We start from the raw sequence: 61,416 nt of genomic DNA, 5'->3' as shown, positions 1-61,416 counted from the left end.
GGAATCCAAAGCCAGGCCTAGGCTCACAGAGGGGAACTAGAAAGAAACAGCCAAAAGGCTGCTCCTGTGATTAACCAAGCGAATAGGTAACCAGGGCAGAATGAATAATCAACAAACACATCTACATTATGTACAAGAATAAGGGTAAATGCTTACCTGACAGCAGAGAGCGAACAGAATAGGCAGGGCAGAACCAACAATTTGGCCACTCTTCTAACTAATCACGAGAGGCTCTCTGGATAAGGTGGAATTTCAGATTGCTAAGCATGTCTGCCCTCTCTGTAATGTGATTAAAATTGGTTTAGAGATTTGTGCTATATTTCAAGTGAGTGCTGTGCTTAAAGTGTAATTGCATTTGGCCGCGTATTTGACATTCTTGAAATTAGAGCAGCTTGCATGCAATAAGGAAATTTGTCTAGAATGGAATTTGATTTTTAAGCCAACACACAGAAGAGCAGTTACAATCTGAGCCTCTGATGGATGGTTCCTTCAGGGCTGCCTCTCAGCTGGCTCTCTCTGTGCTGAACTTCCTGTTCATTCTGGAACTCTTCTCCAGCACTCAGTGGGAGGGGAGCTTCTTGACCTTTGACTCCAGAAACTACATTTCTCCTGGCAGTCACAGTCTGAGCTATCATGACTCCCCAATCTAGGCCTCTCCTACACATCTGCCAGCCTGGGACTGTACACCAGGCGGGGCAATTAAGGACTTTATCTTTGTTACCCAGGACTTAGGACCTTGATCTGGTATCTGAAACACACAAAGCTGGTGCTATGTTTATCCTGGCTTGCTCTCCTATGTCAGAACCCAAAAGAGCTGTTAGAATCACTGGGTAATTCAGCAGAGGCTGAATGGTGATGGTGATGAGAAAGGAGAGACAAAGAGAGAAAGGAGAGAGAAAGAGGGAAGGGGATATTTCAGGGTATCTCAAACCATTCCCAGACTGGACTCTGGCTAGTCAGCCATGGCCTTGCCATTGGGGGTTTACAGGGGAATAGCTTGCCTGTGCAGAGAAGGCAATGGCACCCCACTCCAGTACTCTTGCCTGGAAAATCCCATGGACAGAGGAGCCTGGTAGGCTGCAGTCCATGGGGTCATGAAGAGTCAGATACGACTGAGCGACTTCACTTTCACTTTTCACTTTCATGCATTGGAGAAGGAAATGGCAACCCACTCCAGTATTCTTGCCTGGAGAATTCCAGGGACGGGGGAGCCTGGTGGGCTGCTGTCTATGGGGTCGCACAGAGTCAGACACGACTGAAGTGACTTAGCAGCAGCAGCAGCAGCAGCAGCAGCAGCAGCCTGCCTGTGTGACACTAGACTCCTAAGACTGAGGGGGACTACAGGCATCATCTAGTCAGTCAGCAATTATTCTGAGGACATGCCGTGTGCCAGGTGCTATGCTAGATGCTGAGGTGATAGAGGGGAACAAAACAGGCCCTGTCTCTCCCTCAGGAGCTTCCAGCCTAACAGGGGAAACAGTCTATATACAGAACCGTGTGATCCTTTCATTACTTGTTGGTGTGCAAAGTGCTCAGGGAAAGTATAGCCTAGTTTGATTGTCTGGAAAGCTTCTCTGCCGAATTAATGTTTAAAGTTGAGGCCAGCAGGAGGAGAGGTTAGCTAGGAGAAGGATGGGGAGAGGGGATTTGTGCAGGAGGGAGCAAAGTTCAAAGTACTTCATGGATTAATTAGCTTCACAAAGAGAAACCGTTCCTCAGGCCAGCAGTCTTGCAAATGACTGCTTCTGATCACAAGAAGAACAGACTATGACAAGCCTGGCATAGAGGTATGACTCCCTCAAACATGCCCATGGACCAAGAGGATCAGCTATGCATTTGGCAGGCAGACAGCAGCTTTACTTAACGTTCTTCTGGTCTTATTTTTGTTTGGGGGGCATGGTATCTAGAGGCCTCCAATTTGATACCAGTCCGAAGGATAGGGCAGGCCTCTGTGTATCTCACCTGTCCTTAGTAAACATATTCTACCAAGCCAAGGGAAGGGAAGAAACACTTATGAGCACATCTCTGCATCAGGTGCTTTTACAAAAAGTGAAAATGTTAATCGTTAAGTCGTGTCTGACTCTTTGTGACCCCGTGGACTGTAGCCCGTCAGGCTCCTCTGTCCATGGGATTTCCCAGGCAAGAATACTGGAGTGGGTTGCCATTTCCTTCTCCAGGGGATCTTTGCAACCCAGGGATCGAACCTAGGTCTTCTGGTGGCTCAGATGGTAAAAAAGGTGCTTTTACAAATACCTCTTTAAATCCTCATAGTACACTTAAGTGGTAGGTACTTTTTTGTTTTCACAGATCAGGAAACCGAAGCACAGAGCAGTGAAATAACTTGCTCAAGGTCACAGAGCTAGAACGTGGGGAACCAAATTCCAACCTAATGGGATTAGTTCCCAGAGCAAGCTTTTCCTGCAATTCAACAGTCTCTCTTCACCAGCTGGATGTTCCGATGAAGCAGGCCACCTGGGAGCAGACCCATCTTGGGGTTCTCCGTCTTGGGGCCTACCTTCATGACTGGCCACATTCTCATCACACCTGTGAAGGACCAGCCTCAGCTCCTGTAAGTTCTCATCAGCCTTGACCCAGCACACAGAGGAGCAATTTAAGGGGGATGGTGTGGAGAGATAGGCCAGTAGAGGTCTCACTTGACACTCTAGGGGGGAGAGGGTCCCCCCACCACCATCGCAGTGTCCCTGGAGCCTTGGAAGCAGCTTCTCCTCCTCCCAGGGGAGGCAGCTAATTCTCTGAGCCCTTTTCCCTTCTTGGCATCCTTGATGTTCCCCATTTGTGGCTCCTTTGGCTCTGTGCCCAGGCTGTGTGCAATGATGGGCTGCCCACTCTTGAAAGTTAGCACCATTCCTTTCCAGGAGGTGTTGGTGCTGCCATTGTGAAAAAGGGCTGGGGCTGTGAGAAAATGAAGCGCACTGTCCTGTCTCTTCTGTGGAATAGCTGGACTTGACTCTCCAGTGCCACTTCCCAAGGGACCAAGGGGGTTGAGGGGGGGTTTCCTATCCCTGGTCATAAACCTGGGATTAAGCCTTCTGCTATGTTGCCATTTTTCTTACTGGATGGGCCTCTTGTGGAAGAACAATACATCTCATTGAGCATTGTGACTTCTGGCACCTGACCCTGACAGAGAAATCAGGCCCTGAAATCTTAAAGAGCTCACAGTCCCTGAAGACTAACTTATACTCAAGAACAGTGTTTTCCTGACAGGTAAAATTCTTGCTTAGGGGAGGAAAATCACTCAGGAAAATAAAGGCCAACCAAAAAACATGCTTAGGGAATAAAGAAGACATTAAGGTGTTGCTGAGTGGGAGACAGCCATGGTGAGTTGGGTGAAATGGCACTTTGTAAGATCTCCTCCATCTGGGAGATTCAGAGCAAAGGCAAATATTTGCAGGGATCATTTGATCTGGCTTGAGTGACAGCTTGAGAAATCATTTCCTCTTCCAAGGAATTTCTCTCCCCAAACCTAGGGACAGAGCGCTGAGCTGGGACTCTGCCGTCAGGCCTTTGCCCAGTTCACCTCTTACCCCTCTGAACTGGGCCCTGTGCTGTAGTCTACTGGCCAAAAATGCCCACAGCAAACCTTTTGTTTAATGTGCATGTAGGAGGGCATAGGGCTTGAAAGAGACACACCCAGTGCTAATTGTTTTGAATGAAGAAAAATGAACCCTTTGTTTCGAAGCAAGAAATCTGAGCAAAGAACCAAGGAGGGCTTTACTTCTGCAAAAGAGAGAGGTGCTCTAGGCCCAGGGGGTCTGGAGGCACCTGAAGAGTAACTGATTTAGCTTTTTGTTCCCCCTCAGAACCCCTGGGACCTCCACCAAACTGACATCAAGATTAGAGGCTTCTCACAAAGAATTACACACGCATGCAGAGTGGATGTAGACTCACACAGCTCCTGGGCTGGTGGCTGCCAGGTGTCTACCCTCTGTATTTGGTGCTATGTGCATACACGCTCAGTCGCTTCAGTCGTGTCTGACTCTTTGTGACCCTGTGGACTGTAGCCTGCTAGGCTCCTCTGTCCATGGGATTCTCCAGGCAAGAATGCTGGAGTGGGTTGCCATGCCCTTCTCCAGGGGACCTTCCTGACCCAGGGATCAAACCCACATCTCCTGCGGCTCCTGCACTGCAGGTGGATTCTTTATAGCTGAGCCACCGGGGACGCCCTCTATTTGGTGCTATGCTGGGTCTCAATCCAAATAGTTTAGAATTCATTGTTGTACATCTGCCTTCTCTCACCCACTTTTATTAATGTTGATGGGCATTTGAGTTTGCAACCCTTACTACAACTCTGGCACGAAACAATGAATGATAATCACACTGGTAAATATAACCACAGCAACAACCCTCCTATTTGTATAATGATTTAGATTCATGGACTGGGCTAATCATTAGCACCTGGAAGCTTGTTAGAAATGCAGGATCTCAGGCTTCTGAACAAGAATCTGCATTTTAACAAGATCCCAGGTGATTCTATGCACACTAAACTTTGAGAAACACTTGTTCCGTAGACCACGGACAACAGCCACGGGAACTTGGCCAGAGTTCTTGGGCCTCTGGATTACTTGCCACGTTTCCAGTTTTTTCACCTTCCATCACTGACTTTATACCTTAGATCCTAAACAGCCAATGAGTCTGTTGTTGGCCAGCCAACAAGCTGGGAACTAGAGCAGTGTAGCAGACTTTGTAGGTAGTCTGGGAGGGGAGAGGTGATGGTAGATAGAAAGGAGAGACACACGTAGACCCACACGAGGCCTGTGAGAAACTCAGAATGCTCCCCAATAGGTATTCTCTAGTATATTTAGATGGGCTTCCCTGGTGGCTCAGTGGTAAAGAATCCACCTGCAATGCAGGAGCCATAGGAGACACAGGTTCAATCCCTGGATCAGGAAGATTTCCTGGAGGAGGGCACAGCAACCCACTCCTGTATTCTTGCCTGGAGAATCCCATGGACAGAGGAGCTGGCAGGCTACAGTCCACAAGATTGCACAGAGTTGGACGTGACTGAAGTGACTTAGCATGCACACATGCAGTATATTTAGATATGACCTGGTTACCAGATATTAAAGCAAGGTTAAGTATACCAATGGTTATGGAATGAAACCATGCTGTTGAACAAAAGCACAGAACAAGTGTTTTAGCTATAAAGGTTAAGCAGACATTGAAGTGTTCTCTTCTATCAAGCTATCATCCAACTTCAGCTTGCACTTCAGTGTCAGGGAGCTCATTACCTCACAAGGTATCTATTTTGATTCATGGATGATCGATTCTGTTAGAAAGCCAGTTCCTTGTGTTGAGCTGAAATATGCTTTCCCACTGTTTCTATCCATTTATAAGCCCTAGCTCTGCCCCTCGGGACTCCCACCCCACCTGCTTTTGCTGTCCTGTAAGAGCCCTTTAGAGATACAGGTTCCACACTGTCTTCAGTCTTCTCTTCTCCAAGCTAACAGCTCCTCCTTCAACTGCTTCTTATGGGACCTGGATTCTAGCTCTCTCCCCAGCTGTCTGGGCACCCCTTAACTGGAAACCTAGCAGGATTAAGTTCAAAGGTGCAGAAAGAGAGACCAAGAGGCTAAGCAGCAGCCTGAACCCATGGCTGAAGGGAGGGGTCCGAGTGTATGTCCAAGAGGCTTGGCTTAGAATCTAAGGGCAGGCCTTTAGTCAGATAAATAATAAAGGACTTTTCTTCATTTGATAATATTTTAGAACCTGGTACTTTCCACCAGAGGAAAATCAAGGCAGGTTTTAAGCAGTTAGTCCTTGATGCATACTGGTTCCTGTCCCCCTGGAGAGGGAATACCAGCACTTTCATCTCTCTGCCACTCCCTTTCCCCCCACTGAGCCTTCCTTCACTAAATCAGTAGGGTGGAACTCCAGAACACCTGGTCAGTGACTGTCTTTGCCAGCCAGGAACCCCTGTAAGGCCAGCCAGGACAGGGAAAAGCCCTCATTCTGCCACCTTTCTCCTTTCTCCTCATGAGTGCTTCTCTGATCACAAGACTGTCTTTTTTATTCTCTGGGTGATTTTCATGAATCTGCCTGAACATTCCATTGCCTAAGCTGCTCTTCATAGATCATACTTTCAGTGGCCATGGGCCCTGCAACTATGGTGAATAATAAAAATAGCAACAATAATAGCTATCATTTATTGAGTGTTAAGTGTTGATTATGTTTCAGACATTTTACATACATTAACTTATTTAATCCTCACAACAACCCTCTGAAGTGAATACTATTATTAGCTCCATTTTCCAGATGATTAAATTGAGGCATGGAGAGGTTAACTAACTCTGCCAAAAGTGGCATGAGAGATATATAGTATTATTTAGACAAGATCGCAGAGAAGGCAATGGCACCCCACTCCAGTACTCTTGCCTGGAAAATCCCATGGATGGAGGAGCCTGGTAGGCTGAAGTCCATGGGGTCTCGAAGAGTCGGACATGAGTGAGCGACTTCACTTTCCCTTTTCACTTTCATGCATTGGAGAAGGAAATGGCAACCCACTCCAGTATTCTTGCCTGGAGAATCCCAGGGACGGGGGAGCCTGGTGGGCTGCTGTCTATGGGGTCGCACAGAGTTGGACACGACTGAAGCGACTTAGCAGCAGCAGCAGCAGCAGACAAGATCGGGCATGTTCAGGGTGGTATGGCCATAGACTATAGTACTAATTAGAATCCAGCTCCAAAGCCCACATACTAGCCACGGTCACTGTAGAGGAAAAATTTTGCAGTGTATCCACAGACCACCTCTATCAGAATCATACACGGTGAACCCATCTTTGCTTCATTTTCTGAGGCCTGTGGATTTTATAAGCCAATATGTCTCTCAAACTCAGGGGCTATCAGAACCTCCTTCAGAGCTTATTAAAAACACAGGCACTGGGGCTCCGCCTCCAGAGAGTCTGATTCGGCAGGCCTGAGGTGGGATCCAGAAATGAGCAATTGCCATAATTTTCACTGTTATGAACACTGAGTAATCATCACTGCAGGTTTTCTCCAGCTCTCTTTACCCACTCCTGGACTCCTTCTGGCCAGCAAAGGCTCTCACCATCTCCTAATGTTAGGCTCTCTCGGCTCTCCACTGCGTAGACCTCTCCTTTCTTCAGATTTTAAAAGGTGCCTTGCCCTGGGCAAAACTGTACAAATATGGGTTCTTGATCCATCCCCTCCTGGGCTTCTGGGGAGGATCAAGCACCTTTGCTCTCTTTCCCCTCCTCTCTGGCTTCTCTCCTCAAACCATAAATGCACTCAGCTCTGCCTAGACCAACAGAAAAACAAAAAACAAACCTTCCTGCTTTCTACATGAATTACTGTTCTCATTTACTATCAAATTCTAGAAAGAGTGAGGCTTCCCTGGTGGCTCAGATGGTAAAGAATCTGCCTGCAATGCAGGAGATCTGGGTTCAATCCCTGGGTCAGGAAAATCCCCTGGAGAAGGGAATGGCAACCTACTCCAGTATTCTTGCTTGGAGAATTCCATGGACAGAGGAGCCTGGCAGGCTACAGTCCATAGGGTCACAAAGAGTTGGACATGACTGAGCAACTAACACTTTCACTTTTCACTTTCTAGCAAGAGTAGTTTATAACCTCCTTGGACAAGTTACTTAACCCACTCTGTACATTGGCTTTCTCAACTGTAAAATGATGATTATGATAGTGAATACATATAACGAGGATTATAATAGCACATACTTCATAGGATAAGGAAGGATTTCATTTAGTATTTCATTTCATATGCAAAGTGCTTCAAGTAATTCCTGGCAAGTGTTCAATATAATAATTATGAACCATGTACATGGTAGCTATTATGATTATTCACAATAGCCAACAATCTAGTCTCAGTCCTCATCCTGAAATTCTGTGACCTTCAATTCTGTTTGACTTCCCTCTTTTTAATATTATTTACTGAAGAATAATACACATACAGAAAAGTGCCCATTTCATAAGGGTACAACTCCATGAGTTTTTTCAAATGAATATGCTTATATTATCAGTGCTCAGATTAAGAAATGGAGTAGTAGTATCATTACACTCAGAAGCTTCCACCCACTCTCTTAGTCGCTTTTCCCATTGTACAAATGAATTTTTAAAACATTTTTTGTTTTAATATAATACCTAAAAATTTAGAACAATTAATTTTCTTATAAATTACCTATTTACTTATATAGTCTCATTTTACAAATTACTTGGCAGCTTCATTTTTCTGAGTACTTAAAATATGAAGCTACTTTTAGGAAAACACTGAATTTTTAATTTGAATTATTCATTATAATGATTTTCAGTGTTTTAAGAAAGAGTTTAACTTTTAATCATGTTAGCTTTGTGCACAGAGTTAGCACACTATAATACTGAAATTTGTAAAAGTTAACAATTAGACCAAGCCTATTAGGGAAATTTTTATTCACTGAAAAAAAATCATGGCTGATTGTTTTTTCATTAAAAAAGGAAAGCATTTGCAATTTTAAATGATTTGTTTTCTTAACTGAAAAAAGGTATTTTGTTTGCAGAAAAAATACTACAAAATAGTTTTAATGAGTCTCTTACAGTATTTCTACACTGATTTGTTCTTATTGCAATATAATTTAAAATGAAACTGTAATATATGCTGTAAATAATCTGGAGAAGTTAAAGTCCGTGATCCCACTGGGAGCGAGCCTCTGTTAGGGTTTTGTGTCTATTCTTACCATACCTATTCTATACAAGTGGAACTGTGGGAGAAACAACAGGCTCCAAATGGAATTGCCTGAGCTGAGTTCCGTACCAGTAAACCCAGACTTAACACCTAATCAAATTGCAGTTTTAGCCCATCCCAGGAAAGTGACTTTAACCAGCCAGTCTGGAACTTCCTGGCCAGTACTACTGAGATAATTTGCCACATAGACCTCTGCTTTTAAAACCCTTCCATGTTGTACAGTTCTTTGGAGCTCCTCTCTACTTGCTAGATGGGATGCTGCCTGATTTATGAATTGTTGAACAAAGCTAATTGATCTTCAGATTTACTCAGGTGATTTTTGTTTTTTGACAGAATTCTAAGAGGTGCTCCCTGCCATCCTGTCCACCTATCACCCTTCCAACCTCAGCCTCTGGGGACTTCCTTTCTGTCTTCAAAGATCAGCGAGGGAAATACATCAAGGCTAAAAATTTGACGTGGCTCAAAGTAAAAAACAAACAAACAACAAAGCAAAACAAAAAGTTATTAAATTTCAAAGCTTCTGCTGCAATTTCTCTGTGTCACCACAGTTTAGTGGTTCTGCTTTTAGACAAGGCATTGTAGTGGACCTCAGATCTCTGTATGAGTAGAAGCTGAAGAAAGAAATTTTGCTTTGCAAATGATGCAAAACTCAAAATTCATTGTGGGTCCGAATTCAGGAAAAAATTATATTGCTTTTAAAATAGGGAATTCAGACAATTATCTCTGAGAATTCATTGCTTTCCTTGAAAGCAGTGGGATGTGCATAGGAAAAAGAGAGAGGCTGTGCACTGTGGTCAAATATTATCTACTAGAGAACTATAGGAAGAAGGATGCAGAGCCCTCCCTGCATTGTCCTGCTGAAGTTCTTGTCTTATTATTATCAACTGAAAACTTGCAAGCTTGGTAACAGTACTGTTGGGTGACACACACTCGCCTTGCTACTGCTTTTATTTATGTATTAGTAATTGGGGGGGGGGCACTGGACCATGCAGTTTGTGATATCTTAGTTCCCTGACAAGGGATTGAGCTGGGGCCCTTGGCAGTAGAGCACGAATCACTAAAAGTGTGGAGTACTAACCACTGAATCACCAGGGAAATCCTGTACTGCTTTTTAAAATTTTGACTATATATTTAAAATTTTAAACTATACTTGTATTTTGATTAAGCAATGCATTCCCACCCTATTCCCAGCTGCTGAGTTCATCTCCTGGGAGTTTCTTATGTATCCTTTCTAAGATAGTCTGCTCACTCACACACTCCTTTCAATTTGGCTCAGAGGTACAAAAAGAAAAACTGGGGACATGTTACTTGATTGGCAGTTGAGGAATTTTTAAGGGCCTATGTCAGTGGACCATTTCCTGAGTTACTCCAGACGGAAACCAAGGAATCAACTCTGTTCCCTCCTTTGTCTTTGCTGCTGCTGCTGCTAAGTCGCTTCAGTCGTGTCCGACTCTGTGCAACCCCATAGACGGCAGCCCACCAGGCTCCCCCGTCCCTGGGATTCTCTAGGCAAGAATACTGGAGTGGTTGCCATTTCCTTCTCCAATGCATGAAAGTGAAAAGTCAAAGTGAAGTCGCTCAGTCGTGTCCTACTCTTAGCGACCCCATGGACTGCAGCCTACCAGGCTCCTCCATCCATGGGATTTTCCAGGCAAGAGTACTGGAGTGGGGTGCCATCGCCTTTGTCTTTACCGTCCACATAAATGTTAATTCTACTCCCAGTGTCCATCACTTTGGTCCCCTGTTCTCTCCCTGCTGTCACAGCCCCAGGCCAGGTCAGTGTCCTCTGTCATGGATTAAAAGAGAGCGTCTCAAATCATCTTCTTGTTTCCAATCTCTGTTCTTGCAATCTTTTCTTTCCCTAAGATTCCTTATCCCCAAAGCAGAGCTCTGATGTCTCATTCCTTCTGAAAAACAACCTTTTAATGGATTCCACTGCCTCTAGTGTAACATTGTAACTCCTCAGTACAAAAGATTTTTTTCAGGAAGGGTGGAGCAAGTGGGGAGCTTCCCAGGCGGCTCTAGTGGTAAAGAAACTGCCTGCCAATGCAGGAGACATAAGAGATAGGGGTTCAATCCCTGGGTCAGGAAGATCCCCTGGAGGAGGGCGTGGCAACCCATTCCAGTATTCTTGCCTGGAGAGTCACATGGACAGAGGAGCCTGGTGGGCTGCCGTCTATGGGGTTGCACAGAGTTGGACACGACTGAAGCGACTGAGCATGGATGCACGAAGCAAGTGGTAGAAGTATTCTCTCTTCTCAGGTGTGGCTCGTTACTACATCTGGTCCCTACAGGAAGGCAGCTCATGATCAGAAACTCATGATAAGGATCAGAAACTGGATACTCCCAAGATCCCCCAGTGATACTTGCATTCCTGGGAATGGACAAATACTAATTCACATTAGACTGCCACAGGTCCCAGAGTTCCCACTTACTCCTTTGAGAAGCCACTTGCCAGGGGTTAGAATACCTTGCGTAGCTCCTTGGTTCCAAGGTAGCCAAGAAATCCAGATAAAACAGCTTCAAGGACATGGAAAAACACTGTTTTGCTACCAATCTCCTTCCTCTTTTCTTTAAACCAAAATTCTGATTGGGATTTTCCAAGAACTTTGAACTCGCCTCCGGTTCCAGGAAGGCCAATCTTATTAGCCTCCTCTAGGAGCTGATTCTGGAGAAGGCAATGGCACCCCACTCCAGTACTCTTGCCTGGAAAATCCCATGGACGGAGGAGCCTGGTAGGCTGCAGTCCATGGGGTCGCGAAGAGTCGGACATGACTGAGCAACTTCCCTTTCACTTTTCACTTTCACGCATTGGAGAAGGAAATGGCAACCCACTCCAGTGTTCTTGCCTGAAGAATCCCAGGGACAGGGGAGCCTGGTGGGCTGCCGTCTATGGGGTCGCACAGAGTCAGACACGACTGAAGCGACTTAGCAGCAGCAGGAGCTGATTCAATTTGGTGATATACCACGGTGGCTTCACCTGAGCAGCCCTGGTCACTGCAGTCCCCCAGCCCCCAACTCAACAGATCTAAGATGGCTGGGGCTCCAGATTTTGTTTCTCACAGGTTCAAAAGTGCATGTGCCCATCAAACAATGGGCTTCACTCTGATTGGACGGGCCCAAGCCATAGATTCACATTGAGCCAATCACTGTGGTCAGGGAGAATCAGTGCTTTGATTGGCAGACCTTAAGAGGAGGGTCCTAGGGGGTGAACCACTTTCACCGAACACCCCCAAAAGGAAATTGAAGGCTTCTGTGGGGATGGAGGGAAACAGATGCTGGAGATGTGAACAAGCCTTCTTTACTTCGTGTCTTGTCCACTGCCACTTCTGGTGTTTGCCTACTGGGATCCTCACAACCTGGGATGCCTTTCCCTTTAGTGCTTTCCCCCTAAATCTGAGCTGAACTTTCAAGGCTCCCGGTTCCTTCTTCCCACTGCAAGCTGGCCCCGAGCATTCCCATTTCATTTCCTCATCTTCTTGGTGGACTACAGCACTTAAGGGTGGGCTTTGGGTTGGCAGTCACTAGGATTTGTATGGTTCTCATCTCCGAGGCTGTAAGGCCACCTTGGAGAGCACAAACTCACTCTTAATTACTTTGGGGCTCCTCGCTTGGCCTTCCTGGGCCCCTACGCAGCCAGCAGTGCCTGCTATTAGAGACACTTAATGTATTTGGTTGAACTGATTAGGATACTTAAACTGTTTTCAAGGCCCCTCAAATATTTCAGAAGCACTATTTACACACTTAATGTATTCCAGTGTTTCTAGGCTATTCATTAGAACAGGTCCCTTGGGCAACTCTCGAAGCCCGCTGAATCTGTAGTTTTGCACTTAGGAACATGGGCTAGAGTCAATATTGCAGCTGTAGTGTCTCTACCTTAGGGTCTTCATGCAGCTACCCAATACTGTGGTGTCTTCCCAAACTCAAGACTGATCAGGGCCTGGAGAAGGGATTAACATTTCTGTGGTTCTAAAAAGAGGACTCAATTGAGTAAAAGAGGCCTTGCAAACCTCCTTCAGCACTCCCCCAGCTTCCAGCCCAGCCTTCCCCCATGCCCTGGGGCTTCTGTGGTTCTCTTCTGGCTCACTCCCTGCTGCTGCTGCTAAGTCGCTTCAGTCGTGTCCAACTCTATGAGACCCCATAGACAGCAGCCCACCAGGCTCCCTGTCCCTGGGATTCTCCAGGCAAGAACTGGAGTGGGTTGCCACTTCCTTCTCCAATGCATGAAAGTGAAAAGTGAAAGTGAAGTCGCTCAGTCGTGTCGGACTCTTGGTGACCCCATGGACTGCAGCCCACCAGGCTCCTCCATCCATGGGATTTTCCAGGCAAGAGTACTAGAGTAGGGTGACATTGCCTTCTCTGAGGAAAGATTCTAGAAACCTATTTCATTTTCAAATTGCTCAGGTAAAGTGGAAAGCTTCTAAATTCCCATTAGATGCTTGAATGGCCTGAAAACCTCTGTGAGGTGATGGTTATCCAGCCTGGGCTCACATACCTCCAATAACGGAGAACTCACCACCGTGAGATGATTCTTCATATCTTGGACTAGCTCTGATGATTAAAACCTTTTTTATGCCAAACCAAAACTGCTTTCCTATTGGTTCTGCCATGTGGTGTTGCAGGAGTCATATACAGTGTTCAGAGACAGGTCCTAAATTTGTGTGTGTGCGTGTGTGTGTGTGTGTGTGTGAGAGACAGAGAGAGAGAGAGAGATGAGGGTGACCAAAACAGACACAGAGGGAACTGAAAGGGCCTATAGAGATCATCTAGGTCTGTGGTTAACAGTTTTTGGCAAGATTAATTCAGGAGCAATAAACATATTTTGGGCTTCCCTGGTGGCTCAGGTGGTAAAGAATCTGCCTGCAATGCAGGAGACCTTGTTGCAAAGAGTTGAACACAACTGAGTGACGAACACACACACACAAACATATTTAGGGGGCACATTTTTCCTATTCAAAGTGAAGTTGGGACTTGATGGTTGAGTAAATGTGCATTTGCATAATCTCCCTAGGAGATACCACTGAAAAAAGAATCAAAATGAGATAAGAAAATGTCTTCTTTTTCAAACTAGGAACAGGCCACAGTCGCACAGCACAACCTTGGTATCTCCATAGGCAAAATAGTTTAAACCAAAGTACAAAAACAAAGACACCAGGAAAAAAAGGCACAAGCTACCTGGCTCCTCCCACACCCTCCCCTACCCGATGACAAAAGGCAGTCCATTGTTTATTTCTGTTTCCTTTGTTTTCTATCTGTTGCTCCAAGGGCTAAGTTTTCTCTTTGCTTCTTTTTTTTTAATCTTCTAAATGGTAGCATAAGCAATTTGCCTTTAGTTTCTACTAGTTATTTTTGTGATGGTAAGCACCATGCTTAAGCCTCTAATTCTCAATTTTTCAATTTCAAAAGTGAAGTGGTATCTCTGATTTACCCTCTGAGAGATAAGAAAAATTTCACACTTATTCTTTACCTCCTGATTTTTGTTGTCTAGTTTTTGTCCCTATCTGTTTTAGATTAATTATGATTATTTTTTCATCACATAGCTTTTCTTCCAAGGACTGTACCTGACTGCCAAAGAGTCTCATTCATAAAAAGGTCCAGGCCTAGTTTCACAAGTGAATGGACTATTTCAAACTTTCAAGAAACAGATAATTTCTATGCTATTAAAATTACCCCAGAGGAAGAGGAAGAAAGGAAATAGTGTTTTGAAATCATTTTTTCTATTTTTTAGTTGATACATAGCTAAAAGTTTCTACTTAAAAATTCAGTGATATCATTATAAACAAAATGTGGTATATACCACAATGGAATATTAGCTTTAAAAAGGAAATCCTGACACCTGTTACAATGTCCATGAATCTTGAAGACATTATGCTATGTGAAGTAAGCCAGTCACAAAAGGACAAATACTGTATGATTCCACTTATATAAGGTACATAGAGTAGTTAATTTGAGAGACAGAAAGTAGAATGTTGGTTGCCAGGGGCTAGTGTGAGAGAGAATGAGGAGATGTATAGCTTTACAGAAAAAAAATTAAACTATATCGAAGTATATAGTTTAACAGTGCAACACATTTCTCCTTCTACTCACCCATTTCTTTCCCTCTCCCTAGAGGAAACAATTCATATGGATGATCCAAAATTTACTCAGCTAGTCCTTACTGAGGATATTTAGGCTATATCTAGGTTTTTGCTTTGACAAACAACACTGTAATGAATAACTTTGAAATATACTGTTGTATAATATGTACATCTGTAGTATAGATCCCTGGATATAGACTGCTAGGTCAAAAGCTACATGCATTTTATTTAGATTTATTTATGAATTCATATAGTTCAAAACAGTTCAGCTGTTTAAGAGATTACACAGTGCAAAGCCCTCTCCCATCCTTTTCCCTAGCAACTTGGTTCCCTTCCTCAAAAGCAACCAATCTTATCATTTAAAATATATTCTGTAGTCATGTACAAGGGAAACAGTATATTTATATCTATGAAATATACTTATATATATATAGTAGTGGTTTTTCACACCTTAAACTTGGTATCTATTGCCAAATTGTCCTCCTGTTTACATATCATCAACAATGTTTGAGAATGCTTATTTCTGCATTCTCCCATGAACACAGAATATTATCAAACTTGACTTCTTTGCTAATCTGGCTGATGAAAAATGGTATCTAATTTCATTTGTATTTACTTAATTTGTAATATTATGGGTAAAACTGATGGGTAAAACTAAAGCTGTGAGACCATGCTAGCTTTTCCCTGCAGCCTCTTTCCCACAGGTCCCTTACCTTTCACCTCTATCCCCCGGCTCCAATGAACACGAGACACCCTGTTCTTTCACTCCTGCCTCTGGTCTGGCTGTGTTCCCTGTGAGCTGCTCCTAAGCCTCCCTGCCACCCCCAGGTCTGATGAAGTGTCCTTCGTTTGTGCTTCCTTGCATCACAGCACTGATCATGCTACTTTCTGTTTATTTATGTTTTCCTATCTGCCACCTCTACTGGATGGTGAGCACTAGGACTAGACTTTTTATCTCTCTACCTCTATTGTTTATCATCATTCTCCTCGATAAATATGAAGTGAATGGATGAATGGACAGCTGGCAGTTTCAAATGGAGGTCACTGGAATGCAGCTATTCTGTGTGACTGACTGAAAAGCAATCTACCCTCTCATTAAGAATGGAATATATGTGGAAGGTGGCACTTCAAATCAGTGGTGAAATGGTGGATTATTCAATAAGGGGCATTGGGCTAACTGCTTAATTACCATAATTGGAGAAAATCAATGTATGTCTTTATCTTACACCCAAATAATTTCCAGGTGGATATGCTAGTATTAAATATAAACAGAAAGCATAAATAACTTGAAAGAAAGTGTATACAAATGTTGATTCAATCTAGGGATGGAGAAGCCCTTTCTAAGCATGATAACAAGACAGAAACCATGAAGAAAAAGATCAGTAGATAGACTCCACTACAATTTTAAACTTTAGCATATGGAAAACTGAAAGGTTAATAATATATGGGAAAAATTATTTTTTAAAAATCTGAATGACAAGTGGAAAGACCTATTAAAAATCCCTAAGAAGAATACAAACTTACCCATAGAAAATTAAGCAAAGGTCAGGAATGAAATATACATGCTAATAAATACTTAGAGGAATATTCCATCTTAGTAGTAATCAACAAAGGGTGAACTAATACAACATTTTTCACCTAACAAAGTAGCAAAGATGATAATTTTCAGTGTTCACAACTATATGGAAAAATAACACTCTCATTCCCTGGGAGTGTAAATTGGTGCACTCTTCTGGAGGGCAATTTACCAGTATGCATTAAAAGCCTCTCCTTTTGATCTAGATCACTTCTAGAAATCTTATCAAAAGGAAATAATCAGAAATATAGACAAGGACTCAGCTACAAGGATATTACAATGGCATATTTATAGCAGTGAGAAATTGAAAGCAATCTAAATGTCCAACAATAGAATAGAATAAATAAATCATGGCACATTCACAGGCTAGAATGCAGGCATTAAAATCATTGTATTGAAGACTAAGGACAAAGTTTATATTGTATGCTTATATTGTATTGTTAGGTAAAAGAAAAAAGTAGTTTGAATAGAATGATACGAGTTTGATTTTTTACAATATGTGTGTCTATGTGTTTGTGTAGAAAAAGCCTGGAAGGAAGATACTGACTTACCTGAAGAGTCCTTGTACATGGGCCACCCTGTCCCCAAGAGGGCACTTTGGTAAACTCCAGTGGCTTTTGCTTTTACACTGTAGACCAAGGAGCTCTGGCTCCCACTGTGGGACCCGTGGAAAGAAGCTAAGTGGCTCCAAAAGTTACTGCAGACAAAATGAAGGAGTGGCTGCTGCCATACCTGATAGTGTCATAGTCTTAGGCCCCTAGGTAATGATACCAACATTTATTGTACATTTTATGTGTATTTTCATTTAATGTACCTACCATCCCAAGAGATACCTCTAAGACAAGTATTAACAGTCCCACGCCACTGATGAGGAAACTGAAGCCCAGAAAGATTCAATGACTTATCCAAGTCACAAAAACAAGAAGTGGATAGATGAAAGTGAAGTCGCTCAGTTGTGTCCGACTCTTTGCGACCCTGTGGACTGCAGCCTATCAGGCTCCTCCGTCCATGAGATTTTCCAGGCAAGAGTGCTGGAGTGGATTTCCATCTCCTTCTCCAGGGGATCTTCCCGACCCAAGAATCGAACCCGGGTCTCCCTCATTGCGGGCAGATGCTTTACCGTTTGAGCCACCAGGGACTGGGCTTCAAATCCAGTTAGATGTCCTTGTCTTTGGCTCCTAAGGCAAAAAGACATGATAATGAGTGAATGAAGAAGAGTAAGCAAATTAATGAAGTTGCTTCTGGAATTGGATTCCTTTGGGAACAGCACCCCATGGCTTTTGCACACAAAATTGCCCAGAACAATCGCTGTCCTTAGTGACTGTGGTCACTGTTACAAAATGGGACAGACTGCAAGTCCCTCTGTCCTGCCAGATCCCTCAGTGAAGGCCCCTTGTTTTTTGTGCTCTGGGCCTAGGTGGGATCTGGCCTGGGTTTACTCTTCCCTGTACTTCCAGAAGAAGGCAAATCCAGTGGAGGATGCTGGGACAGACCCAGTAAGATCTTAAGGGTTCCCAAGACAGAAATAGTTATTTCTCTTTTTTTAAGGACAAGCCTGTAAAATGGGACTCTGCTGATTTGTTTGGTGCCTTCTGCCAAAGAATTCCTTGGGCAGCACCAGCCCCTCCTCCACCACTCCCAGCAAGGTCCACATTATCCAGACAGTGCCGTCTGCACCAACCTAAGCCCTCTTTTCCACTCAGGGCCTCTTCTCCGCCCATGCCCCCTTCCTCGGCCAGTGCACCCTTCCTCCCCGATTTCTACCCAGCCCCTCCTTACTTTATGTGCAGATATCTTCCCTAGCCAGGTGCCACGCCCTAGGCCTTCCTACTTCAAAAGCCAGGAATCCCTTTTTCATCTTATACCAATTATACCCTCTATCAACCAGGCCCCTAGTCCTTGTCACCAGCCTATTCCTCCTTTCTCATTTCCCAAATGTTGCTCCTCAGTCTACGTATCCTTGGAGCCAGCCCCACTGCCCCCTCCAGGTAGTCCCATTTCCCCACATTATGCAGCCTGCTCCAGTACATAACCCATCCCCTATTAGAAGCCCATAACCTGCCTGTACTTCAAAATCAGCCAGACCCTCCTCATCCAGGCTCTCTTTATCTATTTATGCCTTCCACCCTAGCTACCTATGCCTGCTTCCCTGGCCAAGTCTAGCTCTCCAGCCTGGTTTCCTTCTCCAACTAGGCAGGCTTCCTCTATACCCACCTAGATCTTCTCCCCAGCCGAGTCATGTTCCCAGCCAGTATCCCCCTTTTGCAGCAACCCTACCCAGGCCCTTGTCCCAGAGTGTTACTGCTCCCTTCTCCGAGCCTGTACCCAGGCTCCCTGACCCAACTTGGTTTTCCTTTCCCAGTCTATGTCCCCTTACCTAGCCAGGACCCTTTTCTCAGCCAGACCCTCTTCTTCAGCCTATGCCTCCTTCTTTGGATTTGCCCCTTTCTAAACCAGCCATCTTATTATCCTGTGCCCAACTCTCCAGCCTCTAACCACTTACCTGGAAATTTTCCCACCCTGTGCCGCAGCCCGGCCTCTGTATCATCCTATGGCCCCAGCCTCCCCTCCCCAGACAGGCCCCAATCCAGTCCATCTTCTTCCCCACGTAGGACCCGTCTGCTCACAGGACCCTCACCCAGCCAGGCTCCTCCCCAAATCTGCGACCCTGTTGACAGCCTCCTTAGCCAAGCTACCCTTCCCCAGGCAAGGCCCCTTTTCAAATCTTTGTTCCCTTGCCCTCATGGGACCCCTACCCCAGAAGGGGCCTCCTTCCGACAGCCAGGTGCCTGTGCCCGTCTTTTCCCTTTTCAGCTGGACCACTTTTCTAAGGAGTTCCCCTTCACTGGCCTTTCATAGCCAGTGCCTCCTTCCCCAGGCAGGCATCCCCCTCTCTCAGCTCTACATCACCAGTGAGGTCCCTCCCCAAACAAGTGACCTTTCCCTGCCAGGAACCCTTAACCCACACATACCCCCAGCTGGCAACTCTTTCCCATCTGGATCCATCCCCGCAGCCAGGCTCTCTTCACACCAGAACCTACAGCCTCGCTCCAAATTGAAGCTTATTTTCCCAGGCTGGCCTCCTTCCCAGGAAGGCCTTCTTCCTCAACTGTTGTACCCCTTCCTCAGCCAAACCCCTTCCCTAGCTTATTCCCTCTTCTCAGCCAGACCTTCCCCCCATCCCTAGCCTGTGCCCCGCACCCTCAGCTAGATCCTTTTCCTCAACCATGTGCCCTCCCTCAGCCAGGACCTGTCAGGATACACACCCTTGTTCCCAAGCAGAATCCCTGCCTAGCAGGCTCTCCCCACCTGCTAAGCCCCCTCTCCCAGCCAGGTCCATCAACCCGCCTATTATTGCATGCCCAGCCTGTGTCGATCTCAGCATTCTAGCCTCTCACCACCCTCTCATTCCCTAGGCAGATGTCCTCTCCCTCCCAGGCACCACTCCCTTGCCAGAAACCCTCCCCAGGCAGGCCACCTTTCCCTGCCAGGATATTTTCACCTCCTAATCCCCCCATCCCGGCTAGACTCCCATCCTCAGCTTGTGCCATCCTATCAAGTCTGTGATCCTTTATCTAAGACAGGCCTCTTTCCCCAGCCTCTCTCTCTTCCCCAGCTTAAACCTACTTTCCTAGCCATATGTTCCCTGGTCAGGTGCCAGTTCCCAGTCTTTCCCCCCTTTATCAGTCAAGTATTCCTTTCTTATCCTTTGCCCCCTAACTCAACTAGGCCTCTTTCCCTTGATCAGCCACGTCTCCTTTCCTAACCAGCCCCACCCCATTATCCCCTTCCTAGCCTGGCCTCCCTCTTCACCCTGTGCCAGGTTCCCTTAACTAGCCATCTCCCCTTCTTCTGCCTGTTCCCCTTTCCCCTGCCATGTCCCATTCATCCTCCTAGACTGACCCCTTCCCCAGTTTTCACCCTCCTTCCCAGCCAGGCCTCCTTCTACAGATTATGCCTCCCTTCCTGGCCTATTCTTCTCTCCCCAGCCAGCATTCTCACCCCTATAAAAGGCTCTCCTCTCACAATGCATCCAAATACTCAGTTTTCTCGGGGACTTCCTCTTCTCAGCCAGCTGTCTATATGAAAATGTAACTGATGCACACATTTACATTTACAGTGAGCAATCTGGCAAGATTCCATATTTGTATTTTGAGAACATGACCCCTGACCCTTAGAAAAAAAAAGCAGTGGTACTTTCACTCTTGCAACTAGCCCTGGACTGGCAAGTTTTGGAAAGTGGGAGTACTTTTTCATGCATAGCAATGAGAACACCCTTAACTGAAGCCATTTCATGTTTTCACTGAGTGAAACATCAACTCAGGATAGCTTCAACTATCTTGCTACTCCCTAAATCCTTCCCTGGAAGGCATTCCACTCCATGCTACCACCAAGACTGCAGGCCCATACCTCCTCCCCTTTGGGAGGAAAAGCCTCACCTTTTACTGTGTCCTCCCCTTTCACTCCTACTCCCTAACCCTCCAGGCTTCCTTTGCTGAAGTAGATTCTGGGATACAAGCTCTATATGAACTAAGCCAGCTATACAAAAATAGAGAACTAGGTATTTTTAAACTGCTTTTATTCTTTAAACACATAGCATACATTTTCTGATGTTATATATTTTATTTTAGAAATCTGATGTGTACAAACAATTCTTAAATGAATGTAAGTAATCTCACTGAAATACAGGATGTAAAGGTTATTTTTTTTCACTTCAACTATTTTTTGGCAAATTCAAGATAACAACATGTCTCAAATATCAACAAAAGTATATTGCTCACTTTTTTTTGCTTCATACCAATTGCAGATTTAACAATAATCAACTACTTTAATATTTTTAAAATCTTTTAAAATACTTGTTATCTCTAAGAATTAAGGAAAATTACTAAGTTCAGATTTTCACACTTCATATCGGTTGTAGATAGAACAAAGTAGACCAACTACTTGAATACAGTTATACCCTCTTATGTCTGAGAATAAAGGAAACTTACTAGTTCAGATCTCACCCCTCACAGTAAGTTAAGCTACCTATCAGTTTGTCTGTTTTTACTTCACACCAATTGCAGATATAATAAAATGGATCAACTACTTGAATAAAGTCACATCCTTTCCTGTCATTAATAAAGGAAATTAAATTGAGATCTTTCACATCTTAGAGAGCTTATCAGTTTAGGTAAATCTATTTCTATATTTAATGCTTACATTTAACTTCTAAATTTAACAAATGCTATTATTTAGAATTCAGCAAACATCTAAACTACAATTAATTTGCAACCACACAAGGTTTTATGAAAAAACAAAACAAAATACTAGAGGAGGTCTTGTTTGTAACTTGAGACATCTCCTGAGTAGCCCAGATAAAGGGAAAATCAACCCCCTCCAACAGCCCACAGTACATTTTTCCCCAAAGAACTAAGCAAAAGTTATTCTCAAAACAAATCATTTTGATCACATCAGCTCCTTTAAGTAATTAATACATTCACAGGACAACGGGAAGATTCTGAGCTAAACTGATTCCCCCCCACCCAGGTGAAGAAAGCATCAAACCAAGTTGCCATTTTTTGAACCTTAAAGTTATTTGCAACAAGACCAATTCTCACGGTGGAGTGTGGGGAGAGAGACCCTTCAGGGCCAGAAGTGGTGAAAACTTGGCAAACTCACTCCCCTTAGAGAGGACTATACAGATCTCTTGGTAGGGGATAGAAGAGCGAGGTGGGTAGGTAGGGGGTGGAGGGCAGAGAGAGAGGGGGTGAGCTCTGAGTAAAATGAAGGAAAAAAAAAAAGAAAAAGAAAACCGAAGGAAAAAAGAAAACAGAGCCTACTGAGGAGACGCGGTAGCCGCGGCTTTGGCTCTGGTGGCAACGGCCACAGCGATGGCAAAGGCGGGCCTAGAAGAGACGAGGGGCTGCGCCCCCAGCGGCGCCGGCCTCCTGCGGCTTCACGGAGTTGTAGTGCGCCCCGAAGTTGCAGGTGTAGCGCACGTAGACCAGGATTAGCGGCTTCTTGGTGTACTCCTCTCCAACGACGATGGCTGGCGAGTCGGCCTGGATCACCTCGATGGGGGTCTGCAGGACGTGTGACAGGGCCCTCAGCTCCAGCTGGCTTCCCCACGATGCACTGCCCACGATGTCGTCGCAGTAGCTCAAGAAGTAGTCGCGGCTGTGGGCGTCACCGGGTGCGAGGTGGCTGAAGAAAGGCAAGAAATCATCGATGTGCTTCCGCATGTATTCGGCGGTGCGGCTCCGCAGGCTCTCCACGGTCACGGAGAACACCAGCTGGTCTTGGATGGCACGATACATGCAGTGGCTATCAGTTGGCATATCCTTCATGTCTAGATGCTTGGCCTCCAGGATGGCGCTGAGCTTCTCTTCCTCATCTTGGCGGAAGCTGGCCAGATACTCCATGTCAACCTCCGCAATCCTCTCCTGGCGTGCTCTCTCGAGGGCTGCCCTTCTTTCGCGCTTTCTCTGTGCCCTGGAGAAGCCCGGAGGCTGGTTCTCGAGATCCATCTTGGCTAGATCTTCAGTGACAGAATCAATGATGCTGATATTAGGGAAACTCTCTTGGAACTTCTCCAGCTCCTGCTGGTGCTTCTGCTCCATCTCGGCCTCAAGGCGGGCCACGTCGAGATTCAACTGCTTTCTTTTCTTCTTGTCGGTCTTGGGGACCGAACTCTTCATGAACTGAATGCGGGCCTGTAGCTCTTTCTTCTCACGGTAGTGGCGTCGTAACATCCGCTGTTGTTCACTCCGTGAATCTTCCATGATCTTTAATGGCAGGCGAGAAGTTTGGTGGCAGCTTAAGTACTACTACCGTTTACATCAACAGTCCAACCGCCAACCTAGCTAGAGTTCTTCAACCTCCTCTGGCCACTGCACTCTGCTGTCCTCGAGAGCTGGCTGCTCTCAGCCTATTCACGGTCCTCTCTGCCATTGGCCAACGTCTCTCCATGGTTACGCCACCTGAACACGTCTGGTGCTATGATTGGCTGTTGGGAGACCCTTCATATGCCTCCATAGACCCCGTAGCAACAGCGGCTTCCGTTTTGAGCTGGGTTCTAATTCCCGCTTTAAAGTCCAGCCTTTGTACTGTTATGTGTGACTATGAGCTTGTGGAGAGTTTTCACAGACTCTTAACTGCCTACTTCACGTCCTAGCCTGAACACAAGGCAGACATTGGTCATGCTTGAGAATCACATGACAAATACTGTTAGCTGAGTGTCCTCTGACACTGGACTTCCCATTGCTCCTAGTGTTCTGGAGGCAACTTGTCTCTCTCCAGTTCTTTCGTTCCCTTGACTGATGAACACTTAATTTTGTGTGTCAGAACAAAGACATTTCCTTATGGTCCTGGGAACACAGAGTCCTTTCAGTTTATGCCTCAAATCCACCCTGTCCCATCTCAGTGTGAGAAACCAACAGCCACTCTCATTCACTCATTCACTACAGTTAAGCAGACTTCTGCTTGTGCCAACAGAAAAAAGTGAAGTGAAGTTGCTCAGTCGTGTCCAACTCTTTGTGACCCCGTGGACTGTAGCCCACCAGGCTTCTCTGTCCATGGGGTTCTCCAGGCAAGAATACTGGAGTGGGTTGCCATTTCCTTCTCCAGAGGGATCTTCCTGACCCAGGGATCGAACCCAGGTCTCCAGCATTGCAGGCAGACGCTTTAACCTCTGAATCACCAGGGAAGCCCTAAATAGGAAGTGGATAGATGAAAGTGAAGTCGCTCAGTCGTGTCCGTCTCTTTGCGACCCCATGGACTGTAGCCTATCAGGCTCCTCCGTCCTTGGGATTTTCCAGGCAAGAGTGCTGGAGTGGTTGTGATGCTAAAGCATCTGCCCGCAATGCGGGAGACCCAGGTTCGATTCCTGGGTCGGGAAGATCCCCTGGAGAAGGAAATGGCAATCCACTCCAGCACTCTTGCCTGGAAAATCCCATGGACGGAGGAGCCTGATAGGCTACAGTCCATGGGGTCGCAGAGTCGGACACGACTGAGCAACTTCACTTTCATCTATCCACTTCCTATTTAGGGCTTCCCTGGTGGCTCAGAGGTTAAAGCGTCTGCCTGCAAGGCTGGAGACCTGGGTTCGATCCCTGGGTCAGGAAGATCCCCCTGGAGAAGGAAATGGCAACCCGCTCCAGTATTCTTGCCTGGAGAACCCCATGGACAGAAGAGCCTGGTGGGCTACAGTCCACGGGGTCGCAAAGAGTCGGACACGACTGAGCGACTCCACTTCACTTTTTTCTGTTGGCACAAGCGGAAGTCTGCTTAACTGTAGTGAATGAGTGAATGAGAGTGGCTGTTGGTAGAATGCACCCACCCTAAATTCCCCTTCTCCTCAGTTTCAAGCTTCCAAAATGGGCTCCTTAGGATGCCCACGAAGCACAACAATTGGCATTTGTCAAGCCACTTACTTACGATTATTCTGAATCTCTAAAAGTTCTAAAAAATAAAATGAAATTAAACCCTTAAACTGTTCAAATATACTCCCATCCTGCCCCACTCTGCTCACCTGTATCTTGAATTCCCAAACCAAAAGGCTTTTCAGACAACCTCCTCTTTGTTACAAATGAGAGAAGTGGACATTTGTCCAAGTTGTTACATGTATCAAAAACTTCAATCCTTTTTATTGCTAACTAGTATTCCATGGCACGTATATATTGTTTCAGCTTTGGGTTGTTACAATCCCTGCTATAAACATCCATATATAAATATTTTTTGTGAGCACAAGTCTTCATTTCTTTGGGGAAAATACCCAGGAGTGCAATTTCGGAGTCATATTATAGGTGTATGTTCAGTTTTTTAAGAATCTATTTTCCAGAGCAGCTATACCATGTGCATTCTCGCCAGCAGTGTATACAGGATCCAGTTTCTTTGCATCCTCACCAGCATTTGATGTCTTAATTTTTTTTATTTTAGTCATTCTGATATATGTGTAGTGACATCTCACTGTGGTTTTAATTTGTGTTTCCCTGGTGGCTAGTCATGTTCATCTTTTCATGTGCCCACTTGCCATCTGTGCCATATCCTCTTGGATTAAATCTTTGTTATTTGCCCATTTTATAACTGAACTTTTTTTTTTTTGACATTGAGTTTTGAACGTTTTTTCTATATTTTAGATACTTGTTCTTTGGTGGGTATGTGCCTTTCAAGTATTTTCTCCCACATTGTAACTTGTCTTTTTATCTCTTGGGGTTTCCCAGGCGAAAGTTTCCAATTTTGATGAAGTTCAACCTACCAAATTTTTACTCCATAAGTCACGGTTTTGATGTCAAGACCTCTTTGATCCCAAATAAACCTAGATCACAAATAATTTGTCCTGTTTTTTACTAAAAGTTTTACAACTTTAGGTTTTAGATTGAAATCTGTGGTCTCTTTTGTGTTTATTTTCATGTAAACTTTGAGGTTTAAGCCAAGGTTCATTCTTTTACCTGTGGTTGTCCAATTGCTCCAGCATCATTTGCTGGAAAGTCTATGCTTCCTCCATTGAACTGATTTTGCATTTTTGTAGAAAACCATTTAACCATATTTTTGTACATCTATTTCTTCATTCTCTATTCTGTTCCATTGATCAATGTGTCTATCTCTCCTCCAACACTATATGGTATTGATTACTATGGAATAAGTCTTGAATATAGTTAAACCCTTTCCTTCAACTTTATTCTTTTTCAAAATTGTTTTAGCTATTCTAAATCTTTTGTGTTTGCATATAAACTTTAGAATAACATTGTCTATATCTACAAAAAATCTTGCTAGGATTTTCATAGGAATCATGTTAGAGCCATATATCATTTTGAGGAGAAATGACATCTTTACTATGTTTAGTTTTCCAATCTGTGAACACCTGGGTATGTATATGTATCTCCATTTATTTAAATTTCATTGATTTTTTACAAATATTTTATAATTTTCAATATTTATGTCCTGTACATATTTTGTTAGATTTGCACTAAGCATTTCATTTTTTGAGTGACAGTAAATGGTGCTGTATTTTTACTTTTGGTGTTCACATGTGCATTGCTAGTATGTAGAAATACAGTTGACTTTTGTATGTTCATCTTGTATTCTATGACCTTGTTCAACTGACTTACTATTTCTCAGTTCAGTTCAGTTCAGTCGCTCAGTCGTGTCCGATTCTTTGCGACCCCATGAATCGCAGCACGCCAGGCCTCCCTGTCCATCACCAACTCCCGGAGGTCACTCAGACTCATGTCCATCGAGTCAGTGATGCCATCCAGCCATCTCATCCTCTGTTGTCCCCTTCTCCTCCTGCCCCCAATCCCTCCCAGCATCAGAGTCTTTTCCAATGAGTCAACTCTTCGCATGAGGTGGCCAAAGTACTGGAGTTTCAGCTTTAGCATCATTCCTTCCAAAGAAATCCCAGGGTGGATCTCCTTTAGAATGGACTGGTTGGATCTCCTTGCAGTCCAAGGGACTCTCAAGAGTCTTCTCCAACACCACAGTTCAAAAGCATCAGTTCTTCAGCACTCAGCCTTCTTCACAGTCCAATTCTCACATCCATACATGACCACAGGAAAAACCATAGCCTTGACTAGACGGACCTTTGTTGGCAAAGTAATGTCTCTGCTTTTCAATATGCTATCTAGGTTGGTCATAACTTTCCTTCCAAGGAGTAAGTGTCTTTTAATTTCATGGCTGCAGTCACCATCTGCAGTGATTTTGGAGCCCCCAAAAATAAAGTCTGACACTGTTTCCACTGTTTCCCCATCTATTTCCCATGAAGTGGTGGGACCGGATGCCATGATCTTCATTTTCTGAATGTTGAGCTTTAAGCCAACTTTTTCACTCTCCACTTTCACTTTCCTCTTCACTTTCTGCCATAGGGTGGTGTCATCTGCATATCTGAGGTTATTGATATTTCTCCCGGCAATCTGGATTCCAGCTTGTGTTTCTTCCAGTCCAGCGTTTCTCATGATGTACTCTGCATATAAGTTAAATAAGCAGGGTGACAATATACAGCCTTGATGTACTCCTTTTCCTATTTGGAACCAGTCTGTTGTTTCATGTCCAGTTCTAACTGTTGCTTCCTGACCTGCACACAAATTTCTCAAGAGGCAGGTCAGGTGGTCTGGTATTCCCATCTCTTTCAGAATTTTCCACAGTTTATTGTGATCCACACAGTCAAAGGCTTTGGCATAGTCAATAAAGCAGAAATAAATGTTTTTCTGGATCTCGCTTGCTTTTTCCATGATCCAGCGGATATTGGCAATTTGATCTCTGGTTCCTCTGCCTTTTCTAAAACCAGCTTGAACATCTGGAAGTTCATGGTTCACATATTGCTGAAGCCTGGCTTGGAGAATTTTGAGCATTACTTTACTAGCATGTGAGATGAGTGCAACTATGCAGTAGTTTGAGCATTCTTTGGCATTGCCTTTCTTTGGGATTGGAATGAAAACGGACCTTTTCCAGTCCTGTGGCCACTGCTGAGTTTTCCAAATTTGCTGGCATATTGAGTGCAGCACTTTCACAGCATCATCTTTCAGGATTTGAAATAGCTCCACTGGAATTCCATCACCTCCACTAGCTTTGTTCGTAGTGATGCTTTCTAAGGCCCACTTGACTTCACATTCCAGGATGTCTGGCTCTAGGTGAGTGATCACACCATCATGATTATCTGGGTCATGAAGCTCTTTTTTGTACAGTTCTTCGGTGTATTCTTGCCACCTCTTCTTAATATCTTCTGCTTCTGTTAGGTCCATACCATTTCTGTCCTTTATTGTGCCCATCTTTGCATGAAATGTTCCCTTGGTATCTCTCATTTTCTTGAAGAGATCTCTAGTCTTTCCCATTCTGTTGTTTTCCTCTATTTCTTTACATTGATCGCTGAAGAAGGCTTTCTTATCTCTTCTTGCTATTCTTTGGAACTTTACTATTTCTAGGTGGGTTTTTTTTAGAGGGGTGGTGCGTAGATTCTTTGGAATTATCTTTGTAGAGGATCATGTCATCTGTGAATAGAGACAGTTTTATTGCATTTTTTTCAATCTATATCCTTTCATTTCCCCTTTTGCCTTATTGTTGCACTGATTATAACTTCTAGCACTATATTGAATAAGAGTGGTGAGTGTAGGCAGACTTGCTTTGTTCTGGGTCTTGGGCAAAGCATCTCATCTCTCCACATTATGTATGTTATTAGTGGTAGGGTTTTTGCTTTTGTTTTGGTAGATGATCTTTATCAACTTGAGGAAATTACCCTCTGTTTCTATTCTTCTGAGAGTTTTTAAAAAATATGAATGGGCATTGAATTTTGTCAAATATTTTTTCTTTATCAATTGAACTGTTTGTGTGATTTTTCTTCTTTAGTCTGTTAACATGGTGGATTACATTGATGGATTGTCAAGTACTGAACCAGTCCTGAATTCCGGGAATAAACTCAACTTGGTCATGGTTTATAATTCTTTATATACATTGCTTAATTTTATTTGCTAATATTTTATTAAGGGTTTAAAAACCTACCTTCATGAGAGATATTTGCCCGTAGTTTTCTTGTTCAGTACTGTTTTGTTTAGTTTTGCTATTAGGGTAGTATTAGCTTCATAAAATAAATTTTAAAGTGTTCCTTCCTCGTCTGTTTTTCCAGAAGAGATTTTGTAGCCTCAGTGTTAATTCTTCCAGTGTTTGGTAGGATTCTTCAGTGAAAACATCTGGGCCAAAAAATTACTGTTGGGGAAGCATTACAATTACAAAATTATTTTCCTTAATAGTTGTGAGGCTAATCAAATTATGTATTTCATATTGGGTGGATTTTGATAGTTTGTGTTTTTTTGAGGCATTGGTCTGTTTCATCTAAGTAATCAAATTTATGTGAGTTGGTTTCTTTGTATTCCATTATTACGGTTTGATGTGTATAGGATCTGTAGTGCTTTTACCTGCTTTATTCCTGATGTTAGTAATGTATGTCTTCCCTTTTACATTATTTGTTCTTTGTCAGTCTTTCTAGATATTAGTCAATTTTATTGATCTTTTGAAAGAACCAGCTCAGAGTTTCACTGATTTCCCCTATTGCTTTTCTGTTTTCAATTTCACTTATTTCTGCTCTCAGTTTTTCTTCTCTCTGCTTGCTTTGGGTGTAGGTCACTGTTCTTTTTAGGTGGGAGCTTAGATGATTCATTTCAGGCTTTTCCTCTTTTTCTAATGTACATACGTTTAGTGCCATAAATCTCCTTCTCAATACTGCTTTAACTGTATCTCACAAGTTTTGATATATTGGTAAAAGCCTATGCTGCTGCTGCTAAGTCGCTTCAGTCATGTGCGACTCTGTGCGACCCCATAGACGGCAGCCCCCCAGGCTCCGCTGTTCCTGGGATTCTCCAGGCAAGAGTACTGGAGTGGGTTGCCATTGCCTACTCCGATTTAACCTTGGGGAATTGTTTATGGCCCAGAATATGTTCTATCTTGACATATATTCAAAGGGCACTTGAAAGTAATGTATTTTCTGTTATGGTTGGATGATGTGTTCTATACATGTTGTTTAGATTCCACTGGTCGATAGTATTGTTGACTTCTTGATCCTTCCTGATTTTCTGTTAAATTCAGAGGTGTTTTGAAGTCTCTAATTGTAATTCTAGTTTTTCGATTTTTCCTTTCAGTTTTATCAGGATTTGCTTCACATATTTTGCACCTCTGTTGCAAATCTTGCACATTTAAGATTGTTTTTTTTTTGGTGAATTCACCCTTTTATCATTATGTAATGCCTCCTCTGTCTCCAGTAATTTTCTTTGCTCTAAAATCTTTGATATTAATGTAACCCATTCTTTATTAATGTTTGCATGATATATATTTTTCTATCCCTTTACTTTCAACTTTTCAATATCATTATATTTGAAGTGACTTTTTTGTAGATAGCATGTGGTTGGGTCATGTTTTTTAATCCACTCTATCACTCTTTATCTTTTAACTGGTGTGTGTGTAGATCACTTACATTTAAGGGAATTATTGACATGTTAGGGCTTAAGTCTGACACTAACTTTTTGTTTTCTGTTCATTCTGTGCTTCTTTGTTTTCTTTTCTTGCCTTCCTTTGGATTACTCAAACATTTTTTAGAATTCAATTTTGATTTATCTGCAGGTATACCTCACAGATATTGCAGGTTTCATTCCAGTCACCACAATAAAGTGAATACTGCAATAAAGTGAGTGACACCAATTTTTTGGTTTCTTAGTGTATATAAAAGTTATGTTTACACTATACTGTAGTCTATAGCATAATGTCTGAAAAAACAATGTACATACCTTACTTTTAAAAACACTTCAGTGGTAAAAAATGCTAACCATCATCTGAGCCTTCATCAAGTTAATATCTTTCTGTAATAATATCAAAGATTACTGATTACAGATCACCATAACAAATACAATAATAATGAAAAGTTTGAAATATTGTAATAATTACCAAGATGTGATACAGAGACATGGAGTGAGCAAATGCTGTGGGAAAAATGGGGCCAATATACTTGCTGAATGCAAGGTGGCCACAAACCTTCAATTTGTAAAAAATGCTGTATCTATAAGGTGCAATGAAATGAGGTATGCATGTATAGTGTTTCTGAATGTGCCTCTTTGTATAACTTCTTCAGTGGTTGCTCTAGGTACATTTACAGTGTGTGTATCTGTGTGCACACATTTGTGTGTATTACCAAAATCTATGATTTTGTCATCCCTTTACCCTCACCCATTTATAATACAACTATCTTGTGTCCTCTATATACACTGAAAACCATATTAGTTTTCTAATTTTTGCCTCAATCTTCAAACATAATCGACAACTCAAGGGGAGAAGGAGAGTCCATTTTGTTTACCATACTTTCGCTTATCATGTTTTTTTTTCTTTCTGATTTTCCAGAATTTCTTCCTTTATCTTTACAGTTCAGAGAACATCATTCAGTCATTCTTTCAGGTAGGTCTCTCTGAAAAAAATTCTCTTGGTTTTCCTTCATCTGAGAATGTCCTGATTTCCCCTTTATTCATTCCTTAGGGGTATTTTCTCTGGAGGTAGGTGAATTCACAATTCTTTTCTTTCGATACTTGAAAAATGTCATGTCATTTTTTGTTGACCTTTATGGTTTCTGATGATAAATTTATTGTTTTTTGAATTATTTTCCATTATTGTTAAGATGATAGGATGTTGTTTCTCTCTCTGCTTTCAACATTTTTAATTTGTCTTTGTTGTATTTCAGTCGCTAAGTTGCACCTGACTCTTTGTGACCCATTGGACGGTAGCATACCAGGCTCCTTTGTCCTCAACTATCTCCCAGAGTTTGCTCAAATTCATGTCCACTGAGTCGGTGATGCTATCTAACCATCTCATCTGCTGCTGCCTTCTTCTTTTCCTTCAATCTCTCCTAGCATCAGGGTCTTTTCCAATGAGTTGGTTCTTCACATCAGGTGCTCAAAGTATTGGAGCTTAGGCTTCAGCAACAGCACTTCCAATGAATATTCAGGGTTGGTTTCCTTTAGGATTGACTGGTTTGATCTCTTCACAGTCCAAGGGATGCTCAAGAGTCTTCTCCAGCACCACAGTTCAAAAACATCAATTCTTTGGCACTCAGTCTTCTTAATGGTCCAATTCTCACATCTGTACGTGACTACTGGAAAAACCATAGCTTTGACTATATGGACCTTTGTTGGCAAAGTGATATCTCTACTTTTTAACATGCTGTCTAGGTTCATCACAGCATTCCTTTCAAGGAGCAAGCACCTTTCAATTTCATGGCTGCAGTCACTGTCCACAGTGATTTTGTAGCCCAAGAAAATAAAGTCTGTCACTGTTTCCACTTGCTGCTGCTGCTGCTAAGTCGCTTCAGTCGTGTCTGACTCTGTGCGACCCCATAGACGGCAGCCCACCAGGCTCCCCCGTCCCTGGGATTCTCCAGGCAAGAACACTGGAGTGGGTTGCCATTTCCTTCTCCAATGCATGAAAGTGAAAAAATAAAGTGAAATTGCTCAGTTGTGTCTGACTCCTAGTGACCCCATGGACTGCAGCCCACCAGGTCCCTCTGTCCATGGGATTTTCCAGGCAAGAGTACTGGAGTGGGGTGCCATTTCCATTTATCCCCCTTCTATTTGCCATGAAGTGATGGGACTGGATGCCATGATCTTAGTTTTTTGAATGTTGAATTTCAAGCAGCTTTTTCACTCTCCTCTTCCACCTTCATCCAGAGGCTCTTTAGTTCCTCTTCACTTTCTGCCATTAGAGTGGTATCATCTACACAACTGAGATTGTTGATATTTCTCCTGGCAATCTTGATTCCAGCTTCTGATTCATCCAGCCTGGTATTTCCCATGATGTACAAAGCATATAAGTCGAATAAACAGATTGACAATATACAGCCTTGTCATACTCTTTTCCCAATTTTGAATCAGTCAGTTGTTCCATGTCCGGTTTTAACTGTTGCTTCTTGACCCACATACAAGTTTCTCAGGAGACAGGTAAGGTGGTTTGGTACTTCCATTTCTAAGAATTTCTCACAGTTTGTTGTGATCCACACAGTAAAAGGCTTTTGAAGTAATCAATGAAGCAGAGTAGATGTTTTTCTGGAACTCACTTGCCTTCTCCATGATCCAGTGAATGTTGACAATATGAGCTCTGGTTCCTATGCCTTTTAAAAAAATATTTATTTTTTAATTGAAGGATAATTGCTTTATAGACTTTTGTTGTTTTCTGTCAAACCTCGACATGAATCAGCCATAGGTATACATATATCCCCTCCCTTTTGAGCCTCCCTCCCATCTGCCTCCCCATCCCACCCCTCTAGGTTGATACAGAGCCCCTGTTTGAGTTTCCTGAGCCATACAGAAAATTCCTGTTGGCTATCTAGTTTACGTATGGTAATGTAAGTTTCCATGTTACACTTTCCATACATCTTGCCCTCTCCTCCCCTCTCCCCATGCCCGTAAGTCTATTCTCTGTGTCCGTTTCTCCATTGCTGCCCTGGAAATAAATTCTTCAGTACCATTTTTCTAGATTCCATATATGTGCATTAGAATACTATATTTATCTTTCTCTTTCTGACTCACTTCACTCTGTATAATAGGCTCTAGGTTCATCCACTTCATTAGAATTGACTCAAATGTATTCCTTTTTATGGCTGAGTAATATTCCATTGTGTATATGTACCACAACTTCTTTATCCATTCATCTGTCGATGGACATCTAGTTTGCTTCCATGTTCTAGCTATGGTAAATAGCGCTGCAATGAACAATGGGATACATGGTCTTTTTCAATTTTGGTTTCCTCAGATTATATGCCTATGAGTGGGATTGCTGGGTCATATGATGGTTTTATTCCTAGTTTTTAAAGGAATCTCCATACCTTCTTCCATAGTGACTGCATCAATTTACATTCCCACCAACAGCACAAGAGCATTCCCTTTTCTCTACACCCTCTCCAGAATTTATTGTCTGTAGACTTTTTGATGAGGGCCATTCTGACTGGTGTGAGGTCAGAAACTACCATTGTAGTTTTGATTTGCATCTCCCCAACAATGAGCGAGACGTTGAGCATCTTTTCGTGTGTTTGTTAGCCACCTGTATGTCTTCTTTGGAGAAATGTCTGTTTAAGTCTTTTCCCCACTTTTTGATTGGGTTGTTTGTTTTTCTGGTATTGACTTGTATGAGCTGCTTGTATATTTTGGAAATTAATCCTTTGTCAGTTGTTTCATTTGCTATTATTTTCTCCCATTCTGAGGACTGTCTTTTCACCTTGCTTATAGTTAAATATGCCTAGCTTCACATGCCATTGCAGGGCCTGCTTGCCCCTCCGGTCCCTCTCACAAGAGGTAGCCCCAACCAAGCTTCTAATTTGCTCTATCGGCCTTGTAAAAAGTGCTCATCCTCTTGCGTTTCCTTTCCTGTTATCCACCCAGAATCTGAGTCAGTAGCTCCTGTCACCTACCCCCTCCACAGCAGACACCCAGGCAGGACTGTTTTTTTTAAATTGAAAAATTTAAAGTTGTTATCGAAATATAGTTGGTTTACAATGCTGTGTTAGCTTCAGGTATATAGCAAAGTGATTCAGTTATGTATATATATAAAATGCATGCGTGCATGCTCAATCACTTCAGTTGTGTCCGACTCTTTACCATAGTATGGACTGTAGCCCACCAGGCTCCTCTCTCCATGGGATTCTCCAGGCAAGAATACTGGAGGGTTTCCATGCTCTCTTCCAGGGAATCTTCCTGATCCAGGGATCAAACTCATCTCTCCTGCATTGGCAGGGGTTTTCTTTACCATTGAGCCACCGGGGAAGCCCACATATAATACATAGAAATTATTATATATATATATTTCCAGATTCTTCTCTGTTGTAAGTTTTACAAGACACTGAGCAGTGTTCCCTGTGCTATACAGCATGTCCTTGTTGGTTATCTGTTTTATACATAATGTGTGTGTTAGTCGCTCAGTCGTGTCTGACTCTTTGCAACCCCATGGACTGTAGCCCACCAGGCTCTTTTGTCCGTGGGATTCTCCACGCAAGACTACTGGAGTGGGTTGCCATTTCCTTCTCCAAAAAGGTTGATGAAAGTGTAGTAGTGTGTAGATATTAATCCTAAACTCCTAGCATGGCTGTTTCTTTGCTTCCAGAGCTGTCTCTGTCCCTTGCCTCTCACTGGTGTTCAGTGTTTATGGAGCTTTGTTCCCCGATGAGGAATAGTCTCAGAAAGTTTCCCTCACAGGAGCCTGAATAAGGACTGCACTACCCTTACCCCAAACAAAGAAGTCAGTCTAATGAGGTGAAAGATCCAGGCCAGCAGGCTTTTCAGTGCTGGGGAAAGTCCTCATGAGCCCATCCACTTAGATTATGTGGCTTTGGAACTGGTCTTGCAAGAAGGTATTAGAGAGGAAGGCGGGAGGGGAGCCTGTGTATCAATCATTGGGGCAACTAGGTCTTTGGGCCCTGACAGTCACTCTGGGCCTGACAGTTGTCCTTCTGTGGCATTTGGCACAAGTTACCAGCCCTGCTCAGAAACTGACGGCACCTCCTCAAGGCCCTCAGTATTAAGCCCAAGCTCTTCATCCCTGTGTCCTAACTCTTTTGGAGATTGGCTTTGCTGCCCTTTTCAGCCTCCCTTTCCAGAAGTCTCTTCACCACAATTTCAGCCAAGCAGGTGAGTGGCACCCAACACCTTCCACACATTTCCTGTAGGACTGGATGAGATAAAGTTGAATGCAGGCAAGGTTCACAGGCCAAGGCTAAGCCCATGGTGGCTGCTCACCAATGGTGCTCCCATGTAGAGGCTTCTGAGCCTCAGAGGGGAGAGTGCTTGCATGGGGCCTCTGCATCAGAGGAAACACCCAGAATCTGTTTCCCGCCATCCTGACTCCTGCCAATCTGACCCATCATCATCTCTGCATGGATTATTGCTACAGTCCTTCAAAAGGGTCCTTTCTTTTTCCTGACCACAAGACAATCCTTTCCCCTTTCTGCTCAAAACCCCACACTGACTCCCATTTCAGTTGGAGTAGAAGGTCAAGGCCTTATACCCTGTGGCCCTGCTAAGCTCTCTGACTTCACCTCCTCAGCTCCTTGCACTCAGCTCAAGGTTTCTGCTCCTCTGCATCTGACAGGCATATCCCCGCTTAGGGTCTGAGATCTGGCTGTGCCCTCTGCCTGGAACATTCTCAGTCCGGACAGGAGCATTGCTTGCTTCCTCATCTCCTTCAAGTCTTCGCTCAGACACCACCTTCTTGTTATGGCCATCCCTGACCACTCCTTTTAAAACTGTAGAGCCTGATCTCCCCACCTAACCCCTCCCCACTTCCTGTACTCTGGCTCCTTCTTACTCTGTTCCATTTATTTTCCCATAGCATTTATCACTTGACAGTGTGCTATATAATTAGTTAAGTAATTCATTTCTATTATCTGTCTTCCCCTACCAGAGTGTAAACTTCATGAAAGCTTGACATTTTTTTATAAATTTGTTTTGCTCACTGATATAACCCAGCTGTCCAGAGCAATCCCTGGCATATCCTATGTCTTCAGTAATTATGTGTTGCATTAAGAAACCCCTTCAGTCTTTCACACATGCGTTGACTTGGTCTGCAGCACACACCTGGCTGGACTTAGTTGTTTTCACATTTATACATCCCCACAGCATACAAACATATATTGGAGATGACACCTAGTGGAATGGATATATAAACATGTATTAACAACTAGATAAATATTTAACTTTGTACATACAACACACACACAAAGGCCACATGTGCATATGCCATGCCTGGAGAAATTGTATTTTTAAATTTTATTTTTTCATTGTGGCCTTGAGGGGAAAATTCTTGGCAAAATTTTATTATAAAAATTTTTAAGCCTACAGAATGGGTTGAAAGATTTGTAGAGTGAACACCAGCTACCTAGACTGTATAGATAGTATTTGCTATGTTCGATTTCTCACACATCTGTCCATCAATATATCCCTTTATCTAGCTGTCAATACCTCCTATATGCATTTCAAAATACATCGCAGCCATCAGTTCTCCTCACCCTTAAACACACCAGCATTAAAGAGAGTTCAGTATTTGTTTACTTTTAGGTAAAATTTGCAGCATACAGAGAAATGTGTTAATTGCCCAGTTGTGTCCGACTCTATGTGACCCCATTGACTATAGCCCACGAGGCTCCTCTCTGTCCATGGAATTCTCCAGGCAAGAATACTGAAGTGGGTCCAATCCTTTCTCCAGGGGATCTTCCTGACCCAGGGATTGAACCCGAGTCTCCTTCATTGCAGGCAAACTCTTTACCACTGAGCCACCAGGGAGTCAGCTTGACCTACAGAGAAATGCACAAGTCTTAATTGTACATTTGCTGAGTTTTGACAATGACTTTTTTTCTCTTTTATGGAAAGAGAAATGAAAGTATAGTTTATTTACAATATTGTGTTAGTTTCAGGTGTACAGCATGGTGATTCAGTTATAAGCATATATATTCAATTTCACATATAGGTTATTAGAGAATATTGAGTAGAGCTCCTGTGCTATAAATAGGTCCTTGTTAGTTATTTTGCATATAGTGGTGTGTATCTGTTAATCTCAAACTCCTAATTTATCCCTCCCTCACCTTTCCCTTTCGCTAAGCATAGGTTTGTTTTCTGTCTGTGGATCTATTTCTGTTTTGCAAATACATTCATTTGTATCATTTGACAAATGAGTTTTTTACCTGGGTAACTCAAAGCTCTATCAAGACAGAGAATATTGGACCTCCCTGGTGGTCCAGTGGTTGAGAGTCTGCCTGCCAATGCAGGGGACATGGGTTTGATTCCTGGTCCAGGAAGATTCCACATGCTGCGGGGCAATTGAGTCCTCGAGCCACAAATATGGAAGCCCTTGCCCCCTAGAGCCCATGCTTTGCAACAAGAGAAACCACTGCAATGAGAAGCCTGAACACAGCAAACAGAGAGTAGCCCCCACCCTCAGCAACTAGGGAAAGCCCACGCACAGCAACACAAACACAGTGCAGCCCAAAATAAATTTAAAAAAATTTTAAAAAAGAGAATATTGTTGTCACTCCCAAAATGTCCTTTATGCCCCTCCCTGGTCAATCTCCTAGCAGAAGCAGCCACTAATTTTTTCACCATAGATCAGCTTTGCCTGTTCTAGAATTTCATGAACACAAAACAATGTGATATATGTACTCACATTTGTTTATTCATTTAATAGAAAATTTATTCAGCCCAGAGATACACATCTGATGTCTGTTCATGGGGAGTAATGAATGCTCTTGGACTGAACAAAAGGCCAAAGATATTTCTAGCTGTGACCTGTGACCTCCTCCCCCACAATCACATTGTCACTGAGAGACCATAAACCTCTGGGCCTCACAAACAGAAATGCAGGCTACAGGTGCCGCGTGTGCCTTGCATTCTTCCCTGACCGCTCTCACCTATCCACACTGGCCCTGGAGGCCTCTCAGCAGCCCCACCCCCACCTCCACTCACATCCCACACCTGAGCTCCATCTACACTTCTCTACACAGGTGTGCAAGAGGGTGTCACAATCTCAGCCCGGCCCTTGCCCAAGTGGGTAAAAGTACAGGTGGGTAGATGGCTGGAAGGAACTGGACAAGCTGAGGCAGCATGTTGTCTCTTGGTCCTGTCCTGGGGGTAGGGGTGGAGACTAGGCAGGGACTGAAAAATAAAGCACAAAGAGAGGAAACACCACTGGTCCCTGAGCAATCGGGGCTGGACAGCTGAACAGCACTTACCTGGAGTCACAGGGACCCTGGGCATAATGGTTTTGCCTTCCAAGAAGGACCTCAAGATCTCCCTGGAGGTCTTTGCTATTTTCCAGTGGGCCCTTAGTGCCTTTGTTATCGGTGAGTCTTCAGCCTTTGGCAGGGTGACCAGATGTCCTGGTTTGCCTGGGACTGAGAGGTTATAGGTTTTAGCAGGACTTTGGATGCTGAAACCAGGGTTGTTTCAGGTGAATAAGGACAGTTGGCCACCCCAGCCTCCATCTTGACATGCTTGGACACAGTCCTTGTGGAATCTGCGAGTGTGCATGTGGGTCTGGGTGCACACTTGTGCAGGAATGTGTGTGCACATGTGTGTGAGCCACACTTGTGGCTGTTGTGTGTGGTGAGCCCTCCTGGGTCATCAGTGGGTCCTAGAAGGCATGTTTGGGAAAGATGGGGAGCAGTTCCACTGAGGCCTGCCAAGGAAATGGGCATAGCTGTGACCTCAGGGACCTGAGCGGACCATCGGTGCAAGACAGTTGTCTTGGTGGCAGAGGGAGCTCTGAAAATCTCGTCTGAAAGAATTCATCCATTTACCCATCTATTTTTCACTCTACCCACCCTACAAATCCTTTGTGAAAGTTACTTAGTTGCTGGCTATGGTGCTTTAGGTGCTGATGCAGACCGTCCCTATGGGAAGGGGCCTGGAACAAAACTCTCATTTTTAAGTGGTTTAGGTGAGTATTGGCTGGAAGCAAGGGGATGAACTAAATGCCCCTACTTGGAAGATATCTGAGAAGGAAGAATGCAGGTGGACCTTGGGAGCTTGGGGCTTGCTGGTCAATAGGGAGAGTGGGCTAAAGAACAGGGACTGGGGGGCTCAGAGGCCTGCCTGGGGTGAGTACCAGGACCCCTGAATGCTAAGAGAAGAAAAGCAGTGTTAACCTAGGAATGATGGGCAATCAGAGCTAGAAGAGGCCAGGAGAAAGAAAGTCATATGTACCAGCTACTTACTTAGTGCCAGGCATTTTCATAAAATGAAACTTATGGTTTCATTTTAGCCTCCTGCCAGCCTTATAAGGCAGAAGTTATTATCATGCATAATAATACACACTAATAGCTACACACACACATATTGATAGCTTAACTAATATAGTATTAGCTAACATCTGTTGCGCTTTTTACCCCCATACCAGGCACTGTTCTAACCACCTAACGTGGCTATCATCTCCATTGTACAGATACAGAGGCTGAGGTACATGCCATCTAAATGGTCCATCCAAGATCGGACAGCTAGAAAATAGAGGAGCTTGCCTGTGCCTGAGTCCAGAAGGGCCTGATTTTGGCCTATGAATTCCTGTCCCTACCACCTGTATCTCCTTATTTACTGCTGATTGGGAGGCTAGATATGGACGTGGCTGTAGTGTATATGTTAGGCCAGAGAGGAAGGAGGAAGCTAGGCCTTCAGTGTATGTACAAATTTCTGACTGAAAGGGGAGAAAAGTCCGCTGCAAATGACCTCTTATTGAGGACCAGGGCCCCAGCTGGGCTTCTCAATCTCCTTCCATGTGACCCAGTCCTTGGGGCCCTTTCCTCAGGAAGGGCTGAGTCCCATTTCTTGAGTTCTTGTCCTATCTCCACAGATTTGCCTCATTAGCACCCCCTCCCCTCACTGCCACCGTGTTCCCATGGCCTAGGAGCTACACTATATTAGGGGAAGAAGTATGACCAGTATGGACAGCCCAGGCCAGGCTAGGGGATGGAACCTCTAGGCTGGTAGCTCCCCTTTCTCACTCTAGTCTAGGATGTTACTCCTTAGAGGTAACCACTGTTAACAGTTTGTGTGTCTATAGCCAGAAATTGGGGCTTCCCTGGTGGTTCAGTTTCTAAAGAATTCACCTGTAATGCGGGAGACCTGGATTCAAGCCCTGGGTTGGGGATATTCCTTGGAGGAGGGCATGGCAACCCACTCCAGTATTCTTGCCTGGAGAATCCCCATGAACAGAGGAGCCTACTGGGCTACAGTGACTAAGCACACAGCCAGAAATTATGGATATACATATGTGTGTGTGAATATATATATATATATATATATATATATATATATATTTCACCACATGCAGGGCTTTCCTGGTGGCTCAGTCTGTAAAGAATCCACCTGAAAAGCAGGAGACTGCCTGCAATGCAGGAGACTTGGGTTCGATCCCTGGGTCGGGAAAATCCCCTGGAGAAGGAAATGGCAACCCACTCCAGTGTTCTTGCCTGGGAAATCCCATGAACAAAGGAGCCTGGTAGGCTACGGTCCATGGGCTTGCAAGTCAGACACGACTTAGTGATTAAACCACCACCACTACCATGCCTGTACACACACACATATAGCCAGGATGCAAAAAACCAGGGATGTGAAAAACATAGTCTCTGAGTCAGACTGCCTGTTTTTGAATCACAGCTCTACTCCTTACTATCTGTGCTCCTTGAGCAGTTTATTGATCTTCTCTGAGTCTTGTTTTCTTCATTTGTAAAATGGACATGTGAGAGTGGAATAATTGGACTGGCCCATGTATGCTATGGTAACCAACTAATGTGGAAATCTCAGTGGCTTAACTCAACAAATGATTATTTCTTATTTATGTTAAACACCCAACACAGGTTGGTGGGAGTCTCTGCTCTCTGTGGATGCAAATGTCCAGGCTGTTGGAGGTACCTCAAAACTGTGATGCTGAAAAATGTGGCTTCAGAGATGACCACTGAGTGAGCAGGAAAGGGATCAGGCCTCATGCACACTCCTTTCTGCCACCACCAGAGTGACAGGTGTAAACAACAATGAGCCTTACTTTCAACTTTGATAATTACCAAGTATTCTTATGTATTTATTAGCAATTAGCATTTCTTTCTCTGTTAACAGCTCATTCATGACTTTTGTCCATTTTTCTATTAAATTTGAGTTGACTCTTAGAAGACATGTAAGAGATAGATGAAGAAGCAAGAATGCTCAGGGCAGAGAGTGAGCAATAGCTGAGATGAGGGGAGAGTGTAAAGCATTCAAGAAGCTGCCAGTGGTTAAGTGGGATGAGGGGCTAAGAGCAGCAGAACTGATGCTCAATAAATATTGAATGAAAGGATGAAAGAGTGGGAGAGGGAAGACAGAGGAGACCGGCAAAAGAGGCAGGGGACAGATTGTGCAGGGTTTGTCAATCATGGAAGTGTTTGGACTTTTTCCTGAAGGCCATGGGAGCCATGACTGGGTTGGGCACAGGGCAATGGCATCAGATTGGTGGTTTTGAGAGATCATTACAGCTTTGGGTACCAAACTGATTATAGGAAGAGACTGTCACTCTAATTCAGGTCAGAGATTGTGGTGATTTGGCCCAGACCAGTCATAATTGTGAAGGGGAGAAGAGGCATTCAAGAAATTGGAGTAGAGTTCATAGGACTTGATGATCAGATGTGGGAGAGAGAAAGGGAGGAGGCGAGACTGAGGGTTCAGGGATCAGTGTGAGCTAGTGGAGCAGGCGGAACAGAGAAGGAGGAGAGTGGGTGAAAGCAGGGTGAGGACAGAGAGAAGCTTCCTCGAGGGCTCTTAATTAGAGCCTGACTTTGGGCTATATGGAGAGTGAGCCTGGGACAGAAGAGTGTTGGGCCTGGGCTCCCAGGAGGTGATGGTTCCAGTGCTTGTCCGTCAAAGCTTTCCCAGCTCTTCACCCTATGAATCTGCAATGGAATCATATCCGTTTGGACCCTGATGACCTTGAGACAAGACCATCACACGAAGTCTGTGAGGAAGATAAGGCGGAGCTGGTGTTGCTATCCCCACTTTGCCAGTGTGAAGCTCAAAGTCTTGTTTGTGGTCATTCTCATGCGTGTCACCACCTGAAGCTGCACTGCCTCCCAAGATATCCCCAACACTGTCTGGGTTCAAGCAAAGCCTAAAAGAAACAAATCTCTTCTGGACTATACCCATGTCTCTCTTTATTTCTTGAGAAAGTCAAGTAGTTTTGTAAAGTGAAGTCACTCAGTCGTGTCCGACTCTTTGCGACCCCGTGGACTGTAGCCCACCAGGCTCCTCTGTTCATGGGGTTCTCCAGGCAAGAATACTGGAGTGGGTTGCCATTTCCTTCTCCAGGGGGATCTTCCTGACGAACCCAGGTCTCCTGCATTTGCAGGCAGATGCTTTAACCTCTGAGCCACCAGGGAAGCCCTAGTTTTGTAAGGAGTATATCAAAACCTGAAAGTGCTGGCCTTTGCTCCACGCTTAGATATGTTCCCTAGAGGCAGCTATTCTCAACTTTGTTAGCTCTTTTTTTCAGGTATTTACCTTCATATGTCTAAACTTTACTATTTAAAATGTCTAAATATTACTATTTTCCAATGTAACAATTTTAGATAGTATCACTGACTTCCTAATATGGAACATTAGATTTCAGCTCAATATATGCCTTTTCCCCCATAACCACCTAGGTTGTTTTATTTAAACCCCTAACTATGACTAGTAAATCTTCTCCATAGACCAGCTATTTAGTGCACTATGATTATACTTCCTTTCTTGTGCAACTTCTTGTTTTCTCTGGAATTCATAATTGCTTCATTTTATTTTTTTACCTTTATTTTTTATTTAAAAATTTGTTGGAGTATAGATGATTTACTATGTTTAGTTTCAGGTGTACAGCAAAGTGATTCAGTTATACATATATTCATTCTTTTTCAGATTCATTTGCACATATAGGCTACTACAGAATATTAAGTAGAGTTCCATGTGGTATTCAGTAGATCCTTGTTGGTTATCCATTTTATATATAGTAGTGTATATATTAATCCCAAGGTCCTAATCTATCCATTCTCCCCATCCATATTTCTCTTTTGATCACCACAAGTTTGTTTTTGAAATCTGTGAGTCTGCCTTGTAAATAAATTCATTTATATCAGTTTTTAAAACTTAGGTTCTGCATATGAGTGAAGTCATATGGTATTTGTCTTTGTGTGACTTACTTCACTTAGTATGAGAACTCCAGGTCCTTCCATGTTGTTACAGATGGTATTATTTCATTCTTTTTATGACTCAGTAACGTTCCATTCCACATATGTACCACATCGTTGCTCTCCATTCCCCTGTCAATGGACATTTAGGTTGCTTCCATGTCTTGGCCATTGTAAACAGTGCTGCAATGAACACTGAGGTGCACGTAGCCTTTCAGACCATGTGTCTCTTCAGATGTATGCCCAGGAGTAGAATTGCTGGATCATATGGCACTTCTACTTTTAGTTTTTTAAGGAGCTTCCACACGGTTCTCCATAGTGGTTGCACCAATTTACTTTCCCACCAATAGTGCAAAAGGGTTCCTTTTTCTCCACATCCCCTCTCGCATTTATTGTTCATAGATTTCTTGATGGTGGCCATTCTGACTGGTGTGAGATGATACTTCATTGTAGTTTTGATTTGTATTTCTCTAATAACTAGTGATATTAAACATCTTTTCATGTGTTTTTTGGCCATCTGTATGTCTTCTTTGGAGAAATGTCTAGATATCCTGAACATTTTTTGATTGGTTAATTGCCTCATTTTAAATTTTAGTTATCTCTTAGTTATCTATCAGTTATCAAGAATTCATCCCCAAACTCTCCACAAACACGTCAGGAATCTACACATTTCCTCTCCTTCACCACCAGCATTTTTTATTTCCTTGAGGACCTCGCTGGTGGAGTCCAGCATCCTCCTGTTACAGTCCAGTCTCATGCACCACTGTCACCTCCAGGACCCGTGAGGCACCCTGGGTGCACAGTCTAAGAAGGTGTTCATGCTCAGCGCTGTGCAAGTGTTGGGTCAGTATTTGCCTGACCCCGAGAGTGAATGTCTCCTTGAGTTTTGTGCCCTGGGTGCCATGCTCTCCTCACTCTATTCCTGGCCCTGCTCACTTCCTTCGTTGGATTTCTTTTTACCTGGATCCCATGCTATCCTCTGTCTTGCTTTACTCCCTCATTTTTGTGGAGCACATCCTCCATAGTTTCCTGAGAAAGGGATGTGGGAAACAAACTCTCTGACTATATATCTGAAATTGTCTTTAGTCTCTCTTCATACTTGATTAATAATTTGGCTGCATATAGAATATCCTAGCTATGTCTAGTGTAAGTATCTGAGTCTAGAGTCTCTTTGGTTAATTTTATTTCAGAGAACAATGCTCCCATGGCCCAGCTGTATAGTGAAGGAGAAGAGGTCTGGGGTTTTAACTACTTCTTTGATACATTTTCCATCAAGCCCTGTTACATCTGCTTTTTCTAACACCTGGTGTTTGCAAATTCTGAGTCTTTTCTAGATTCTCTAGTACAAACAGGCTTACTCTTGTAGACACTCCCCCTCACAAGTAATCACATTTCAACTTTCTTGTTCTCAGTCAGTTAATCCCTCCTCTGCCCACTGTCTAGCAGGCAAACATTTTGCTGACAGCGTTCAGTCACTTTTGGCATCTCTCTGATTCTCTTTTTCCTTGCAGAATCTCTATTTTTTTAAAACATCCTGTGATAATTTTCATGAGGCTGCAGCAAGGAGTCACGATAAAACTTGTGTTCATTCTGCCATGTTCAATTATGAGTGTTTCATGTCTTTTCTAACCTTTCTTTTGACCCCCTTTCTCTCGCTGTCTTATTCACAGTTATTTTAAAAAATGAGTCCAGTAAGAATCCTGAGCATGGCTCCCTGTGACTCATCTCCATGAAGTCTGTCCTAACTACTCTAACCTACATTGTTCCTATCTTGTTCGAGCTCAGCATGGTCCATACCGTATTCTGGTACAGTCTCCTTTGTTTCTTGTTTGCCAACTTGCATGCTCCCAACCTGGCTGAAGGTTATCATCCTCTTTCTCTGGCATTCTGTTCACCTTCTCAGAGATGATATGGAGAGAAAAATGTGAGTTGGAGGAAGACTATTCCTGGCTCTGTCTCTCCAGGACTCCTAAATTCTGGTGGCCAAATCAGGGAGACCCACCACTGACTCCCTGCCACTGACTGCAGCCCAGAGTGCTGCTGGTGCAGGCCCTGGGGGGAGAGGGCTGACTGCACGGAGCACAGCGAGGGAGGAAAACACCTTGTCTCCTAGACTCAAAACAAGTTCCCAAGGCTAGGGCAGATGCTGGGGCTCTGGGCACGCAGGCATGTGCTGGGGTGAGGAAGTAAGACGGTAATGTGAGCCTGGCTGAGAGTGCTTGTGACCTTGCGGTAGACATAGCCCCAGAGGGAGGGCAAGTGTGAGGCGCTGTTTGCAGTTCATTGACTCTGGCCTGGGCTCCCTCCAGTGATCACCGTGATCGCCGTCAACCTCTACCTGGTGGTGTTCACGCCGTACTGGCCCGTTACCGTGCTCATGCTTACCTGGCTGGCTTTTGACTGGAAGACCCCTGAGAGAGGTGAGGGCCCTGGAAGGGCTGTTGCCACTCGCCACATGCTCTTTCTTTCTCTCCTTATACTCCTGCCAATTCCCTGGCAGCCCTTCAGCCTGACCTTGTCTGGGCTGGAGGTGAGGGAAGGGGTCTTTTCAAGGTGCCAAGTGAGGCCCAGGTGGGAACTGGAGTGGGCTTGGGGAGGGGTGGCTAGTACAGCAGAGAGCTAGGGCTGTCCCAAACAGGCCCTGAAGTTCATTCCCAGCCTGGTTGTCACTTAAGGGGGCAGGACACGGTAAGGGCTGAAGGCACCCAGAGATAACAGGGTGGACAAAGCTCAGCTCCATCAGCTTTGTTTTTCAGGTGGCCGCCGGTTTAACTGCGTGAGGAAATGGTGCCTGTGGAAGCAGTACTGTGACTACTTCCCACTCAAGGTGAGGAGTCCCAGATCCCCACTTGGGCCCCAGGCCCAGCCCTGACTCCCTGTGGCAGCAGCTGAGGCAGGGCGGGGGGCGGGGGCATAATTCACATTGAGGCCCATGTGAATGAAGCTCCCCAGAGTTTTGTGTTACCTCATCTGCACGGCCAGACATGACAGCCCTTTCCTTTCTAGGTCTCTGGCCGAAAGAGAGGAACTCTTCCCTGGCTATATCTCTCTTGACTCCACTTTCTTCCACAGCTTCTGAAGACTCATGATCTCTCCCCCAGCCTCAACTATATCGTCGCCTGCCACCCTCATGGGCTCTTGTCCCATTCATGGTTTGGCCACTTTGCCACAGAGATGTCAGGCTTCTCCAAGACATTTCCTGGCATCACTCCTTATGTCCTCACACTGGGGGCCTTTTTCTGGGTGCCTTTCCTCAGAGAATATATCATGTCTACAGGTGAGTTGGCTCCTGGGATGGAAAGCCGAAGAAATACATGGCTGCCTGAGAGAGAAGTATTGGGTAAATAGGTGAGAACAAGGCCGGCTCTGTGATCTCCTCTGGTCTGAAAAGCTACCTTAGGCTCAGCTGCCTAAAAGAGCCCTTTCCTAAAGAGGGTTCTCCCCACCTTAGAAGAAGTAAGGAGGAAAGTTAGGAGGTTTAGCAGGTCACCAATGATCTTTTGGTTTTTCCTGCCTACCAGGGGCCTGCTCTGTGAGCCAATCCTCCATGGACTTCCTGCTTACCCGTAGAGGCACAGGCAACATGCTGATTGTGGTGGTTGGCGGCCTGGCTGAGTGCAAATATAGCCTGCCTGGATCTACCACTCTGTTCCTGAAGGGCCGCACTGGCTTCGTACGCATGGCCCTTCAGCACGGGTAAGGACACTCCTGGTCCAGACTGGGGAGAGGAGATCCAAAAGCCCAGCAGGGAAGGAGGAAGAGGTTTTGAGGAAATGATATTTAAAGAGGGAGGCATAAAGTTGCTTCTGTTGTGGAATAGAGGCTGTGTCAGGTTCTAGAGGCATTTCTGCTTCTGAAGAAAGGCCAGCAGGCCAGCCTGGAACCTTATCTGCCTCAGACTAGCATCTCATCTGGACCAGTCTCTCTAAAAAGGTGACTGGCTGCAACTGTATGTCAGAGAAAGCCAAAATTTCCATGTGGGTGAAAGGGAAGAAACCAAAAAGAAATGGCCCTTGGCTCCTAGCTTCCAGTGTCTCGGACAATGTGGGTTTACAGGAGGGTCTGGGACTCGCTGGGGCTTCCCTGGTGGCTCAGATGGTAAGAAATCTGCCTATGATACGGGAGACCCAGGTTTGATCCCTGGGTCAAGGTGATCCCCTGGAGAAGGGAATGGCACCCATTCCGGTATTCTTGCCTGGAGAATCCCATGGACAGAGAAGCCTGGTGGGTACAGTCTGTGGGATCACAAAGAGTTGGACATGACAGAGCGACTAACACACACACAGTGGGGCTCGCTTCCCTTAGCTCGCAGGCAGCCTTGGGTAGACCACGCATTGCTTCCACTTAGTTTGGACCTGGGCCTAGCTGGGTTAAGGGCTGAAGGAACTTACAAGGAGACCTAGGGAGCACTGGTGGTCAGCCTACATTCCTAACCATCAGAGAACATGCTTTTCTTTTTCAGGGTGGCTCTAATCCCAGCCTACTCCTTTGGGGAGACAGAACTCTACAATCAGTACACTTTCACCCCAGGGGGCTTCATCAATCGCTTCCAGAAGTGGTTCCAGAGTATGGTGCACATCTACCCTTGTGCTTTCTATGGGCGTGGCTTCACTGAGAACTCCCTGGGCTTTCTGCCCTACGCTCAGCCTGTTACCACCATTGGTAAGTGGGCCCTTCAGCTGGCAGCCACGTCTAGGACACAGGATCTGGTTCCAATGCTAGACCTTGGCTCTGGCCGTGTTCAGAGGCAGGGAGGCTGGCCAGGATGTGTGTAGGGTAGGGGGAAGCATGGGGGAGAACCTGGGCTGGAGGCCCATTCTGAGGAGTGAGCCACTCTGATGCTTTTCCCTCTAACTTCTCCATCTCCCCTGGCAGTTGGGAAGCCTCTACCACTGCCCAAGATTGAGAACCCAAGCAAGAAGACGGTGGCTAAATACCACGCAATCTATGTGGATGCCCTGCGCCAACTGTTTGACCAGCACAAGACCAAGTTTGGCTTCTCAGAGGCCCAAGAGCTGGTGGTAACTTGACAGACACCCCCACGGCCTCTCAGCCTGGTTGGAAGGCGTAGCAACAGGACTTTTGTATGACTCCTGCTCCTTACTTGGTCAGTCCTTGGAGTGACGGCTTTGTGTGTGTGGGTGCCTGCTTGGCTGTTTCCTGCATCCCTCTTCCTCCTTCATTTCTCTCCTTCGAGCTCTTCTCTGACTTTACCTTAGGGTTACAAGGAGATGACCCCAAAGGCAGGGAAGGCCCTGGGGAGAGGTGTCCTGAAACCTCCCTCACATGCACTCACTCAGCATCAGAACTGAGAAGAGAATAAAAAGCCCACCTCTGATACTGTCTGTGCCCCAACCAGCCTGTTCCCTAGGACCCCTGCTCTTGTCTCTTTCCCTTTAGCTCTTAAGCAGCCCTATCTTCTGGCATCAAGGCTTCTCAGGACCAGTGGCCTTGATGTCCAGTGGGCTTTGAATTCAGGCCTCTCCACCTTCAAACCCTATGACTTGAAACAACCAGTCTTCTCTGTTTCCTCATCTGTAAAATGAGACAAATAGTTCCTCCAGTGCTTACTTCAAAGGTTGGTGGGATAATACTGAATGTGATTGAACTTTGCATACTGGAGAGCTCCACAAATTATTCTGCCCACTTCTTATCCCTGAGCAAACAATGCCCTACATGTTATGACATCTCAATGTTTAGAATAAAGTTTATCCAATTAAAAACATTCTAATCTATTTTTATTGTTATTTTTTCAAGTTTGTCTATTTTATTTTTCATTTGTTTGCCACTCAGCCCATGGGATTTTAGTTCTCTTACCAGAGATCAAACCCGTGCCCCCTGCACTGCAAGTGAGGAGTCTTAACCACTGGACAGCCAGGGAAATTCCTAATTTTTAAAGAAGAAAGTTGACACTGTAGGATCTTGTCAACAGTTGTTTGAAAGTTTAAGTAACCTTTATAGTTGGATGAGCTTGGGGAGCTACTTTAACTCTTTAATGTTGGTCTCATCTGCAAAATGAGTGATACGTCATGGGGAACTGGAGGCTGGATCTACCCAAGCTGTTTTGGGCCCAGGCCTGAAGAATGTTACAGAAGTCAGAGTCTCAAGCTGAGGGTGACTCCCTGCTGTGTCTTCACCTCAGGAAAATGTTCGTTTTTGCATGACCCCTAGCCTATTGGACATGTGGTTACAGGAAAAGACCCAGGTGATGGGGATGGGTGCATGTGGGCTGGGGCACAGAGAGGATATGGGATGTTCTGACAGGAAACTCAGACCACCTTGCTTCTGCTGCCCCTTCTGAAATGGGTGCCTCAGTTCTTCTCCAAGTTCATGTGTGGTGTCAAAGAAGCATGTAGTGGAATTCCCTGGTGGTCCAGTGGTTAGGATTCCAGGCTTTCAGGAACCTGCTGAGGGCACAGGTTCAGTCCTGGTCAGGGAACTAAGATCCCACAAGCCACCCCAACCCCTCCAAAAGGCACCTAGCAGGTAGGACGTGCTCAAGCTGATTTTAAGAACAAGGGGAAAAAGCTTTATTTGCAAAGAATAAACCATTAATTTACACAAACTTACATCCCGGTTTATATACATTATGTATAGTTTATATACACAGTATCTCACACTGGATGCTGATCCCCAAAGCAGCATCGGGCCTGCTCCAGGCCACCCTCACCATGCAGCCCTTCTCCCATCTCAGCTGGAAGCTTTCTGACTAAAGAAATGACATATCCCAACTTCACTTGGAGAGAGCCCTAAAATGGATTACAAGGAAAAAATCCAGTTCTTTTTTGTGCTCACATGGCCTAGGTTAGACTTCAGGCAGGGGGGAGTCCTGAGGTAGCGCCAGGACTCCCTGCAGTTGGGCCTGTCCAGAGGCTTCCATCCTGAGGCAGAAGCTGGGGGAAGCGCCCTGGGGAAGGAAGCACTTTGACAAAGGCTGTGGCCACGCATTCCCTGCCTGACCAGGCTCCGGAAGGGGGCCAAGCACTTCCAGACTTGAGTCTGTGGGTTGCAGAAAGAAGGGGGCTGTGTGGGACACGGACTGTGCCTCCCTCACCTTGCTGAGTCTGGAGGTTGGGGCCCCCACACCTCAGGAAGGTCACCTTCCCACTCTGGACCTCAGTTTTCCACATGGGTAGGGTAGAAGGTAGGTTGGGCTAGATTACTTCTAAGGGCCTCTTGAGTTCTTAATTTCTCTGAATCTATTTGCATCCACCAGAAGTTACATAAAACACACGTATTCACACATGGCTCAAACTCTTTGTTCACCTTCAGGGTTCCTAGCCCTTTATTGCTCATCAAAAGAGATTTGGCTCAGGATGGATGAAGGGGGTCCCCAACAGCTGCCTTTTGTGCCAGCTTTGGCTGTTGGAGCCGGAGCAGCTGGCAAAGCCCCCACTACGCAATTCTCCTTCAAACCTCTGTCATCTGCTTGCTCACAAATGTCCTCATCCCATCCTCCGTGCTAGCCTCAGCTTTCTAAAGCCATGTTGGTGTAATTCCAAGGGGTGAATCTAGCTCCACATTCTCTTAAGAGTAAATGACTTCAATAACTTTGCAGCAACAGGGCTCCCCAGCTACCTCTTGCTTCCCTCATCACCCCACTCCCTCCAGAGCTGTATTTGAAGGGTCACAATGAATAAGAGTCCTGTGTGAATCCCATTTTCCCTCTAATCCCCTCCATACCTAGAGAAGAGGGTTGGTGTCAGAATGCCCTTTAGTGGCACAATTAGGAAGTCTTTTGCTTCCCTCGTCTCATCCAGACCTCTCTTGGGTTTTCTTTGCATCCCTGAGAGATCCTGGTAATACAGAGGTCTCTGTGGTATGGCAGAAAGAGATAAAGAGTCACTCTGTAGCTGTGGGAAGTGACTGGCTCCTGTAACTTGTCTGAAGGGTAACCAGAGGAGGCCCTTGTCCACAGGAGGGGCCCCATGCACAGTGGTTGGTTCACTGGTTGGTTCTTTCATTGGATGAAAGAACACAAAGGGTATCTGTTCTGTGGGTACTGGAGGCCTGCTGCTTGGGCATGCTACCAAGACGATTCTTCTGAATACAAAAGCTCTAAGGCTGATGGGAGTTTCCCAAAGAAATGGCCGACTCTTTTGTCCCAGAGCCCTTGGCAGTCAAGAGAAAAGGCATTACCATCAAGGAACGAAAATGAGCCTCTCTGCGTTTCTCCCTAGATTCCTCAAGGATTTGGGGTCCATATTACCATTTTGATTGGTTCTCTCTTGTATTCTAAATTCAAAACAATGCTGGGGAAGAACAGAAGAGCTTCACAGTCAGACCTGGTTGAAAGCCCCAGGTATGACTTAAGTTGGGTGAGATCTTGCTCAAAGCACTCAACCTCTGAGCTTCATCTAAATGATAGGGTTGGTAATATTATCAATGGAGATAGAGAAAACACAAACTTTAAGGAGAGGTTCTCATCAGATTCTGCTAACTGAGGACTGTCTAAGGCACTTTATAGGATCTGGGGTCAAACATGCCTCAAGCTTGCCTCATCTGGGGTGGGAAGACTATCATTAGCAACCACATAATGGGGGAGTAGCTCACTCCCTCTTGCTCTGATTCTTGAAGGGCCAAGCAGCATAGTTTCTTAAAAACCGAAGGCACAGCAGGGAAATGAGTACCTGTTGTTCTTGGTGGATTTCAGCTGCTGAAGGATCTTACTCCCTTTCTCTGCAAAAGGAAATTTGTTCCAGGAGTAAAAGTAGCAGATTCTACAAGACTGGCTCTCTCAGCTTTGGGCTACAGACCCAGCACCCAGACTGGGCCCAGACAGTTAGAAATAAGACCCTTGAATGATCCTATCATGATTCGATGGGAAGCTTGAGGGTGGGGGAAAGAGGTCTTTGGGCCTGACTAGAGGGCGCAAGCCTGCCCATTGCCTAGACACTGCCTCCTCTTGAGCCTGGATTCAGGGAAGCAGCACTGGAATCTATGGTGACTCTTCTGTGCTGTGGTTTTCTGGAGCCAGAGAGAAGAAAGGGGGTGGTATGTGATTAGTAGGGCATCAGTTGTTGTCCTTTCAGACAAGGTCTATGCTAATGACCACTTGGATTGCAATACACTTGAAGAAAATCCTGTCCTATCCCCAGCTCTTACCCTTTCTGGGTCTGATAAAAAGCTCTGCCTTGCTGATACCCAGGGTCAGTCTAGGGTTTGGGAATTTTAGTAGGCTAGCATGGCAGCTGCCTAGATACTAGAATTTGAAGGCACTTTTGGAGGTCATCCAGTCCAACTCTTTGTCCCCAGACGTAACTCGGACTAGATGAATATTTGTGCTGCTTAATACATGGATAACTTCCTTTGTGCCCAGGTAATCTAAAGAGTATCTCAGACTCGCACAAACACAGGTCCCGGGATAGGCACCAGTCTCAGACAGAGGTAGGCTCTGGCGAGGGAAAAAAATGGGAGTTCTCACCAGGCTGGGAAAGGGACAATTGTGCAGGCACCCGGGCAGTTTTCTGAGCTTGGAGCACAGGTGTAAACAAAGTGAAAGACATGTGGCCCCAAGCATGGCCTCAGGTTCTTATACAGGCAGGTGTATGGCCATGCCCTGCAACTGCTTCAAGGAAAAGCAAACCTCTCCCCAAAGCCCTGCCAACTGCTGGCACACGGATCAGCGAGAGTGGGAAGACCATCTGGCAGGCTTCTGCCCTGGTTTCTGTAACAAGCACCTGCATTTCCTTCCTTGCCCCTTTCCTTAGGCTGCAACGTTACCATCCTACCCCACATGTACCCTTCGAGGTCAAAGGCTTGCCCCACAGTTTGGGCTGTACTGTTGCTACTTCTCGCCTGCTGCCCAAGCCCCTCACTTTAGTGCAACAGAATGACACCAGGGACCTTGAGGTTGTAGTCATGCTAGAAGCAGTCAATGGGGAGCCAAGGAGGAAGGTTCTGCTCCACGCCAACCCTGGGGCTTCATCAACTGTCCTGTTCACTCCAGGTCAATCTGGAAAGTCAAGTTGGCCTTGTCATCTTGGAATTACTGGGGAATAAATAGCACTGGGAAATTTTTCTCTGCGGCTGTGACACCCACATACCTCATTCCACAGCAGCACTTAGAGGTTCTGGGAGACTTAGCTCCCTAACCTGGGGTAGGGACATGGGCAGGGGCAAAACGAGGTTGGAGGGATCTAGGATGCAGGGGCCTCGCCCAGCCTGATGGCCCCGAAGAAGGTGGTGTGCTTGCTCATGTTGATAGAGATGTCAGCGTGCACCATCTTCACGGCGATCTTCTGCCGGGCTTTGAGGAGGCAGACACCTGCTGTGTAACAAGTGTTGTAGTTGGTTTTGCCTGTCTCAATACTGCGGGTGCACTGCAGGAAGGGTTTCTCGTCCACCACCACCTCATAGCTGGCGAAGTCAGTGAAGTTGATGTAGTATACCTGGGGGAGAGGCAACAAGAAGGGATTGGGGGCGAGCAGAAGGAGAGGGTGGGGCCCTCCCTGGTGACCAGTAGACAGGACCCACTCATGCAAGTTGCCACTGTGCCTCATGAAGGGAGCAGTACCACCTGAAGACACGCTAGTCAGACAACAGGACAGGTGGGGCGACAGGCTTATTCACTGTCCAGCCTCCCCTCCATTGGGCTGAGGGGGCTGGAAACCTTCCTTTCAATAGCACATGGCGGGGGGACACTCTGCAAGGTGAATGTGCCACGCCTCATTCATCCCTTTATCTCCCCTAGCTCCCTACCCCCGCCGGCTGCTCTCTTTGGCCCTAGTGTGAAGCACAGTTCTCCTCACACACTAGGAGCTCGATCAGTGCTGCAGACACAAATGACTATGAATCAATTTTCGATTTCTAGCCCCAGGAACTATTTGTAGATAAACTTAGAAGTCATTGATTCCCCTAAGAGGGCGCAGGAGCAATTTGTGGGTTATTCAGTTCTTTCTGCTTGTAGCCCCCGTTCCCTGCTACTGAATTCTCAACAATTCTCCCAGTGCCCCTTGGTCCTCTCGTCTACTGATAGAAGAACAGGTCCAGAGAGATGGAGAGCGATCCGTCACAAATGAGATAAAGAATGTGGAAGGGCAAACTAACTTTACTTGGTGAACAGAAGAAGTGCTAAGCTACGTTCAGTGGCATGACATCCAGGGGATTTTCCCAATTTGCGTGGGGTCCAAGGCCTGAGCCTACCCCCCATTCTAACCCAGGGCAGGCCCAGAGGATTAATTTTTCTCTTCATCACTACCTTATCCATAACACCCCACCCCAAGCTTTGATCCCCGCCCCACATCAAATGGCACTTAGGACAAATGTCCCATAGGACACTGGGATCATACCCCTGGGCTTTGGGACACCCATCTGTCACCCTAAATGACTCTAAGAAAGGTTGCTCCCTTCATAGACTGTTTAGGAGGCAGCAGTGCATTCAGGTGTTAGGACTGCCAAAAAATAAAATAAATTCTATTTTTTAAAAATAAATTAAAAAAAATCTTTGGGTCAGGAACCAAGCTGTGTCAGGATGTTTGGTGGGCTCAGCAAATGCTCAAGGACCCACCTTCTCTGACTACTCTCCTGGGAGACCCTTCTTGCTGGCTTTGTTGTCTTTCTGTCTATCTGCCTGCTTGCCCCTCACCCCACAGAAGCCTCCGCATTCACCTCATTCACCCTCATTAACCTCTAGCTCTGAGGAGCCACACTATTGGAGACACACAACAGGGTGGAAATGGATGGGCACTGGCCGACCTGGGAAGTGGGCCCTGGGCGGGGACAAGGACAAAAACAGAGGGAGAAAAGTGCTGGGACAGAAAAAAAGGAAGACTAAAGAAGCAAGAGAAGGTAGAGAAACAAATGGAAGAAAGAGGAAGGAAAGACAGAAATTTTTCTGAGGTGGAGATAAAGTCCGGAAGAGCACTCTTCATTATAAAGCCAGTGGTGTGGGGAGGGAGGGGTTCTCAGCAACCCTGGAACTGACTTTTAAAGAATATACTGAGACAGAGTTCGGTTTTGGCAGTAGAACCAAACAGCTCAGTGGGGAAGCTAGGGCCTGGGGCCCTGCAGGAGGGGATCGGATGGCAGGGTGTGGGAGGGGCCTCTTTTCAGTTTTCAATCACATCTGGCTAAGAAAAAACCCCCAAACAGCCCCTTCTGTCTCTCCTCCTTCCTTTCAACTCCCTCCCAGAGTGGGTCTTCCCTCCAACCCCCCCGCCCCAGGATTTCAGCCATTGGCTGGTCTGGGCTGGCTCCACAGTGCCCCTCTGTGGCATGCAAAGGATCTGCATTCTGGATATAAGAAGAGTTAGGCCTGAGACCGTACTCACTTCTACCTGACTATAGATGAAGTAGGTGCCGTCCACCAGTACCTCCAACTCCCCGCTGCGGGGGTGTAGTTTAAACACCTTGGGGTTCATGGTGATGCGAGACCAGTCATTGAGTACTCCACCTGAAAGATCTCAGTATGAGAGAACGGCAGTCACTCAGTACATGTCAGAATCATCTGGGCAATAGAAACAACAAATATCAAACTGTACACAACCCCCACCCTCATTGCCATATAACCCGGAGAGCCCAGGAGGCCAAACTTTAAGAACATCTGGAAGCAGAGAAAGGGATCTGTTTGTAAATTGGCAGCCAGGCCTGCTTCAGGCCCCTGGGGTCTGTATGTCCTTTCTCTTTCCTTTTCTGACTTCTCTGTCTGGAAGGATCTTTAACCAACACCTTCCAACTGGAATTGGGGGTGGTTGGTAAGAAGAGGGTGGGCATGCTGCCCTATTTTCTTTGTTGTTCTGAGACCTGCATAGGCAAAATCCAGACACTGAGGGGCAGGCTAGGTCTTATTATTCCATTTCATCTCACCAGCCATAGCTCCTGAATCCCTATTTCTCCTTGTCCTTAACAGATTCCTTTTTATAGCTCCTCCACACTCATTTCTTTCTGGAAAGTCTCCATGGGCCCCCAGTAAACCACTTGGCCCAAGGATCTGTCTACTCAGAGAACTTAAGGGATCGGGGTTAAGTCAGACTTCATGGCAGCCAGACAAGGAACAGCCAGTAATAAGGCCATGTAGGGTAGAGGGATCTTTATGAGTGAGGGGTCAACTGCCACCCTGGTTCTGCAGCCCTAGAACCAGCCAAATGGATGGAGAGGGTGTCAGAGCATGGAGGCGCTGCTGCAAAGCATTTCGCATTAATACCCCACTGTGAATGGAGAGGCATGTGAGGCATGAAGAAGAGCTTGCCTTCCCATTCTGTAGCAAAGGGGATGTTCCTTCCCACCCCAAGAGGAGGGAGTCCAGGCTTGGGAGCCTTTTCCCTTCAAAACCATCCATTTTTAGAGATGCAGACATAGAGAACAGATTTGTGGACATGGGGGTGTGTGTGCAGGGGGGAAGGAGCGGGTGGGATAAATGGAGAGAGTAGCATGGAAGAATATACACTACCATCTGTAAAATGGATAGCCAGTGGGAATCTGCTGTATGAGTCAGGGAACTCAAACCAGGGCTCTGTAACAACTTAGAGGGGTGGGATGGGGTGGGAGGTAGGAGAGAGGTTCAAAAGGGAGGGGATATATGTATACCTATGGCTGATTCATGCTGATGTATGACAGAGACCGACACAATATTGTAAAGCAGTTATCCTTCAATTAAAAATAAATTTTAAAAAATCCATTCTTCATCCAAGAAAACATGTTTTGAAAGTCCATCCTTGGCTAGTCTTGGGAGGTCTGCCTTTCCAAGGTGTGAGGAAAAGGTGCCCATCTTCCCTTGAGGAGATAAGCAGACGGGATAGTTCAGAGGAGATGCTCTGGCTCTGTCCCTCATGGAGGACCATTCTGCAGGAAATCTTCTACCCCTGACCCCTCACTCTTGCTTCTGCTGGAACTAAAGATCAGCATAGACTACTGCTGGGGATTGGCCCAGAGGGGTTGGAACTAGTCTTGTATGGTGGGAGCAGAATCAGTAGCTTCTGGCATAACACTGAGGCCACCCATCCAGACACCCAAACAAATCTATTTCTTGACTGTCTCACTTCTCCCTGGATTGATGGTGATCATGGCCTACCCAGCGTCCTGGGTCTTAAGGCACTTGGTCCCGGCAGGACAGTTTGGGTTTTGGTGCCATCATGTTCTTACTTATATTTCTGAGGCAGTTAAGTCAGGCATCCAGGTGGCAGTCTGAGAGGTAGCCAAGCCCAGTCACTAAGGAAGCAGAGCACAGCCAGTTTAGGACTGACTGGGTTCTTAGAAGCTGTCCCCATGCAGCAGGTTTCTGACCCTTCATTTACTGCTTCTGTACTCACAGCCCCTCCCTTCTGCTCCAAGCTCTGTAAGCATCTGGCATCTTGGCTGGCTTGCTGCTTCCTGAGGCTCCTGGGGGTTCATGCATTTTAGGCTTTGTATACCCTGGGGACTGGACATTATTTCAAAACACTGTTCTTTAATGAATGTTCATGTCTCTTTGGGGAAGAAAATGAAGCTAATCACTCAGTGGAGTATACACACACATCACTGAAGTAGCAGAGTGCAGTGGAAAGAGTCAGAGAGATGTGGTTTTGAATCCCAGCTCCTACTCTTAATGGAAATCTTGGGCCAGTTAATTAACCTTTCTGAGCTTCAGTTTCTGTCTCTGTAGAAAGGAGCTAATGCCCACCTTTGTTGTGAGGATCAAATCAAATCAAAGACAAAAAAAGTATGTCGAAAACTCTAAAGTACCATACAAACATAAGGCAGTAGATTTATTATGGTGTTGTCCAATCTCTCTGCACTCTATTTCCCCACCTTTGAAATGCAGGGATTACATTAAGGTAGGATTTCTAACCTCCTTCAATCCACCCCCTTTTTTTGTAGACACTAGCATCTCATACTTCCTACAGAGTCTAACATGCCCCCCACTTCCCTGAGAGAAATGCCCCTCCACCCTAGACCCATCACACAAAAAGATTTGATTTTATGTATTTCTACTTTCTATAATTTGTATTGTGAAAATGTTGATCAAACTATACATATTCCCAGTGGTGACTCTGATTCAGCCTTCACTTTCCAAGAATCCTTGGTTTAGACAATGTCTCAAGTCCCTTTCAGCTGCTTCTTTTTTTTAATCTGTGCTTCTAACTGCAATTTGTAGTAACCAGTCTGAGGGCAAGCAATTACTTGAAACAGCCAGCAGAGGGCAAAACGGAGTAGAGAATGGCCCCTAGTGTCAAGGGTACCTCCGAGGTCTGGGAGGAACTAGGCTGGGTGATTATTTAAGGCTGTGGGTAAGGGTGGTGGCAGGAAGAAACTCTTCTTAGGGAGAGAGCCTACTTTGACTCTTACCATTCTTGACTTGGATCGCTGACCCTTGGCCCTGTAGATGCACCACGGCTGGCTGGGAGGATGAGAAGGACAGAGAAAGTAGTCACTGTGAGAAATGGCTGCTTGCTCAGCCACCAGTTGCCAGGATTCCACCTTCTAGTCTTCATTTGTATCCCAATTCTGACCCCTCTCCCCTGTCTTGGGATGCGAGTGGCCACATTTCTACTAGAGGGTAATATGATTTTATAGCTCTGCCAAATGTAATGCCTCTGAGCCTCATTTCCCTAACTGTGAAATGGGGATTCTGAGAATCTCTGTCTGGCCTCTCTCACAGAGATGTCTGAAGATCAACTGAGGTGACGAATATAAAATACCCTGCAAGCCATCCAGCACTGTGCAGCTGTGTAGATTGATTGCTGTGGCCAAACAGCTGTAGTGAGAGAAGCCGTGATGAGACAAGGCGAGGCAGTGGAACTGCCAGTAGAGATGGATCAGGAAGCTCAGGGACTAGGGAGGAGCCCTTCAGGCCATGAAGGCAAAAGGCCAGGCTGGGCTTGACCTGGAACTGGTTGGCTGATTTTCAAGAACATATTCTTAAAGTTCTAAGCTGCTGGCGTCAGGTGGTAGGAGTCCAGACAAGGTGTCTGGGGGTAGTCGGGGAGGCCCAGGACCAGGTGAATAGACCTCACTGACAGCTCATGTCAGCTGACTACTGGGCTTGGCTGTGGTGACCCTCTGTCTCCTAGGGAATGGGGAAAAATAGCCACAGCTCAGTTCTCTGGCTAAAAGCAGCCCCTGGGGCAAAGTTTTTCTATTCATGGGAGGGGGCTGTGAATGAAAAGCCCCCAGAACCTCCAGGGTCTCCTCACAAAAGAAAGCCTCAGAAAACTTAGCAGGGAGCAAACTCAAGGGTGGCTCAGGCCTGTGGCCTTCCCTCCTTCCCAGCAAGACAGCAATTCCCAGCCAACCTGGTTTTCTCGAGTTCCAGCTTTATCAGCAGCACCTGCAAAATAGGACAGGCCAGTCAGAGGGCATGCTCTGTCTACTTGCTTTCCTCTTCATCTAGGCAGCCAATGGCACTGAGCTTTTGCTCCCTGTATGAGCCAAGCCAGGCTCAGTCTGAGCCTTTTGCCAAGCATCAACTGAGCCTTATTTTCCAGGACTCAGAGCTGCAGGGAGAATCAGGGTGTGATGCGGGGCTCTGGAGTGGGAGACGACACCCCTTTCTTCTCTGACTTGTCCCTGACCTGCATCTTCAATGTGCCCAGCACCCAGCAGGAAACTGGCCTCTCGCCAACAATGGCCCAAGGCAAGTGCCACTGAGCCTCCATGGTGACAGAGGAGAGTGCATTCCTGCCACCATGTGACCCCGAGACAATGGTGCTTGCTTCTTTAGCCTTTTGTTTTCTTTCTATTAATTTTCTCTGTAGAATGCATTGCCATTTGTAAACATCTTGCTTCTTTAATTGTCACTCTCCTCCTGTACGACATAAATTCCACGAGAACAGGAACCACTAACCAATATATCTCTTGCACATAGAAAGTATGCAATGAATATTTGCAGAAAGATTGGATGAAAAAAAATTCGAAACTGCATTTCTTGGGGCCACAATGACACTGATTAGCCCTGTTTGAACTACCAGTCAAAGAATATGAGTCTTGTGGCAGTATTTTTGGACCCAGAGAAATCAGCTGTGAAGAGTCCATTTCTGTAAAAGCACCAAGACACAAGAGGGGAGCAGGAGAAGGAAATAGCAACTGACCTAAGCCCAGGCAGTTTGACTTCTGTCAACTCTGATTAGGCAGGTTTGGATCTGCATTTATACCTTTGGGATGGCCTTCTGGGCCCAAGGGGAAAGATGCAAAGAGATTAAATGCTATTTGAATGGACAACGTGGTAGGGGAAGGGTGTAGCACAATAAGCACTTGGTTCCGCAACAGGTTGGTCTTGGTGCCTGTGTCTGCTTCTTCCACAGCCTGAGTAACTCATAAGTTTCCAACTCCTTGATTATCAGTGACTACTGGTCTACCTCTATGGGAAAGGCATTTCAGAGTTCATGGGATGAGACTACTCTAGGGCTTGTCATTCTGTCCAGCCCCCAACATTCCTCTCCATGTTGTTGTTATTGTTTAGTCGCTAAGTTGTGTCTGACTCTTTGTGACCCCATGGACTGTAGCCCATTGGGCTCCTCTGTCCATGGGATTTCCCAGGCAAGAATACTGGAGTGGGTTACCATTTCCATCTCTAGGGGATCTTCCCGGACCAGGGATTGAACCTGCATCTCCTGCATTGGCAGGTGAGTTCTTTACCTGGGAGCCACTAGGGAAGCCCATTCCTCCCCTTTGCCTTTTTCTAATCAAACATCAGTATGTGAAGCTAGATGTTGGAAATCAGGAGAAAAAATCCACAGGTCAAGAACAGGTATCTCTTCCTTGACAGGTTGGTATAAATACGAAGTTAGAGCAAGGCAGGCCCTACTGACTTGTTCAATTCCTAGCTCTCCACTGAGATCACAACCATCGGTTGTGTCTGACTCTTTGCGATCCTAAGGACTGTAGCCCACCAGGTTCCTCTGTCCATTGGATTCTCCAGGCAAGAACACTGGAGTGGGTTGCCATGCCCTCCTCCAGAGAATCTTCCTGATCCAGGAATC

General features: G+C 45.2%; 3 protein-coding genes across 8 annotated transcripts in view; 1 reads left to right on the top strand and 2 right to left on the bottom strand.

Annotated features, from left to right (window-relative positions):
• Window positions 1–1,675: 1,675 nt before the first annotated feature.
• AWAT2 (acyl-CoA wax alcohol acyltransferase 2) lies at window positions 1,676–49,243 on the top strand. Of its 2 annotated transcripts, XM_086389900.1 has the most exons (8): window positions 1,676–1,787; window positions 2,308–2,569; window positions 45,829–45,939; window positions 46,276–46,346; window positions 46,592–46,796; window positions 47,041–47,215; window positions 47,982–48,181; window positions 48,395–49,243. In XM_086389900.1, exons 3-8 carry the CDS (start codon window positions 45,897–45,899, stop codon window positions 48,547–48,549), a joined length of 849 nt encoding a protein of 282 aa, XP_086246026.1. In that variant the 5' UTR covers window positions 1,676–1,787; window positions 2,308–2,569; window positions 45,829–45,896; the 3' UTR covers window positions 48,550–49,243. The 2 variants fall into 2 exon arrangements, with proteins under 2 accessions (XP_086246026.1, XP_086246027.1); XM_086389901.1 differs by lacking the exons at window positions 1,676–1,787; window positions 2,308–2,569 and adding an exon at window positions 38,536–38,686.
• Window positions 20,925–23,297, bottom strand: OTUD6A (OTU deubiquitinase 6A). Its single transcript, XM_086389899.1, has one exon. It carries the CDS (start codon window positions 23,124–23,126, stop codon window positions 22,251–22,253), a length of 876 nt encoding a protein of 291 aa, XP_086246025.1. The 5' UTR covers window positions 23,127–23,297; the 3' UTR covers window positions 20,925–22,250.
• A 782-nt stretch (window positions 49,244–50,025) lies between the features above and the next one.
• EDA (ectodysplasin A) overlaps window positions 50,026–61,416 on the bottom strand; it is a 483,240-nt gene continuing 471,849 nt past the window's right edge. For 2 of the 5 annotated variants that reach the window (XM_086389898.1, XM_086389894.1), the window contains exons 5-8: window positions 59,731–59,765; window positions 58,784–58,835; window positions 55,792–55,922; window positions 50,026–53,910 (exon numbers count right to left, since the gene is read on the bottom strand). In XM_086389898.1, coding sequence (XP_086246024.1) covers window positions 53,659–53,910; window positions 55,792–55,922; window positions 58,784–58,835; window positions 59,731–59,765 — 470 coding nt within the window. In that variant the 3' untranslated portion in view covers window positions 50,026–53,658. The remainder of the gene's footprint in view (window positions 53,911–55,791; window positions 55,923–58,783; window positions 58,836–59,730; window positions 59,766–61,416) is intronic. The other 3 variants (XM_086389895.1, XM_086389896.1, XM_086389897.1) reach the window with 3 other exon arrangements.

The sequence above is a fragment of the Bos grunniens genome, chromosome X (genome assembly GCF_055505025.1).
Source record: "Bos grunniens cultivar Pamir isolate PY7600 chromosome X, Bosgru_T2T1.0, whole genome shotgun sequence".
Taxonomy (NCBI): domain Eukaryota; kingdom Metazoa; phylum Chordata; class Mammalia; order Artiodactyla; family Bovidae; genus Bos; species Bos grunniens.
This window is presented reverse-complemented; position numbering and strand designations above follow the sequence as displayed.

Excerpts from the sequence above, each read along its gene's own strand:
- OTUD6A (XM_086389899.1), bottom strand. The coding sequence starts at position 23,126 with ATGGAAGATTCACGGAGTGAACAACAGCGGATGTTACGACGCCACTAC.
- AWAT2 (XM_086389901.1), top strand. The coding sequence starts at position 38,602 with ATGGTTTTGCCTTCCAAGAAGGACCTCAAGATCTCCCTGGAGGTCTTT. Across the intron at positions 45,940-46,275 it reads CTGGAAGACCCCTGAGAGAG|GTGGCCGCCGGTTTAACTGC; the intron begins GTGAGGGCCCTG and ends TTTGTTTTTCAG. Across the intron at positions 47,216-47,981 it reads CGCATGGCCCTTCAGCACGG|GGTGGCTCTAATCCCAGCCT; the intron begins GTAAGGACACTC and ends TTTCTTTTTCAG.